The 72,089-nt window shown below is 40.1% G+C and overlaps 1 protein-coding gene across 3 annotated transcripts; it reads left to right on the top strand.

Moving 5' to 3' along the window:
- The first annotated feature begins 11,605 nt into the window (after positions 1-11,605).
- On the top strand, positions 11,606-30,957 carry LOC109038386 (phosphoserine phosphatase). 3 transcript variants are annotated; one of them, XM_072304983.1, is made up of 7 exons: positions 11,607-11,969; positions 13,693-13,881; positions 19,505-19,661; positions 20,999-21,133; positions 22,139-22,284; positions 23,418-23,579; positions 30,155-30,957. In XM_072304983.1, exons 3-7 carry the CDS (start codon positions 19,525-19,527, stop codon positions 30,244-30,246), a joined length of 672 nt encoding a protein of 223 aa, XP_072161084.1. In that variant the 5' UTR covers positions 11,607-11,969; positions 13,693-13,881; positions 19,505-19,524; the 3' UTR covers positions 30,247-30,957. The 3 variants fall into 3 exon arrangements, with proteins under 3 accessions (XP_072161086.1, XP_072161084.1, XP_072161085.1); XM_072304985.1 differs by lacking the exon at positions 13,693-13,881 and having other exon boundaries at positions 11,606-11,969; XM_072304984.1 differs by lacking the exon at positions 11,607-11,969 and having other exon boundaries at positions 13,684-13,881.
- The last annotated feature ends 41,132 nt before the right edge of the window (positions 30,958-72,089 follow it).

Here is a 72,089-nt window from a genome sequence, read left to right as displayed (position 1 = left end):
GGGAATTTACGCCAATTAAGGGACCCCACTTGATTAATTTAGCCAGCAAGTTTGATGATTTTGTCTTTGTATTTGAAAGAGACATCTAATTTTTTATTATTTTTTAATTTTTATTCAGTTAAAATGTAAGTTAAGTTTTATAGGTCATGTTTCTATAGGGAAAAATGGAAAAAAATTAAAATTAATAATTGTAAAAGATATAAAAAAAAATAAAAACGAAGCGATACAAAAATTTAAAATCGACGGATTAAAAAAAATTATATATAAAGAGGTTAAAAAGTTTAAGAAAATTGAAAGTAAACTTGAAAAAATTAAAACCTTCAGTTTTAAAAACAATCATAATTTAAATAAAAAAATTAAAGCCCAAAATTTAAAACAAAAAAAATTAGAAACAAAAAAAATCTTAAGATGATAAATTCATAATAAATAAATATTGCTAATATTTTAACCGAACTCATTTGTTGAACTCATTGAATAAAGAATGAAGATAAAAACAGCTATGAAAGGGTGTGAATATCAGAGAGATTTTTCGTCCCCTCTAAGAAACTTCTCCGCCCGCCTTTCTGTAAGATAAAGTTTTTTGATCCCCACATTCCGAGAAAATCCCCCCCCCCCCCCGGCACGAAGTGAATGAGCGGGGGGAGGGGAGGACGAGGAGAAGGAGCTGTCGCGTATTACGCAACCTTTCTTCAAAATTCGCCCCGAGATAGTTTTTCGTCTGTCCTTTTCTCCCTCATTTCTTCAGTCTCTCTCTTAGTTTCTCATGACAAGCATTTTAAGGCCTTAAGCCAATGCTTGCATACAATCAGACACACCATCTCATTTCTATCATATCTCTTTTATCGGTGTAAGGGATAGCTGATGCAATGCAGCATAATAGTTGTTCTCTCTGGCCCTGCGTGCAGCGTGCCCCGATAACTCGGCGATGTACTTCACTTCGCGTTTACCACCTCAGCTATGACTATCTGTCAATTCTTAAGCTCTCGCAAGTCAATTTAATATATTTTACCAAGTGCAGCATTTCCATCTATTATAATCCGGTGACGTGAATGAAGTGTTCGTCTTGTTTATCCAACATCTTCCAAGTGTTATTATTCCAAAACCGTTTAATCGAAGATATAAACTTAACTTTTGCTCTCCCACGAACTTCGCTATTGGCATAAAGTGATATCTGATCTCGACCAAGATATATGGGGGAAGGGATATTAGATCATTGCAAGGAAGGCTAAAAGACCAAAAACATTTGATGAACACACATTAATTGAGTAGAGAAGAGACGGAAGAAGAAGTTAAATCTTTATTTCCAGACCACCGAGAGATTAAGTGGAAAAATAAAACGGTTAATCAAAATGACATGCTTCAAATAACAAATCAAGAAGTAGAAGCAGCTGTATGAAGACTGAGACTAGGAAAAGCCCCCGGCTCGGATGGCATAATTCCGTTAATGACACAAATATTTATATCTTCAAATTTAAAGGAATTTACGAATATAATGAACGAATTGCTAAGAGAAGGGAAATTCCCGCCGATTTGGAGAAGGACAAAACTCATGTTCCTACCAAAGGAAAGGCCAGGCGAAAAAGCAGCCAGATCTAGGCCCATTTGCATGATTCTTACAGTAGGAAAGATTTTTGAACATGTTTTGGCATCAAGATTAAGCGGAAATTTTGAAATCGATCCTAGACAGCAAGGTTTTTGCAAAGGGAAATCATCTATTTCAGCAATGGAGAATATTTTAAGATTATACGTACAACAGATGAGCAGAGCTCCAAGCCGGAAAGGAATTTTGTGTTTGTTATCCATTGATATAAAGAACGCTTTTAATTCGGTATCATGGCTTGATTTTATCACTATATTGAAAAAACGAGGAACTCCAAATTAACTTATTGAAATCATGAACAATTACTTAACAGATCTATTATTGAAACTTCCTGTTATGTCATTCAAAATACTTTCCGGGGTAGGACAAGGGACAGTTTTCGGCCCAATAATTTTCATCATAATTTTTGATGAGATACTTAGAATGAAATGAGAGTCACAATGTGATAAGATGATATACGCTGATGACACGCTGTTCATTTTAGAGTCAAGCAATAAAACACAACTAAAAAAAATCACAAAAAGAGACTAGAAAATTTAAGAAAAAACTCTGAAGTAAAATATTAGATACAGGAGACAAAAAAATAGAAGCACTAATTTTAGATTCTAAAAAAGACGACCAACGTGCAGGAATAATGATAAATAAAGCGACCGCATTACCACGAAACTCACCATATTAACTTTGTTTTTTGATTAATTCAATTTTAAATAAACTTTACATATTCAGAATCTGTGATAAAGTGTCACATGTGTGTCAAATGTGTCACATTTTCAGAACTCCACTCACTGAAATTTTGATCGAGAAAAGCTAAAAATGCAAGAAAATAAGAAAATGATAATATCGAGGAGAACAGTAGGAAAAAATGGAGAGAAATATGCGGGAAAAATAAGATGGAAATATCTGGTTTAAAGAAATAATTGGAGATTTAGATATAGACGGCTAGACAGAAAACATGGCGAACCGGATTATTATGTACCCCAATTCTTAACAGGGCATGGATCTTTCAGGAAGTACTTTTACAGCCTGTAAAATTATAGAATCTCCTCTTTGCCGGGGTTGTGGCACGGTCGACACCCCGGAACATGTCTTTGTCTACTTGAGTTACGGTACTGCGGTACTACCTTAAGTAATTGGAAATGACCGTAAATGAAAAAATCAAGTGTTCTCACACTTACCATCACCGATAAAGAAAGTGCTTTCAACTTAAGTTATAAGCGGAAATAATAATAAATGATAAAACCTTATTACCAGGAAACTCACCATAAATTTTGTTTTACATCAACTGCACATTTTCCAAATCTGTAATAAAGTCAAAAGAACAACTGATTACTTCAGAAAGTTGTTGCCTAATCTTAAAGGACCTGGCTTTTTTAAAAGAAAATCATTGATATGTGCAACAATGTCCATCTTTATTTACGACATTACAATTTGGGCATCTGCAATTAAAACTAAGAAAAATAAGAACAAAATAACAACAACTTCTAAGACCATATAAATTATATGAATATGCATAGTGCTTACAGTTCCGTGTCAAACGTTGCGATTGATGTAATTCTTTATTTCCGCCCACTGAGATTTTGATCGAGGAAAAGGTAAAAGGAGAAAGAGAAGAAGAAAAGGATAATTTTAAGGAGAACACCAGGAAAAATGGAGATATATATGCGGGAAAAACAAGATGGAATTATCTGGTTCAAAGAATAATTGGAGATTAAGATATAGACGGCTGGATAGAAAACATGGCTAACCGGATTATTATGTACCCAAATTTTTAACAGGGCATGGATCTTTCAGGGAGTACTTTTACAACCTGTAAAATTATAGAATCTCCTCTTTGCCCGGGTTGTGGCACGGTCGACAACCCGGAACATGTCTTTGTCTACTTGAGTTACGGTACTGCGGCACTACCTTAATTAATTGGAAATGACCCTAAATGAAAAAATCAAGTGACCTCACACCTACCATCACTGATAAAGAAAGTGCTTTCAACTTAAGTTATAAGCGGAAATAATAATAAACGAAACGACCATATTACCAGGAAACTCACCATAAATTTTGTTTTATATCAACTGCACATTTTGGGCATCTGCAATTAAAACTACAATTAAAACTGCAATTAAAAAGGTGCTGCCACATTCGGTGACTGATTGTGTGTGGAAGTCCTGTCGGGTTCTGAGGTGTCGGCGACGCACACTTGTTACCATCTACAGCTGCCACATTCGGCGGCTGATTGTGCGCGGAAGTCCTTTCGGGGGCCGGAGGTGTCTGCGAGTCACACTTGTTACCATCTACTGCAGTATCCTCATCGGAGGACGACGATGAAGACGATGATTCGGAAGATGTTGACGTACTACTGGAAAGGGCAAGATCTTGTTCAATCATTTTAGTACCAAGTGGGTCATCTGTAATAGAATCAACATTAAACCAGTGGGAATAAATTTATAGTTGTGTTTCTACATGCACTAATATGGTTTCACTTTCCTAGTTTAAAATCCTTCCTTTTCTCTTACCTCTCCCCAACAAAGGGAACTCTACGTATTATCTAGCTCAATAACCGTGTATTCTGTTGAGATTCACTTTTTTCTATCAGCAACCTACTCTTCCCGTGAATGGTAGACTTTCTGCAAACACCTGAAGCACCCCATTCTCCTTCTTTAACATCTCCCTACCAAGGTTCAAAGTTCCTATACTTTAGTGGAAACTCACCTCTTAATGGTGTAGGTGGTGGTAGTCTCCTCAAGGGGTAACATTCTCCAAGCCACACAAGCCAAGGCCCCGCGAACTTAGGGTGGTCGGAAATGTGCCTTATGAGATCCCGCGCCCACGCTGTCTTTTGGGCCCTTCGAACACCCAGTTGGATAACGCTATCAATATACGACTCTTCGTCCGGCCATCCTAGCGCTTCGCCCGTAAATTTGAGGTGTTAGAATCAGCAGCCCCGGCCTAGCGGGATCTAGGGGCGAATTTGCCGCATCGTGCTTTACGGGTTAAGATTGCTGAGTTGTTTTTTCTTCCTTTTTTAACGGGTCCACCTGGAAATAAAAAAACTTCCTATAGAAATCAATCGTTCCCCAAAGGCCACATTCTCTGCAGGAAATAACAACTCACAGATACTTTAAAAGAGGAATGAGGAAGCTGGAAGAGTGGAAAATGTACTACTTACTTATTCTTTTATAACTATCCCCCACTGTGGGGAGCCGTAAATGGTTTCAAAGCTGACATTTCCCCGCTCCATTCGTTTTCTTTTCTAATGATGGGGGCAGCACATATGATAATTCCTTCTTTTGCTTCTTCATCTTTATAAGGCGATAACATGTGAGAGTTATGGGTGCGTCGAAAAACAGCACTATAATGTTCTCGGGTCTAAATTCCGCCCGATTCCCTCTACTGATGTAGTATAGATTGCCGTCTAATTTTCTCGTACTCATGAATGTTATGAGTTTTCGAAATGTCTGCAACAAAAAAACAACAGCCGATAAAAAACTTGTCAATGTAAAAACTAATCACTGTAGCAGTTTGTTATATCTGCTGCTAGGGATTGGAGCCGTAGAAAATAAACTGAAATACGCAACCGTAACTTTAAGCGTGTGTAGCAAATTATCACGATCAATTTTCCTCCTACTTCAGAGTGTCGAATTCATTCTCGGACTACCGTTGATTGTGTGTGTCCGTTAAACATTTGTCACAAGAGACACCCCGGCGCGTCGTTTCCTTCAATCCACGACTGAATATATACTAAAAATTTGGATCATTTATATTCCACTATCTTCAGTGTTTCGTCTTTGATAAACGAAACGCTGTAAAAATGAAAAAGTTACTCCTCCAATTCGCTTCTGGAAAAATTACTGCTCCTTAGACGAACTTCCGTCTCATGTTATAAAGTTCAAATTAGAGGTTCATGCAAAGAACCTATCACGATAGGTACCTAAGTATCCATGATTGCAGAAATCGTGAATGTGTCTTGCAACAAACAGTCTTAGCAATTCGTTTTATTTTGTCATTATGCTGTAGCTCTTTTCCTTTCTCTGCATCCAAGCAACCTACTACCCGTTGAAACGCATAGTTTTCTTTAGTTACCCGTCAATTGCAATTGATAGCTTAACTTAAATTTCTTCCCTACTATTGGTATATTTAAAGACATGTAACTTACGGTTTCAATCATTGGTCTGGATATATTCTTTGAATATTTTTTGTCTGATGAGACGGAGTAAAAATTTACTCCGTCATTGAGGGCTGATCCAACAGTTGTTCTTTGAAGCGCGTGAGTCAGTTGTACTAGGTGCGTCGCTGGCATAAAAACTTCCATAAGGAGCGCAGAACTCGTCGATTTCATGGTTTTTTTATTCATAAAATCCAGGCACTTATCGCCCTCGCGTGTGTGGACCTGAAACACGCGATCATGTAGGGAGGGTTGATCAATGATCGAAACAGGAGCTCCCTTGTAATTTCCGGAATTAGTTACTCTTCTCCTGAAACATATAATAAACAAACCATGATTATCTTCGTCTAAGGAAATAAATAAGTTACCTGAATCTCGACGCATACCTTCTCGATGCTTTAACTCACGGCTTCTCCCGTAGAGGTAGCAAAAGCGTATTAAAATTCCCTACTTTTTTTTTTTTTTTTTTTTTTTGTTTATTTGCCGCATAAAACTTTAGTACAAAAAATTCTGTTCATACAATGAATGAAAACATAATTGATAATAAAAAAAGTAAAGACATAGGGACTGAGGCCTCAAAAGAAAAAAAATAGAAAAGAACAAGAGAATAGAGATAAGAGGCTAGTTTTTAAGGGCAGGACTTCCTTGAAGAGGAAGGTTTTAAGATCCGTTTGAGGCCCCGGAAACTGCCGTCTGGCATACATCGGAGAGAAAAAAAAAATTCCCTACTAAAGCAACTCATATTATAAATTCATTAAAAGCATCCAGCAATTCTCCGTCCTTCAACTGTACCAGTGAAAGCATTTCGTCTACCCTGATTATGTAATAGACGTGTTCTGAGTAGGATTCCCTTGTCCTATTTATTCTTTTAATTTCCCTTGGAATCTTCACTCCCTACAGCAATTAGTCTCCGTTGAACAATGTAAGTAAGTATCCTGTACCTTAGCTACGTATTACTTACTAGGGGGCCCTGCCCCCTGACCGCTACGCGGCCCAACCCCCGGGAGGGCGCCTCGCGCCCTCAGGCCCGCTTCGCGGGCCCTATACGCATATGTATAGGCAAAAATGTTCTTCCATTTTAATACACCATTTTGTGTTCGAGCTGCATCGATTTCAAAATTTTTGACGTAACACTCAGATTTGTAAATGATGAGGAATAGCTGGATGTACATAATTTCACAGTCCACTTACTGGAGAAATTTCCATTTATTATGTTATTTTTAAATACTTAATTTAAAAAAAAAAATCGGATTTCGACCGTTAAGAGTTAATAATATTTGGTCCGTCCCGACGCGACGCAGCGCCTGCCTTCTCACTTTGTATCTGCTGTTTATCTGCTGTAAATATTAATAGAAATTCAGCAATCAAGTAAATTGACCAATGCCACAAATCGAAGCCGGAAGAATGCAGGAAAAATTGAGTTAAACCTTACACCTTGGACCTTGAACCTTGAACCCTGAGCGATGCACCGTTCCTCAACTCTTCGAATGAGGAGCCCTTCACGAGCTTTTCCATTGTTTTATTGTTTATTCGAGTCACTCAGGTAGAATCCCACACCTTGACGTTTCTAGCGGAAACGACATATCTCTCACGCTATTAACATTGGACTTAAGTGACATGAGCTTTAAAAGCTCTACAACATTAAAAGTTCGGGGTTTCATAATTTTTTGCACATCTACATCTACTACAGATGACATACATGTAAAGATCATCCTTATCGGTCCGGCAGTTTGTCAGAAATAGTGCTTCCAAGATTTTGCTTGTAGCTGTATAATATAGATTTTTTAATCCCACCAATAGGGAATACAGTTTCCTTTATAGCGCCTCCTCCTTAAGGTACCCGTTCTGGATGAAAAATGTAAAGAACCATTCCTTACAGAAGTAAAAGAGAATGCCATTCTCACCGCACTGAAAATGGTTATATTTATAACGGTCGCTGGGGGTAGGGCCAAAAGGGCACTCTACTAACAACTACCACTCTCCTTTGGGGCGATCTTCTTGCCTCCACCATTCAGATTTAGAGCTCTGACGACTCGAATCAATTGAAGGGATCATACCACCTATAGATCGACGATTCAGGATAGATGATCAGACCAACAGACAAATAGATGACCAAAATAGATGATTTTATTCGCTACTAAAATAACAGACTCTAGACTCAACAACTCGACAACAAACTCAACAACTCAACAGCTCGCAAACAAAAGGGGGGGGGGGTTCTCGACAAGGCGAGGGTCGCACTGGGTTTGGGGCTGGGCGCAGTGAGGAGCAGCTTGGGTAACACCTCGGAGACTACTGACTTCAAGGGTAGGTTCGCGGTCGAGCTTTCCATGGTTCCCTCCTGAAAGTCCTTAGCTGTTGTTTCTCGTTTCCAGCACTGATGTTTACGGATTTCCACGTTCAGCGGAAAACCATGCTATCGCGCCGGACCTCTGCCAAAACGGTAGATTTGCCCCCTTGCAGGGTGTTGGAAATCGCTGATTTGTCCGAAATCCGGCGCCGTAGCACGGCGCGCTGGCCTGATATTTTGAGTTAGTGGCCGTTCACACTATATACCCATGGCGGAGTTTTCGTGGGAATCCGGGGACTTCAGCAAGCCGAGGCAATGCCCCCGCGCCGCGGCTATCGCCCTCGCCGAAATCGCCATCGCCCCACGATCCGATCGTTATACTCCCCCCCGCCTTAACCAGGCGGCGCTCGCGGCGCTCGTTAAAGGGGGATGGCAACTTTCGGCACGGCGGAATTGCGCCGGTGGCATGGCGGTTCCCGTGGTCCGCCCGACCGCGAGGTGGTAGGGCTCTGTTTACTCTCTTTCCTTTCTTCGCCCTGTCGAGAACCCTCCCTCCGTTGTCTGCTCGTAATTCTCTGCTTATTTTAAAAGGGGTCATTTAAGAGGGGGGTGTGTTACATTGATTGGGCGGTTGATTTTTGCAAGAAACAAAAATTAAGTTCTGCTGCTGGTGAGCGGACTTCCTCGTCCATGTGTGGGGGCTGCTCTCGGCGCTTGTGGCCCTCCTCGGGGTTACAGTCAGCTAGGGCGTAGGTCTTCTTGGTGATGTCGTCGACTTGAGATCCCATAGCTGGGGTGGCGCCGCTTCCTCTGTGGGTGGCTCGTTCCTGTGGTTTATGGCTCGTTCCTGTGGTTTATGGCTGCGGACGTGTGCTTGCCCGTAGTGGATGCTGCCGCTTGCCGTCAACGGGTGGTCAGCGATCGGTGCTGCGCAGGTTGGAGAGGGTGGCGCAGACCGCGCGGTCGGCGTTGGATGACGTCGTCGTTGGACGGCGCCGTTGGCCGGCGGTGTGAACTGGGCTCTGTAGACTGTGAGATGCGTGAGACGTGGACATCTCGCGGGTTATGTCGGCTAGGACAGTGTTGCACCAGCAGGGACGACTTACCCACAACGAGACGAGCCGTCCGCGTTACCGCACGCGCAATGAACACAAGAAAATACCGGAAAATTCGCACGACCCGTTCCGATGAAACCCTCGGGGATCCCACATGCTAAAAAAAAGACAGAGTCACCTCAAAAGCTCACAAGTTTCAAAAGTTAAAGCCGGACGCACAGCGCAACAGTTCGAGACGAGCGCACGCGAGATGAGAAAGCGAACTGAGGCCCCGTTCACTTGGGAAAAATCTCCAAGATCACGATCACCGGTAGACAACAGGAAATCGTCAGCATTTTCCTCCGTGCTGCAGGACGGACCAACTGCACCCCGCTTCCCCGCTCCTATCAGCCACAGGAGCCAGGGGCATCAAGAACATGAGACGAAAAAACGAAAGCGGAGAAAAAATCGCGGAAGCCGTTGGAGCACTCAGCATCCGGCGCGAATCTGCCAGCCACAGACACCTCCCCCCCCCCCCCCCCGAAGAAAAAATTAAAATTTAAAAATCTATGAAAATCCTAAAATTTCAAAATCTTAGTTTTAATAAAATTCCGCGGTAATATGGCAGTTCAACTCTCCAGACTTATCCAGGGCAGGAGAGCCATCGCGATGCTGAACGAGGTGCTCTGGGATTAGAGCATCTCAAAGGCAAACAAGCACCGCATATATGACGCCATCGTTAAAAGTATCGTGCTCTATGGTAGTGAAGTGTGGCCTTTGACGAAAAGAACGCAAGAAATGTTGAGGGCAACTGAAATGGATTTTTGGCGGCGATCTGCCGGCATTTCGAGACGGGACCGTGTCCGTAATGAGAGAATTCGCCAGGTGATGAAGGTTGAGAAAGATATCGTGCACGACGTCATGTCCAGGCAGTTATGCTGGTATGGACATGTGCAAAGAATGTCGGAGGAGAGGTTGCCCAAACAAGTTTTGGATTGGGTACCACCTGGGAAGAGGCGACGGGGACGTCCCCGAAAAAGGGTTGGCGGCAGGGCGTTGACGAAAAGATGTTGCGGTGTCAGTTGCCCGATAACCTCTGGGAAGACAGGCATATGTGGCGTTTGGGTGTCGTAGAACGCCAGAGTGCGTTGTAAAGCGACTTTATATGTATTATATATAAGTTTCTGAATTGCATTTATCTTATCGACAATCGTAGGGCAATATTTTGTAAAAATGGTTCCATAGATAGACAGTTAGAGGGAGTGGAAAGGACTTCGGGACCACCCTGTATGGTTAGGCGTGTGGCAATTCAACTGCTGCGTCTAATGTGGTATCACGCGGAACTGAAGGCATTTTTCATCTGCCTTAGAACACCTTCTGATCGTCTCGCAAGTCGCAATTCTTGAATCTTATTTTTAACGGGTGTTTGTCCAGTACTTGTCAAGTTTTTCACATGAGAAATTTTCACCTTGGACTTTTTTGTTTGTTTTTGTAAAATTGAAATGATTCAGGGAGCTAAATAATTGACGGAAATCCCATTTTTCTCTTGATTTTTTGCAGAACAGCTAGATATGTAGCCTAGCTCTGCTGCATATTATTGTAGTCCAATGTGTTATCAAAAGTGATCTTCGCTCAAACTTCCACGCAATTTCTAGTCCAGTGAAATTTCTGTGCTCCAGAAACAAGCCTGCTTTAGTATGGCAATCTTTTCATCTCCACCCGAATTCGATTCCTATAAAAATAGAAATTAGAAGGAGAGAGTCCCCAGCATTGAATACAAAATGTTTGAAAACATTGAGTCGTGATGTTTGGGTATAAAAATGAAAGGTTCCGGTTGACGGATGATCCAAAAGACAATTTAGCAAAATCGAAATATTGATGAGTTTGGCAAATCTTGCACCAAAGTAGTATTGGAAAGAAAATTGACCTACAAAACTCAAAATTCAGCCCCTAGCCCCACAGTATCGTTATAAAAATATTTTAAGCCGTATGAGACTCCAAGTAATTTTTAACATATGCACTCGTCTTTCTCGATAATCTTATGCCGTTTGTTACCTCCTGCACTCGTCCCCCTACCCCCTAGTCTGAGTCTAAGTAAAAACGCCGTATGAACATTCGAGTGTTGCCAAATTTCCTCCGATAAAATTTTAATTTTTGAAAAGAAGTATTCTTTTTTTCCTTGAAATTTCTTGGATCTTTGGGTGGTTTTGCGAAAAAAATTTACAATAAAATTGGAATAAGAATATTCATAAACTTATCAAGAAATCCGTACTTTATGAAGGGAATTTTGGCAACGCCTGAAAGCTCATACGGTGTTTTTCCTTTGAATGACAGACTTAATGATAGCAGAAACACTGAACCCTTGAAAAGCCACTCGATTCATGCTCGATCTCGTACAGCGAGCTTTGCTAGAAAAATTTGTTTCTTCTTTCCCAAAGGCAGCTCGAAGCTGTAAAGCGTAATTAAACCTTTCTATTGGCTCCAAGCACTGATATCATTTGCTTGCGTACTTGGATACAGAGTCAACAAACAGTATGGCCGCCATTCTAACTGTGTCTGTGTCCCCTCGTGTACCCCGTGACATCATTTGACTTGTAATTGTGTTCTGCTTTTAGGATTTTCATTATAAGAAAGCGTAGTGTCGTTACCTAGTGGTTTGAGAATATTAATTTTTGTTTCGGTTTGAAGTAAAAGAATTCGTGTCGGTAATACGCATTTTAACCTCGACGCAAACTTTTGAGACATAACCTCAAATTGGGACGCAGCAGTTACGCAACGCTGGTGGTTAAAGATAGGGGCGGTTCCAAGGTTGCGTCACGAGATCTGTGGTCACAGGCTCGCTCCATCCAACAGGATTGGGATTTTCAAGACTTAAAAGCATTTTTCTAGGTAATATGCACTGAAAAAAAAATCTCGGTGTATTTACTAAGAAAAGGGTAAAATTACCAAGAATTCAGGGTTCTATTTAATCCCAGTATTTTCTTGGTAAAATTACCATTTATGGAATTGGTAATTTTACCGAGAAAGCTGGGTAAAATTATTGAACTTTCTCGGCAATTTTACTGGACCTTGGTAAAAACGCCAATATTTTTTATCGACTGTGGTAGAATTATCGAGATAAAATGGCGAAGTTACCGGGAATTGATTACCAATAAGAGTGGTATTGTTACCTGGAAAAAACGGTAAAAATACCGGTTTTTAGGTAAGCTTACTCGTCAGTCTTGGTAAAATTACCAATAATTGGTAAAAAAGTGAGATGGTAAAGGTACCAACGGACCTTGGTAAAAACGCCGAGAATTTTTTTTCAGTGTGGGACTCATATGGAATAAAGATAAATATTGAGTTCTTTATTAATTTTTTCATAGAGGATGATGAATGAGCCTCTCACCGGTGCAGCAATATCATTTTCAAAACTTCATAGATTATTTATAATTATACTTCGGAGAACAAAATATAAAATATTGCCCCGAACAATCAGCACAAACCTCAGAGGCAAAATCCCTACAAAACCGCCCATCAATTCTGCCGTGCTAAGGAAGAACGCCATATGAACCTTCAGGCGTTGTCAAATTTCCTTTGATAACACATGAATTTCCTAGTAAACTTATGAATATTTTTCGTCAAAATTTTCAGACAATTTTGTTCGCAATTTGATCTAAAATATCTGAAAATTTCAAAGAAAAATATGCATGACTTTCCTCAAAAATACGTGTTTTATCCGGGGAAATTTGGCAACTCTCGAATGTTCATACGGCGTTTTTCCTTAGCACGACAGAATTAGTCACTTGATTCATTTCTCGTCTTTGAGATCCGACCACGTGACGACATTTCGACGTTTCAAAACTTCTCCTCGCAAATTTTATCTTCACTCCGAAACCGTTGGACATTCCTGAAAGAAGTTTTTACTACCTTTTACTCTCATCACACTCTAAAAGTGAATATTTTCCTTTTGTCGGCAGAGTCATACTGTTCCACAGCTCCACTCCTCAAATGGATTGCATTTTGCAAAAAGGAACCTAGAGCGTTCCAATGTTGCCAAGATTGTGCAGCTTACATTCTTTGCAAATAATTACCGAAGCCATGCAAAAAATGAAACTTACAAAGGTAATTTTCGTCTTGAATCCATAGTTTATCGGGAGTAAAGATCAAACTTGTTTAGATGATCAGTTAATATTTGCAAGGTGAAAAAAGTTGCACAATCTCAGCGACATTGGAATTCTCTTGGTTCTTTTTGCAAAACGCAAGCCAAATTATGTTATCAATTTAAATTACCGTCTGATCGTTAGTGCCCATTTCACGATGCAATATACTGTCGTGCTAAGGAAAAACGCCGTATGAACATTCGAGAGTTGCCAAATTTCCCCGGATAAAACAGTATTTTTGAGGAAAGTCATGCATATTTTTCTTTGAAATTTTCAGATATTTTAGATCAAATTGCGAACAAAATTGTCCGACAATTTCGGAGAATAATATTCACAATTTTTCTAGTAAATTCGGTTTTAATCGGAGGAAACGTGGCAACGTCTCAATGTTCATACGGCGTACTTCCTTAGCACGGCAGTATTGGACAGTGCGATTGAAGAGTCGCGCATTGATACTGAAGTGGTCGTAGTTCGAGTTAAACTGTAGCCAAGTTCCCCGAGACAACGCGGTCGAAATCTGTTATCTGGCGCTTGGTGATAAGGACCGAGATTAGAGGCAACGTTGACGATAAACGGTTTATCAGTCGAGGAAAACACCCGTCGATTCGGAACACCGGTTATCAACGTGTCCTCACCGAAGCTCCGCAAAGGCTCCAACGGTGAGTCTCCTTTCGATCATTTGCTCCCGTTTCAAAATTCCAGGTCCACGCGAGCCGAAAAATGCGGCTCCTCAAAAGGTCAGTGGCGTGGCGTGAATGGACTAATAGACAAGGCGCGAATTTCAGCATTTTGATACACGTTTCATAACCAAAATTTCATTTAGAATACGATGCGCACAACGAAAATTACCGAAATCAACTCCTTACGAAGATATTTAATGATTCTTGATGCGTAAATTCAAACCACCCGCTCATGAAAACTCAATGCTCTACGTGACTCACATCGCGCGCTAAACGTTATCATGACAGTCTCTACGATATAAAAATCTGGCAACCTCAATCTTGACGCTTTGGCTCAGCTGTAGCAAATTGCTTATAGTTTGAGCAACACGTGGTGGGAAATGAATATTACTCGATTGAGAAGCTTGTTGAAACCATTGTAGTGCGCGATTTGACTCACGTAGAGCTTTGAGTTTCTTGTCAGCGGGCAGTTCAAATTCCTCGTAACAAATGTGTAATAAAAACGTTAATATCTTATTTAAAAGTTGGTTTCAGTAATTTTCGCTGTAAGAATCGTGTTTTACGTAAAATTCTGGTTAAGAAACATGTATCAGAATGCTTAAATTCGTACCTTGTCTAGTGGTCCATTGTGATATATCGATTGTTATGCCATTTAAACCTATGGTAAAGAATCGATTATTGAAGTGTTCGCTGCGAACACCCTGTTCATCGGTACTTTTCCATAGGTTTAAATGTCATAAAAATCGATTTATCGCAATTCACGCCACGCCACTGCAAAAGGTGCACCGCTGAATTCTACCGTGCTACACTGGAAAAAAAACACATTGGATCTAGAGTCCAGACTGTTAAAAACATCGACAAGAAAAAGCACTCTTGAATCAATCAGAATCTAGCTTGAATCAAGGACCAAGCCTCTTAATTTAAGCGGATTTCGTTTTGATTCAAGCAAAAATCCGATTGAATCAAGGGTATTTTTTCTTGTCAATGTTTTCAAGAGTCTGGACTCTAGATCCAATGTGTTTTTTTCCGTGCTAAGGAAAAACGCTGATGAACATTCGAGAGTTGCCATCTTTCCTTCGATAAAATGTTTATTTTTGAGGAAAGCAGTGCGTATTTTAACTTGAATTTTTAGAAAATTTATGTGAATTGCGAAAAAAATTACATGAAAAATTCGAAGAAAAATAATTGCAAATTTTACCGAGAATTCGTAATTTACCGTAGGAAATTTGGCAACGCCTAAGGGTTCATACGGCGATCTTCCTCAGCATGGCAGAATAGTAGCAAAGTCAATCGCGTTAGGAAATTTCCTAGGGTAAATTACGAATTCTCGGGAAAATTTGCAAATATTTTTCTTCGAATTTTTCATGTAATTTTACGTTTCATTAACGTTAAAACGGAAAATAAACGACGGAAATAAGTTACTAAAATCAGCGCGTTTTTCCTTTGCCCTCTTTTTCTCCAAACGAAATAATATGATTAATAAAAGATATTTTCTCACGAGGTGACGGATTTCCTCAAGTCACGTGCTAATCGGGGCTAACACGCGCGAACGTACTCTGCACCATTGGCGGGTCCAGCAAATTGGCAACATTGCCTTCTCTCCATTTAAACCTATGGAAATGTATCGACTCTCGGAGGGGCCAGTTGCGTCGACAATAATCGATAATTTAACATAGGTTTAAATGGAGGAACTCCAGCGTTGCCAAATTGCTGGATCCACATATGCTCTACACCGTCTGCACCCCTAAAAACATATTTAATTTTACGATTTATAATACACAACGCTCATGTTCATCCCACCCCATTCTTTTTAATTAAACTGGATCATAACGTATCATCGGCAATAATACAAACGGACCGCGATAAACAGAAAGGAACCGCAAGCCACATCCGCTATTACCAGGTTTAATTGGGCAATTTAATTCTTCACATGAAACGGTTGTGCAGATTTTCGTGCAAATTTCAGTGAATTGTCTACATAGTACGAAGCAAATTTCTTAAAATTTTCAAAGGAATCCGCACAAAAGTTTTCTCCTAGAAAATTAAATTGCTCGGTTAAATTTGGCAGTAGCTGATGCGGCTTGGTTCCTCTCTGTTACATGCGGTCCATATATTCTAAATTATCACGGAAGTAGCTGTTCGAAATTAAAAGGTAAATCCAGGGCCGGATTAAGGGGGTGGCCACATGGGCCACGGCCCATGGCGGCAAATTTAGAGGGTGGCCAATTTTTTTTTACATGTAGGTATAAAAAAATCGGATTTAGAAATAAAAATTACAAACGAGAAAAGGCGACAAAATCTCTCATTTCCCGAGAGTAATGTAATTTCTAATTTTGTCGTCTTTCAGTGATACAAAAGACAGCACCTATAATCAGTCGAGTTAAGAGAGAAACCAAAGACGCAATTTGGCCTAGAACTAAGAGAGAAATGATGACTAGGACTTGCGATGAAAATGAGAGGCCCTCGGCGCGGCGGTCGGCATGTAACACATATTAGCGCCTACAAGCCTATGGGAATACTTCACGCATTGCGCCAAAACGGTGCGGTCCGCGCGGCGGCGGAAGTTGAAACATTGATCCACATTTATGATTGTTCTTTCATAGTTTTTTCATTCATTTCTTATGAATGGAAGGCCTTGTCCACTCAGAGATAGGTTTACGAAACTTAACTTTCTCGCCGAGTTCCGTGAACTTTTGCTAGTAGTGTTGACAGGGCTTTCCCAAAAAAGTGTCCAACACGAGTAAACGCGTCTTATGCACTCCTCCCCCACTGGCACGTTCATTTGATGTTTTTTATTGATGTTTCAAAACGAATGAGTAGGGGGCGGCGAAATATAGGCGGCCCATGGGCGGCAAGTAGGTAAATCCGGCCCTGGGTAATTCCGGCAAAAACACAATACATCGCCCAAGTAATTACGTGATATTCGTGTCGGGAAAAACAGGCCTGAAAATACAGAAAGAAGCAGTGGCGTGGCGTGCTTTGCGATATATCGATTGGTCGGTCATTTAAACCCATGGAAAAGTATCGTTAAACAGGGTGTTCGCAGCGAACACCTTAATAATCGATTATTTACCACAGCTTCAAATGGGAAAATATCGATAGATCGCAAAGTACGCCACGCCACTGAGAGGAAGCTAATCGTGAGTCATCGCGTCAGCCCCGTGGGAAGTTTTAAAATGTTGGGAATTTCTTAAATTCTCTCAAAAAGAAGTGCAGTTTTGCCGAGAAAAAGTACCTTAATTTTCCGCCCACTCAAAATAGTTTTTAGGGTTGTATTCAGCGTTGAGGCGTTAACTCTCACTATAAAAAGCAAAATAACATAAAAAAGAGACAATTGGACGTAGTTATGCCACAAGGAACTATATTTCACGCAAACCCTATGCACTTAGTTCCTTTTAGCATAAATACGTCCAATTTAGACAACCGAAATGATAAAGCTCGGACGCAACTATTCGTGTTCTTCAGTTGGCCATGTTGCATACACAAACATTTGAAGGCACTCTAATTTCTCTTGTCTTCTGGGCGATGCGATGCTGTGCAGCGCGACGGCGCACAGTGGATCGAGTCAATGGGAGAGATCGGACAAAATTTGGAAACTTTGAAAGCTTATATCTTCGTATATACAAAACAATAGAGTTTAAGAGCGATTTCATTGGTTTTTTCGTGAAATTCCCTTGTAAAATCACCCCTTGAAATTGAATTTGAGACGAGATAAACATGAAAATTTGAAATTTTAGCCAAAAATTTCGTGTCCGACTTCTTCTATTCGCATATTCGCTTTTCGCTTATAATTCGCCCTTCTAAATTTTCGCGTCATTCGCATTCGCGATATTATCGCTCTAATTCGGCCGCAAATTCCGGATTCTTTCGCCGCGCTTATTCCGCTCCATCTTCTAATTTCGTTCTACTTCTCTAATTCGCTTATTTTTCTATTTAATTCCTCTTCGTTCTATTCCCTATATTCGCTATTTCGCATTTCGCGTCATACTATTATTTTTTCTAATTCGCGCCTTCTCTATTCGCTCGATGTGTTCAAATTTCAGCAATTCTATTTTATCTTTTCGCATCGCTCACTTCTATTCTATATTCGGCCATACTATCGTCCGCAAATTTTCGTCGCTTCGCTTCGCGCTTCCATGTTTCTAAATTTAACTTCGAAATTTTATTTGGTTCTCCTAACATTCGCTGATTCGCCTATTCTTAATTTTATTCGCTCCTTTCGCTCGCTTCGCTCGCTCTATAATTCGCCCTGCCTAGTTTTCTATTTGCGCCTCGTTTCGTGCTACCTATTATTCGCTCGGACGCCCCCGTTTTTTACCCAATTCAATTCAATTTAATTGCGCTAATCTATTCGCTCGTGTATTTCATTCGCGCTATTCCATTTTTCGCTCATTCGCTTACAATTCGCAATTTTTCTATTAAATTTTTCCATTTCAATTATTTTCATTAACTTCTTCTAATCGCCGCTCGTTTTTCTATTAATATTCGCGCCACATGTCTATTTTTATTTAAATCGCCTTTCGGTCGCATTCAATTCCTAATTATTTCGCTTCTTTCATTCGGCTAGTGTTCGCTTTTTCATCGTTCCGCTCGTTTTTTTTATCGTCTGTTGTTCCGCATGCGTAGCCCTCGTTTATTTAATGTATTCATTTCCGCCGTATTTATTATTTTCGTTCTATTTCGCTCTTCGCTCCGTTTTTTTTTTTCTCGCTCTAAATCGCTATTATTCTCGCTGCCTTCTATACGCTCGTATCCAACCCACATTTCTTCCCACCACGGTGCGGCGGAGGCGAGGCTCGTCGTTTTTCTCGCCACGTAATTTTTTGCGGTGCAAAGCCCTTTTACTGGTCTAAAATCACTCCTGTTGCCGTGTTTATAAAACTATGGAGGGTCTGTTGAAAACGTTTGCTACTATCAAAGGCCGTATTAACTCTCATGTAAATTTGCACCAAATTAGATGTGAGCGGCATCAATCAAGATCATCCAAACTCCATACTGCCTAATTTCTTCCCATGTTTGATCGTTTCTCTAATCAAACACTGTGAATTATAACGCTTTTAAATTTTCTGTGAATGTACCTGAAATTCTGAAAAAAACATACTCGTGAAGTTTCAGTACAAAAGATTCCACGGTTTTTTTTTTAAAGAAAAAAAAAATAGAAATTGGTCATCATGTCATGAAGTTACGCAGATTCTGCTTGCAGCCGACTTTCTAGCACGCCGATAATGAATGTAGCCATAAATTTCAAAATAAATTTTCGAATGGAATCCGTTTCGCTGGAGAGTTAAATAGCATGGAAAGTGATGTTACAAGAGCTGTGTGTATAACCTGCAACAATTTGATGAGAATTCATGAAGAGGCCTCGAAATTTGACCAAAAAAGTTTCCAAAAAGTTCTTCAAAATTAAGATTTCACTGTCCGGGCGTTTCATGATATTCTGAGTCGACTGCCAAAGTTTTACAAATTTTCTTAACATTTTACAAAATTTCATGAAATTTTGCACCTCTGCATACAACCCTCTTTCTGACTCCGAAAACCTCGCCACTTCAGTGGCCTTCAGTCACCTCAATCATTTCCCTGAATTTTTCTGTGAACTTAACAGGGAGGATTTTTACTGCCAGGATGAGTGCAGAAAGTATTAAGTCACTTCTGAGGAGCGCAGACGCTGTTTGCTTCGATGTTGATTCAACTGTGATCCAAGAGGAAGCCATAGATGAATTGGCCAAACACTGCGGGAAGTTTGAAGAAGTGACCCAACTGTAAGTATTTCCATTTGCAATTTTATGAGCATTGTGGTCAAAGAGAGTAAATCTTTAGAACATGTTTTTGGTGAGTTACCTGCCCATTAATGTTCTCTCAGGGTTATTAATCTTTTGCAAATGTTAGCAATGTTTAGCAATGGTTATTAATCTTTAGCAAACGATGACTTATCATAAACTGATTAAGCTGCTTCATCATTAAACATGCCCTCCCATGAAAGAGTGGATCGGAATGATAACATAGCCTCTATCAATGCTAACAATGTAAAATAAACCGATACCTTTCGCACAACAAATTTGTCTTCGACGTCGCAGATGTAAAATAGTCTTGTAGGTTTCTTGCATTGAAAGAAAAACTTGTTGCGTCTAGGAAGCGAGTTATTACCGCGTTACATCAAGTAAAATATTAGTCGTGATAACATAAGCTTACTTGCAGTAAAGGATTTTATTTCTCTTCTAATAGAATCCTTTGATCACATCTTTTTACACCAAAATCGATACGATTTTCCCAGTAATTAACAGTCAATCCTGACTTCATTCTGGGTTCGGGTGTGGTCGAACTGGCGGTCGGCATGTAACACATATTAGCGCCTACAAGACTGCATGAATACTTCACGCATCGCGTCAAACACAGTGCGGTCAGGAGCGGTTGGCGTGAAACGCATAGCGCCTACAAGACTGCAGGAATACTTCTCGCATTGCGCCAAACACAGTGCGATCAGCGCAGCGCGGCGCAGTTAAGATTATTAAACCACATTTATGTTTGTTCTTTCATAATTTTTTGGTTCATTTCTTATAAATGGAGGACCTTGTCCACACAGAGATAGGTTTACGGAACTTAACTTTCACGTCAAGTTCCGTGAAATTTTGCAACTTTTGAAATGTATCCAACACGAGCAGGTAAACGCGTCTTATGCACCCTTCCTCCTCCGGCGCGTTCACTTGATGGTTTTTATTGATGTTTCAAAACAAATGAGAAGGGGGCGGCAAAATACAGGCGGCCCATGGGCGGCAAGTAGGTAAATCCGGCCCTGATATGAAATGCACTACGTGAGTATATACAGGCAATGAAGGACCAGAATTGGTTATAATAAATGATCGGATTGTATCGTTGGTATACTGTAAGAAAACAAATATATTTGCTTAAGGTTTTTTTTCATAATCAGATTTTAAAGATAGAGATAACGTTGGAGGTCCAACTGTATAGGCAAGTGTATTTGTTTCAATTTTTCTTCACAGTTTGAAATGTAAGACATCTCAATTTTGAAAAATCTCATTCTCGTCAAAAATTAATCCTCCGCGATATTTTTCTCTTTTTATTTGGGCGTAATTTTCAGAACCTCTCAGGCAATGGGTGGAGCTATGGACTTCCGGACTTCCTTGAGTAAAAGGCTGGGCATTATCAACCCAAGTTTTTCGACCATCCAAAACTTTTTAAGCAATCGTCCGCCAAAATATTCTCAGGGCATCAAGTGAGTAAAATCTGTATTGGATCAAACCTTGATCGAAAGTCAACAAAAAATAACTATTATTGTAAATCGATGTCAATAGGAGAAACTTATTTCACGTCAGGAAGTAAAATAGATTTAAAGTCACGATTTTTTTTTTTTTTTTTTTTTTTTTTTTTTTTTTTTTTTTTTAATGACACTGTTAAACGTAGACAAAACCAGAGTTCCCTTTTAGCCTACTAAATCGAGAACTTTGGTAGCGGCAAGAGTAGCAAGCTATAAAATAAATACTGCAGTGTAATGTACTTAAGTTATGCGCTCAAGATGTCATTATAAGAGGAATATTATATGATTAAGATGTATTTTAGTCACTTTTGGCACTTTTCTTTCCATTAATAGCCACGAATGAAGCCCAGGACCACCCTCCTTGCCTTCAACATTCATAGCACTATTCTGACTTAAAATTGGTCTGCATTTTGTAATAAAAAACTACGATTTCTGGCTCTAACGTAAAAATATCTATCTGCTTACGGAACTAATGGCACATGGGTTGTTTCTAAAACGAGCTAGAAATTGTAGCTCCTAATTTAAACAGGTAGTCCATTACTCGTATTAGTAAGTGCACGACACAAAGAAGGCCAAATCTTCTTAATTTATTGGCGTATGCAACACAGGCATCCGCAATGTACGAATAGTTGCATCCAGGCGCCGTGATCAGCGTCGCGCCCACTTCTTCGTTGGCGGAGATACGAGTATTAACGAGTCTATTTCCGAAATAAAACTGTTAAACTATGCTCAAGTTTTGTAAAAATTGCCGTTTTGTAATAATATACTAGCCGATAATGTAAACCAAAAGGTTGCCCTAAGGAAAATAGTTGTTTCAATAACGATTGTAAATGCATTCCTCAATCTGTTTCAGTCTGTCGTTCAAAAATAAGACGAAATAAGCTCATTCTTTCTCTCTTCGTGGTCTTTTCATTTCAAAGTTTCGAACTTTCATGAAATCTAGTGCATGTTTTTTTGTTGCAGAGATCTAGTTGAGCGATTGCATAAACAAGGGACTAGGGTTTATCTAGTCACTGGTGGCTTTAGAGTAATTGTGGAGCCTATAGCTAAAGGCCTCAACATACCCATCGAGAACATTTACGCGAATGAAATTCTCTTCGACGAAGAAGGTTGGTCATCGTGTGTTTCTTGGTACTTTAACCTTAGCATGTTGTTCTGTTGTTCTGGTTATTTTACCGACAGTTGATTACATCACACAAATTTTGGAAGGAGCAATAACGCTTTGTCCCCTTCTTCTCCTTTTGAGACTCGTTTTACATTTTGAGAAGACCATGTTCTTGTGTCAACCTGACGAAAATTTCGAAAGTTTTCTGACGAAGGAGAAGAAAAAGCATCTGTGCCTGCACAGAAGCATTAAGAGTAAACTTAGTTTTTAAAATGAGCTAGAAATTGAGGAGTTTGGTGCAAAAACGACCCGAGCGGAGTCGGCACGTTTTTGCGGAGAAAAACTTTTCGGATTATACATATTGTCATTATTAAGTAGAAAAATTGTCAATTTTTTTATACATTTTTTTTAAAAAAAATATTTGACTTTTTTTTTCAATTTTTCTTTGCTTTTCTTTAGAAACCCCTAACTGCATCCCACATAGGTTAAAAGTGATTCTATGCACAAAACGGCCCAAGTATCAGACATTTAAACAGCAAAAAACTTAGGTACTCCTAAAATCAGTCGCTCTATTCAAAAATGGTCCGATTACACCTATTTTATTTCTGTTATTTCACATTTCCAACAATATTTTTCTGTATTTTAATCATGCCAACTTAAACTTGAGGATATACCTAACTTTTTTGACCCCAGCTAACACCGGATAATGTATCAAACCGGTACCATAATGAAATATTCAATCGCTGATTTTTTAGATGCGCGATTTTGCTAACACAAAAAATAGATGGTGTTGACGACAGAACCTTCTGTTCACAGGGCTCCTGCAGTTTTTTTGTTAAACTTACAGAATTTTTCTGTTGTGAGAACATAACTTCGGTCGTGGGAACAGAGTACCTACTCTGTCCTCGTAACGGAAGCTTCTGTAACTTTACAAAAGAAGTGCAGGGGCCCTGTGAACAGAACTATTTTTTTCCGTGTACCTAGTCCGTTTTTTGTACATATCTCCTCAACTATAGTAGTTCCTTACGACAAAATTCAGACAAAACGATATGACTCAAATTTCCGACATCTAAAACTTCTCCGTCAGGCGAAAGCCAATTTTCCTTTTCCTTTCTAATGGGGAGTAGTGTGTTTCAGGTAACTACAAAGGATTCGATCACAACTGCCCGACGTCTAAAAACGGCGGCAAAGCGGAGGTCGTTGGTCTTTTGAAAAAACAACATAACTACAAGACGGTCATTATGATCGGAGACGGGAGCACAGACTTGGAGGCGGCGCCCCCTGCGGATGCTTTCATAGGTAAGGCAAGAAACATGAAGTAGCATTTCAATCATTAAAAATTCCCTCAAATCTGGAGGTTCTTTAAAAAAAATTAAAAAAAAAAAAAAAAAAAAAAATCCGGAGGATTGCAATCAATGTATGCAGCGAAATAGAGATTATTGCATCCTACAATGCTAAGGAAGAACGCTGTATGTGCCTTCAAACGTTGCCAAATTTCCTCTGATAAAAACCGAATTCACTGGAAAAATTGCGAAAATTATTTTCCAACGTCCGTTCCGTACAATTTTATGTATATTTATATGGGGATGTTTTGGGGGGCCCCTGAGCCACCCATCAGAATTTCTGGGGTGCTGAAGCATCCTAGCACTCCTGACAAGACTGCTCCTGAAGAATGATTCTCTGAAACATAATTATTCAATATTTTCTAAGAGTTATTGGAAAATACTTTTTACTAGTTGTCTTTACGGGAAAAACAACTTAGTGCAGAGTTCTAACTATTTAGATCAAATGAAGCCAGCTAATATTGCAGTGCACTGGAAAAAAAACACATTGGATCTAGAGTCCAGACTCTTGAAAACATTGGCAAGAAAAAGGACTCTTGATTCAATCGGATTTAAGCTCAAATTAAGAGGCTTGGTTCTTGATTCAAGCTTAAATCTGATTGAATCGAGAGTCCTTTTTCTTGTCGATGTTTTCAAGAGTCTGGACTCTAGATACAACGTGTTTTTTTTTCCAGTGTAGTGCTGAGACCTGCAGTCCATAGGGCTGAACCCTAAAGTTGTAGGGCTCAGCACTATACTGCCATAGTAGCTGGCTCCATTTCATCCAAACAGTTAAGGCTCAGCACTCACTTTTTTTCTGTATTTACTATGATTTTGAGCGTGTAAGCACACATTTGCTCATGTTTGCACCGATACAGGTGAAAAGCAACATTCTGATCGAAAAATTCCGAGTCTCGAGGCAGACATTCTTCTGCCAAAAAACGATTGAATATCATTAATCGGCCACCTCAGGCCCATAGCGACAGCCCTCATTCTTAATTTCCAGCACCGAGGGTAGGGTGCATCCGGATCTTGACGTCGGATGTAGTGAGCTCGACTTCGCCGGACGTCATCATTTTTTGCCAACCAGTAAAAATTAATCAAAACACGACACTGCGGCACGTGGAGGTGAGCCATTCGACTGGTCTGACAACACCGAGCTTGTTTGATCCGCTGTTGGAATCCTGCTCGATTCAGACAAGCTCAAAGTTGATGTCTCTGGACGAGAGAGCAAAGATGACATCTCCCCCTTCTCTCCCCCCTTGTCTTCCCCCTCCACCTGTTTTAATGACTTCTTTCGCAAAGGAATCGTCATTTGTTGCTCTCGCTCTAAAGTCGCCGGCATGACTCGGTCATCGATACACATGTGCAGGGTGTCTGACATACTTGACCATAAATGAATGCTGGGAACCTAAAATGGTTCGTCAGTGTTTTCCTTCTCGCAGTAGCTCCTATTTTCTTTCGGTTTTATTTTGGAATAGGGGACGTCTATCAGGATAGGGTGGAGATCTAGTCATGCAATCCTGCCCCAATAACAATGACCGTTAAAAAGGAGTTGTAGAAATTGTATAAAAACTCGTTAATATCAAAAAGACAGCTCCTATAAAACTTAATTTCTGTACGAATAAAACTTTTTCGACAACCGATTATAGTTGGATGACTGACTTTTTTACTATTCTTTACGCACAATGGCCATTTCGGCCAGGCCGCCCATCTTCAGGTGACTGAACTGGTATGGAAAAGTTAAAAATTCAGTGGTAAGATAGCCGCGCCGGCGCAGTTTTTATCACGACTCTCGTTCCCTCGATCAGCTAAAGTTGTCGAAAAGGTTGTCGAAAAGGTTGTCGAAAAAGTTTTAACTGTACAGAAATTAACTGTTCATAGTGCCGATAAAGTGTCAAAAATTGTGCAGTATACTACAACATAGTCCTAGGAAACTGTTGAAATTGGACGTACTTTTGCCAAGAGGAATTATGTAAAGATGAGTACAATACACTAAATATTTTCATTTTCTTTTTTTTTTATCCCTACATGGCTCCTTTCAGCATGTAAACGTGTCCAATTTTATGTTCCAGAAAACCCTCTTCAGTTTTTTTTTTTGTTGTTTCGTAAAACTTACGAGATACCGCTCGAGTGAACAAAAGGAAAAGCTTTAAATATTTGAAGAAATGTCAAAATTTTCCCGAAAGACTTTATACACACATTGCATCAGACGTAAATTTTATTTGAAAAGTCATCCAAAAGGGTCTCTTGAAACATGATTTCTCACAATTTTTTTATGGGTCTTTGAAACTTGCTTTTAAACCGTCGTCTTTATTAATGGGTACGGATTGAATTCAACAGAAACGGATGAAGTCACGTTTCCCAAAGAAATGAGTTGTGAGTAGTTTCAAACCGAAGCAGTTGCAGATTTTCTCCGATGAAACAGTAACCATTTTGAGTTTCTTATGAAACTGTGAGTACGAGATCACTCATCTGTTCCAGATTTCAAATTGTGTCTTCGCAGTAGAAATCTTTCATAGCAGGTAGCCCTAAAACACGAAAATTTAGTGATCCGATTGTGAGGTTGAAAGTGAATTTCATGGGTTTTTTTCTTCTCTATGGGTTCATTGTAATTTTAAAGTAATTTCCATAAAAAAAAGGCTCGTCTTGTCGCTCCTGCGGACTAATCATTGAAATTGTTAGACAAAGCGATGGACAAAGAAGACAAAGGGAAAATTATGCGATCCAATTAGTTATCCTATTTAGTCCGATTAGTTAAGGTCAGGGGTACCTTGGTGTGTGTACCTAGTTATACGGATGGGGAGTTCGCCTTCAATCCAGCGTGTATGCAACATAGCATCCGTAGAGTTCATGGTATTTTGGAACACAGATTCTACTACCAATTTTTACCAGGGATCCGTAGAGTTCGAATAGTAGTAAGAGTTTTGAGAAAATGATGTAAAAATATTGCAATTTCATGGTACAAAAATTGCAATTGTATTGCATTAGATCGCAATCTCATTTCAATATTTCCGCCGTGCTGTGCTACTTGTGTCCGAACGAACGAGACAAACGTCAAAGGCAACGTCGGAAGAGCGCTGGTTGCTGGTTCAGCGAGCGGTGTCACCGACTCACCACGGCCAACGGGAACCGGGTGTGGTTTGGTCAGCGCGTTTCATCTTTCATCTTCTGTCGCTCCTTTTCTGACATTCTGCCCAAGTCTCCGTCTTCCGTTTTCAGTTTTGCATTTCGACGGGGAAAACGGAATGTCGCAACGATTTATGACCTTACCCAGCACATCGCGGCTCCTTCCATGCAGTGACCTCTCCGCGATAACCGTTTGAAAATTCCACCAAATTTTTCGCCGGAACGAGAATGAGTGTAATGGAGCGTTTGGAGCGATCCTTAAACATGTTTTATGCATTTTCGATTGGAGTACCTATTTTGTGCTGGTTACACGCTCAAATTCCCATCAATTTCCGATCAAATGGTGACTGGTGCACACCATCTACCATCAAACTGCGGCCTGCAAAAATTTGATGGTAGATGATGGAACTGTGGGGCTCATCCTTCATCTGATTTCCACACAACCGTGCTAATTTCATGCTTATTTCAATTAACACGCTGTTTTAATTAATTTTACTCATCAAGCTAGATAACTCTCGACCGCCATCTTGGTCATCATTTTGATCGGAATTTGACGGAAATTTGAGCGTGTAACCAGGCCATTTGGGAAGAGCATGAACATGTCAAAATATGGGACAAAAAAGGCAGCCACCCTCCCACCCTTCGAACACGAAGAATACTAGAAGAGTGTTCAGAACTCTCGCATCATGGTCATGAGTGGGTCAGTTGCGCTGGTCACAAAATTGGGTTTTGATGACTTGACTCTTGTAGATCAGCGAAAAATACGAGGAGCTGTCCATCAATACTAACCAAGGGATCGCGCTTTGAAAAAGTCGGTTTATGACGTCACCCACCGCGGTAGGAATATACTCTTGGTTCCTTCCACCGTGCTTCCATCCAAGTTTCGCGTTGAGTAATCGGTGCAAATTAAATGCCGGAATCACATGCTGAATTTGGCAGCTGAATGTGGCGGTCAACAGTCAGCGCTCAACAGCTGAAATTTCACTATTTCAGTTATTTTCATCCAAATGTGTATCAAATCTATTCGAATAGTTCAGGCAAATCCGACATTATTCGATGGTCGCTGAAAATCGTTGCTGAATTTTGCGCGTCACGCGCAAAATTCAGGCATCGAGCCGATGACTTCCACATTCAAGCCACATGTAGCTTCCACATTCAGCGTGTGATTGCGGCATAAGTCTTTCTGACGAAAGAAACTAAGGTGGAAGAAATCAAGGGTGTCACTACCGCGGTGGATGACGTCCCAAGCCGAATTTTTCAAAGTGCGACATCTCGGTTAGTATTGAGTTTAGAGCGTTGCGATTTGGAAAAATCTTAGTTTTCTTAGCAAATCTACAAGAATCAAGCATCAAAACACGATTCTGCGACCAGTGCACCTGGCCCATTGTGGCTGGTACACGGAAAAAAACTCCGGCCGTGTAACCCGCACTACCTACTTACAGGCTATATAGACAACCCTTCCAGTTTCAGGGCTTAGAGGCTGAAAGTTCCGGGCGTACCACCCGGAGCAATCGAAGCTACGGCTTCAGCACCCGGAACTTTCGGCCTCTAAGCCCGGAAAGGACGGTATGTCCATATAGCCCATAACTTTTTTTTCAGTGTACTATTACGCGACTTTCAGTTTATGAATGTTGAACACGGAGAAAAAACCTCGTGCGTGGGACCCGAAGTTTAGGTCATATGGATCTCTGAAGTTTTCGGATTGAGCATCTGAACACTGCACTTTAGGTCTAGCTGTCGAGGCTGTCTGAAGCTGTCACTTCAGATGTGAGAACCGAAGTACTTCGGATGTGAGAACCGAAGTACTTCAGATGTGAGAACCGAAGTACTTCAGATGTAAGAACTGAAGTACTTCAGATGAAAGAACTGAAGTTTCAGATGTGCGATCCAAACCTCAGCAGCTGGACCTAAAGTGTTCAGATGCTCAATCCGAAAACTTCAGAGATCCATATGATCTATAAGCTTCGGGTCCCACGCACGAAGTTTTTTTCTCCGTGAATATACGAGGTTGGCAACGACGGTCTCATAATATGTGCGTACTCAAATCCGCACCTTCTCGCAAAGACGCAAAGACGCAAAAACTTCAGAGCACGGCGTAAGCCGCAATCGATTCAACAGCCTTACCTTTCAGGAATTTTCATCAGTGCGAAAGTTGATTTTGGACGAGGCTGTTGTTCCCATTCTCCTTCGCACAAAATTTCATCTCACATAGGTGTAGTTGGTTGAGCCACTGAGCCCCTTCTCTTCCGGGAATTCCATTATTTTACTTTTGATCGCACTCTAAGAAAACTTTGAGTGACTAATTTGAACACCCCATGCAGGCGCGGCCGGCGCGAACCGGCCCACTTACACATCTGCCGATGACATATCTGATCCCCTCGTCAACGCGCCTCGATCACGAACTAATTTGAAAATACTTTATATTTCTCCAAGTTCTCCTCTCAGCTCCTTTCATGCACCTATTTTCCTGTGCCGAGGAAAAACGCCGTACGAACATTCAAATGTTGCCAAATCTTCTACGATGAAATGCGGGTTCCCTGGAAAACTTGCGATTGTTTTTCCTCCTTTCTTTCAGAAAATTTTATCCGTAGTTAGATCTTAAATATCCGGAAATTCCGAAAGAAAACTCGCATTGCTTTCCTTCTAAGTGAACATTTGACCTGGGAAAATTTGGCAACAGTCGTGTGTTCTTACGGCGTCGTTGGTAAGGAGCTGGTTTTGCATGGGTGTTCCAATGGCGCGACGCGCAGGGCACGAAGTAAGCCTTCATTTTGAGCGCTATGCAATTTGAACTACTTGGACATTTTAATTATTGTAGCATGCATGTCGGTCTCTCATTGGAAACTTTAACGAAGCACGTGCGCAAGGGAAGATGAACAAGCTCCTACTCCGTGTTTTGAAGGAGAAAATATGGTGCGGTATTGGTTATGACACATGCAGCGCACCTTCCAGCTGATTTTCTTCGAAGACATTTTCTACAATTTCATAGAAATGGCTACTTTGTCTTCACTCTATTCCAAACGCATAAACGCTCGTCCCTTTTCGGTAAATTTACAGGGTGTCCTTGATTTAAACCACCAGACTGCCAGGTTTTGTTATATGGATCAAAATATGACTTTTTCCTTCTTTTTCAAAAGTGCCCTCAGTTGGAGCTACTGCCTTCATATTTGCTGCAAAAATCTTGCTTATCTCTATTTGTAACGACTAGTCGACCGAAATTCATCAAAAAATTGCTGCCCACCACAATTTTAAGCTCTGAATTCTTACATGACCGTAAAAAATCAAAGAGACCAACTCAATTCAAAAATTTTTCGAGAGGTCCGCGTATCTCATTCAATTTTTGAGCTTACGTTTGGTTTTCGTGTAACGAATGCGTCAAAATATGCTAAACTTTTTATCACACTAATTTCATTTTGATTTCAGGTTATGGTGGGGTTGCATTACGAGAGACTGTAAGGTCCAAAGCAAAATATTACGTCACAGATTTTCAAGACCTCATTAAACATTTGGACTAACACAGTAGTCCCAGCTGCAGGTAAAAGGGAGGCAAGAATTTCTCTGTGCCTAGTTTCAGCACTAAGAAGTGGATACAAAAACAAACTTGTACCCTTCAATAATGGAGTATAGTGATTTCAACCACTTCTTTAGAAAAAAAAAGATTCCTCGCCCCAGTTATATCTCAAACAAAATTTTTAGGGTTGATGGAATCCATAGTTCCCGATGAAGTAGCAAGTTACTACTTTATAAGAAATACGATTTATTCCTCCTAGTGAGACCTATTTAAAAATGTGTTTATGAAAGGAGGAGGATCTATTGGAATCATATTTTACATCATAAAATACCAGTGAAAACCCTGCGATACTATTTTTCGCAGACTTTAGATTTTTAATGCATAACCAAATTTTAAGTTTTGTAAAACGATGGAAACCGTCCCGGTTGTAACTTCAAAAACAAATCTTGTATCGAAGATCAAGATGATATTTTCTTTCTAAATTGAGTTCTTTCAGAGCTATCAAAATTGTATGGGCTGGAGAAAAGTATTTCGTGTAATTTTTCCTCTGTGTCAGGGATTAGGGGCCAAATTACAGCTGCAATTTCCGTGGTATATTTATATATCTTTCAAACCCATCAGCTTCATCATTGATTCAATTTCCACAACTTGTTTAATGAAAATTCCTATATTTAAAACACATTTGTTCTACAATAAAATCCATCGATTTTCCACATTTATTATTTATTCATTTATTCGCTTCTGTCACTAACATAGAATGTCTGTTCTTTGCCAAAATTATAGCTTGAAACTTTGATCCGATATTTTAGAGAGTATCAGAGAGTATATTTTGCACCAAAAAATTTAAATTAGTATTGTTGATCCCAAAATAATTTTCTCACTGGATAGACATCAACGAAAATTTGGGTTTCCAGCTGAAGGCACATTTTTTCTGGCTTCATCACAAAATCTGTTCATACTGCTGAGCAATGGACACCATTCATCCAAAGTGGATTCTTATAACCATTTTTCTCCATTCACTTTTGCCTACACCAGTGGCGAGGCTTGAATGATCGATTTTCGATATTTCCCCGTTTGAAACTGTGGCAAAGAATCGATTATTAGGGTGTTCGTTGCAAACATCTGTTTATCGATCCTTTTTCATAGGTTTGAATGTCAGATCAATCGATATATCGCAATATACGCCACGCTACTGGCCTACACTAGCAACTACTCTGGCGCACTAAGTAAGAGCCATCAGCCGTCAGAGGTTGCCATATTTCCCTCGACAAATCACGGAATTTCAAGAATATCTGTGAATATTTCTCCTCCGATTTTTCAGAGGATTACGCTAGTAATTCGATCTAAAAAGTCTGAAAATTTCAAGTGGAAATATTCACAACTTTCTTCAAAAATAACTATTTTCAAAGAAGAAATTTGGCAACATTCAAATGCTTATACGGCGTTTTTACTTATCACGGCAGTGCCGTTGAAAATTTTTTAAATAGCTCGTAAATTTTCAAGAAAAGGACTCGTGAAAAAACACTTGAAATTGATATTTCAGGAAACCCTGAAAATCTTCGGCATTTTTTTAAATTAAAAGGCAAGAAAGGTAAAATTTAGATGAGATAGAAGTGTTCAAAAAAACTCTTAAAAAATAGAGAATTTTTAATCAGCCTTTTTACGTTTCTTCTATTAGGTGTAAGTATTTGAAAATATCTATGAAAGGGTTACCTGAACATTAAATTCTAACAGTTTTTAAGAGTGTTTGAAAAAGCTTTTTAAAGTTTTACGGTACTAAGATTTCCAAGGAAATTAAGCGTACGCTATGCCAAATATGTTTTTCTGCGGGAATAATCGATGGGCTGGTTTTCCTTTTTTCACATCCATAGTGAGATAAATTAAAAAGAAATTGCAACCAAGCCAGTTGATTCAAATTCAAACTTCAGCTCTCACTGTTTAACTAAATCTTTGAATGAACTTTAATCCAACTTGCATCTGAATTCGGTCCTTTCGCTCCTGCTCTCTCCGTCCAGTGGCGAGGCGTGGATGGTCGAATATCGATATTTCCCCATTTGAAACTATGGTAAAGAATCGATTATTGAGGTGTTCGTTGCGAACGTTCTCGTTAATCGATCCTTCTCCATAGGTTTAAATGGCAGATAAAGCGATACATCGCAAATCAAGTCCACCTTTCTCAACTTTCATGACGTAATCCAGGCGAGAGCGCGCGCAGCACAAGCACAGTGCCGGATACGAGTTGCCAAATTTGGCACAGAAAACGAGAATTTCCGCCTTGAACTTATAATCTCTCTTCTCGTTTAGTAGATGCCATTATTTTTCTCTCCGAATGGAAAAGTATTTTAGTTCAAACTGGCAGAATGGATTTTTAATTTCGCCTAAAAGATTTGAAAAATTTGTCATTTACAAACAAAAGAAAAAAAAATAGCAGGCCAAATCTGGAGAACAGCGAAAAATGCTCTTGCTTCATATCATAAGAGTCGCTCTCACAGCGCTCTCCGGCGCTCTGCGACACCTAACCGCCCCAAAAATCGGTCCTCTCACAGGTCATCAGATGATCTGCTTCTTTATAATTATCTAAAAATCTTTCAGAGTAGCGAATAACTTTTGCTTCCCACCAAAAAATTGTTAATTTAAAGGAAAATAATTGTGTAAATTTTAATACTGAACATAAATTGAGTGTTTTTAGAGGGGGAAAAAAATCTGCAGGATTTTGAAAACGCTGTAATCGCGGTGTAACCGCATTTGTACTGAGTTAAGCAGAAACGAACCAACCCACATTTTGGAAAAAATTGAGTTATGAGTGGTTTTGAACTCAACCACTGCTCTACTATCTATCGCCAAAAATTCAAAGTTTTTGTTTCAGCAAATTCTGCAGAAATTGAGCTTGAAGTTTATCTTTTACATCGAGTCTTATGCAGGAGCCAAACTTTAAACCTCTTTTACTCGGTTCGATCCCGATGTGGCTCGGTTCCTTTCTGTTTAACTCCGTCCATTTGATACACTGAAAAAAATAGTATGCTGTTTTAGCACCTAGGATGTCAAAAGTGTGTCTGGTGATCCCAAAATGCTGCCTTTACTGCCCTCGCAGTTAACTTTACATCCTACGAATGCAAATTCAACTGCGTGGGCAATCAAGGTAGCATCTTAGATGACCAGACACATTTTTGACATCCTAGGTGCCGAAACAGCATACCATTTTTTTCGGTGTAAATGCGATCGAATTTTAACTCAAAATCAATATTTTTGGGGTAAAAACGTGTCACTTGGCGCGAAATTTGGCGGCGCGGGTCGGGTCAGCGTCCGGCGGGAACCGAGAGACCACTACTTTCAAGACCCGACAACTCACCACTCACCGCGCCTCCCCCTCCACGGTTCATTCATCTCGATGGCGGCGCTGCTCCGCGTGGCGGCCGCGGCGTCCATTCATTTTTTCCCCGCGAACGCGACGCCGCCAACGGGATGTCGGCGCTAGATCTCCGAGTTCCATTTCCATTTCAGCGCGAGTAGAGGAATTGGAGCGCTCGCTGGATGGGGCCCGGGACCGCCTTTGCCCGACAGACCAGCCGCGGCGACCCCTTAGCGTGCCCCTGAGCCACCGCTCGAGAACCGCTCTGGTTGGCCAAGGCCGCGGACCCCAACCCCGCTGGTGCAACCACTAAAACACGTGTCACTGTTTCCTACGTCGCAGATTTCCGGGACTTTTTGTGGAGGGACTCCCTCTTTGTGTAGGTGTTCACGGTTTTATCCGTGGAAAAAAAACACATTGGATCTAGAATCCAGACTCTTGAAAACATTGCCAAGAAAAAGTACTCTTGATTCAATCAGATTTTAGCTTGAATCAAAAGGAAATCCGCTCAAATTAAGAGGCTTGGTTCTTGATCTAAGCATAAATCTGATGGAATCAGATATTTTTTCTTGTCATGTTTTTAAGAGTCTGGACTCTAGGTCCAATGTGTTCGTTTTTCCGTGTCAGTCGAGATATGCAATGGAGATGTTGCATGTGTGAGGAATTTGCGATTTGACTATTGATTCTTATGTAAAAGTTTGCGAGAGACACGATGGTGCCACTGGTTTTCTCTGAAATCAACTCCCAAGCTCAAAAAAAGCTCTCAAGTTGAGGCCAAAATGGGGGATATCCCACGCTATCCTGAGAGTCCACCTCTACATCAAGACAAACTCTCCATGCAAAGATAGGGAGCAAATACATTGACAGGGCTGCCACTTTATTCGGGGACTCCAAAACTGAAAACACGGCAACCCTGCCAATGTATTTGCTCCCTATCTTTGCATGGAGAGTTTGTTTTGATGTAGAGGTGGACTCTCAGGGTAGCGTGGGATATCCGCTCCATTTTGGCCTCAACTTGAGAGCTTTTTTTGAGCTTGGGAGTTGATTTCAGAGAAAACCAGTGGCACCATCGTGTTTCTCGCGAACTTTTACATAAGAATCAATAGTCAAATCGCAAATTCCTCACACATGCAACATCTCCATTGCGTACAAAACTGTCTGAAAATTTTGGAAAATAATATTCGCAATTTTCCTAGTAAATTCGGTTCTTATCAAAGGAAACTTGACAACGTCTGAAAGTCCATATGGCGTTCTTCCTTAACACGGCAGTATTGTCGGAGATATGCGATTATTAATCTGACAACGCGACATCGCCGCTGTTTTACCCCGAAAAACGATTAATACGTCGCCCTGGCTGACATGAAGGCGTAACTACACATCGATTAGCGCCTGAAAAAGCATTGAATCGTAGGGACGACAGGGCTCGCTGCAGAGTGTTGTTACGCCTTTATATCATGACGGCGACGAATAGACGCACCCTTCAAGACTTTACGAGGTTCTTGACCCCGCGGTTCGCACGTGTACGCTTGCGCGGTTCAATCCCTTGTTTTTGACTTAAGTCAGTTCAGATCCTTCTTTGTTGCTTCACGCTGTGTCCGTCTCAGTGCTGTAAACCTGAATGAGCTCTTCGGAATTAAAGCATATCTTATTGATCATACCCTTAATTTCTTCAAATATTTGACTCGTATTTTTACAAGAGCATGCAAAACTTAAACTTTTCTCATGCAGGGCCGGATTTACCTACTTTCCTCCCATGGGCCGCCTGTATTTTGCCACCCCCTTCTCATTCGTATTGAAACATCAATAAAAACCATCAAGTGAACGTGCCAGTAGGGGAGGGGTGCATAAGACGCGTTTACTCGTGTTAAACACATTTTTTGGGGATGCCCTATCAACACTACTTCCAAAAGTTAAGTTTTGTAAACCTATCTCTGTGCGGACAAGGCCTTCCATTCATAACAAATGAACGAAAAAATTATGGAAGAACAAACCTGCTAATGAACTGCTCCCTATCTTGAGATAGAGAGTTTGTCTTGGTGTAGAGGTGGACTCCCAGGATATCGTGGGATATCCCTTACATTACGCCCTCAACTTTGAGAGCGTTTTTTGAGTTGGGAGTTGATTTCAGAGAAAACCAGGGGCACCATCGTGTTTCTCGCGAACTTTTACGTGAGAATCACTAGTCAAATCGCGAATTCCTCACAGATGCAACATCTCCATTATTAATCTGACAACGCGACATCGCCGCTGTTTTACCCCGAAATACGATTAATACGTCGCGTCGCCCGGCTGACGTAAAGATGTAACTACACATCGAGAGAGCCTGAAAAACCATTGAATCGTAGGACGACAGGGCTTATTGCAGAGTGTTGTTACGCCTTTATATCATGAAGGCGACGAATAGACGCACCCTTCAAGACTTTACGAGGTTCTTGACCCCGCGGTTCGCACGCCTACGCTTGCGTGGTTCAATCCCTTGTTTTTGACTCAAGTCAGTTCAGATCCTTCTTTGTTGCTTCACGCTGTGTTCGTCTCAGTGCTGTAAAACTGAATGAGCTCTTCGGAATTAAAGCATATCTTATTAATATCATACCCTTCATTTCTTCAAATATTTGACTCACATTATTTTTTACAAGAGCATGCGAAAATTAAACTTTTCTCATGCCTGATCAGTGATCATTGCAAAACGGAAAACTGACTTTCAGTTTAACGAACGGAAATTGCATTACACCGAATTTTTTACATTCATAGCATATAAAATAAATTACATGCGAATCGAAGTTCTCCAGTTTCTAGAACGGAGCCTTCAATGGATTCGGTGCAAACTTCAGCTAGGGCAGAAAGAAGAGTTGTTTCCTACAGAAAATGGCTTAAAAATCACGTAAGCGTATCGGTAAAGTCTGAAATATACTCGCCTAACTTCACAATCTGTGTAAAAAATATGCGTTTTTTAAAGCTTCTTGCTTCGAAAACGATACTATACGGCACAGGGGAACAATTCGCACGAGGAACGCACAAGGATGTAATGCAATATTCACCTCGCCTGGAACGTCGCGGCGCAGAGAGCAATGATGACGAGAACTTGAGATGAACAGGAGAAACCCTCGGCGCGGCGGTCGGCATGTAACACATATCAGCGCCTACAAGACTGCATGAATACTTCACGCATTGCGTCAAACAGAGTGCGGTCAGCGTGAAACGCATAGCGCCTACAAGACTGCATGAATACTTCACGCATTGCGTCTAACACAGTGCGATCAACAGCAGTCGGCGTGAAACGCAAAGCGCCTACAGGACTGTGCGAATCCTTTACGAATTGTGCCAAACCCATTGCGGTCAGCACGGCGCAGTGGCGGAAGTTAAAATTATTAAATCACATTTATGTTTGTTCTTTCATAATTTTTTCGTTCATTTCTTCAAATGGAAGGCCTCGTCCACACAGAGATAGGTATATACGGAACTTAACTTTTGCGCAAAGTTTTGTGAACTTTTGCTAGTAGTGTTGACAGGGTTTTCGCAAATAATGTGTCCAACAAGAATGAACGCGTCTGATGCACCCGTCTCCCTTCGGCACGTTCATTTAATGGTTTTTATTGATGTTTCAAAACGAATGATAAGGGGGCGGCAAAATGCAGGTGGCCCTTGGGCGGCAAGTTGGTAAATCCGGCCCTGGCCGAGGTATCGTTTTCGAAGTGGGAAGCTTAGAAAACGCATATTTTTTACGAAAATTGTGAAGTTAGGAGAGTATTTGAGACTTTCCCGATGCACTAATCGTGATTTTTACGCCATTTATTCTAAGAAACAACTCGTCTTTTTGCTCTTGCTGAAGTTTGCAACAGGCTCATTCATCGAACTGAATTGATCTCTGTCGATTGAAGCGATCAGAGAGAGCGACATTAGTGCACAAGGGTTTGGATGGGATGACTCCTCTTACGAAATGTTAACCTCTTTTGTAGTATCGTTTTTGAAGCGAGAAGCTTTAAAAAACGCATCTTTCTTACGCAGATTGTGAAGTTAGGCGAGTGTATTTCAGGCTTTACTCATGCGCTCATCGTGATTTTCGAGCAATTTTCTATAAGCAGCAACTCTTCTTTTTTCTCTAGCTGAAGTTTGCAACAAGCCATTCATCGAACTGAATTGACCTCTGTCGATTGAAGCGATCCGTCCTCTGGATCAAAAATCAAATACCAAACTGTTGGGTTCGTATGATCAAGGTTTTTTTTCTCATCGCAAAAACTGGCCTCATTGACTCCGGATCATCGAACCCGGGCCATGCTCAGAAAAATTCGCCTAAAATCTTGGCTCCCGCAACGATAAACCTCAAGAATTCGGCGATCCCAGCTTCGCCATGCTACGGAAAAACGCCGCACGAGCCTCCAGACGTTGCCAAGTTTCCTTCGATAAAAAGTCAATTTATTAGGAAAATTTTGAATATTTTTTTCCAAAATTTTGAGACAGTTTTGCACGCAATTTAATCAAAAATATCTGAAAATTTCAAGAAAAATATACACGAATGTCGTCAGAAATACATGTTTTGTCGAGGGAAATTTGGCAACTCTCGAATGTTGATACGGCGTTCTTCCTTAGCACGGCAGAGCTCACCGGACCCGCCGCGGCGCACAGTGGTCGAGTCAATCAGAGAGGTCGGACACGGAATTTTTTACTAAAACTGCAAATTTCGGTTTTGATTTCGTCACATTTTACATTTCAAGGAGTGCTTTCGGAAGAAAATTCCACGAGGAAACCAATAAAACCACTTTTAGAACCTCAAAAGTTTGTATTAACGGAGTTAAATGCGTTTAAAGTTTCCAAATTTTGTCCGACCTCTCCTATCGACTCGATCCACCGCGCGGCGGCCTACGGAGGTGTCGCCGCGACCGACCAGTTCCGACTCGCTTCGGATCCGGAATTTTTGGAAAACGGTCTCCTCGGAACCGGATGAATTTTTGAGCCCCCCCCCCCCTTCCCCCCGGGGGGAGACCGGCCGGGCGAACAAGACTCCGGCCAAAAAAAGAAAGAAATCACGACAATTTTAAAAACCCGTCCCAATTAAACGCCCGGCATCGACATACCGAGCGCTAACCACCGATTCTCATGAGCCCTCGATCGCGTGAGAGGACACGGCGACGAAAGCTCACGAAGTTAACGGAGTCGGGCGGGTTTAGCGCGATGCTGTTCGGATCGACGTCGCAGACGCAGGCGCTGGATGCGTCGCGCAGCGCGGGGGTGACAAGGGGGGCCGAGGGGGGGGAGGGCAGGGGGGATTTAGGTTATTGACCCTGACCCAGATTCGCATGTGCAAGGCCGCTCGCCGACTCAACAGTATCCTGCTTGGGTCTGGATCTCCTGTCCCGGCCGGTCGGCGAGACCAACGAACTTGCCATTTACCACTTTCTCTCCTGATTCCGACTCCTTTCTCTCCCCTCTCTCGTCCCGTCCTTCTCTCTCCTCCGTCTCCGGCCGGCCCCGGCACTTTTCTAAGGCCCCCCTCTGCCCCCCTCGCCGCGGCGGTGTTTGCGGAAAATATGCTGCAGTTAGAAATCCCACGCCGGAATGGTGCGCGAGCTTGCCGACGGAGAAAAACTTCCCTTCGGTTCAACGCACTGAGGAAAAAGTATGGTTCGAATAACCATACAAGGATAAAGCATAATGACATAGCCTAGAGTCCATTTCTACTGAGAGTCAAAACAATATGAATCCATTTCTGATTGGTTACCGTATTTTAGCCCATATGTGCCCAAAACTATTTTTTTTTAATTGATTTTTTACTAACGATACTTTTATTTAGCGAAGATTTTGAGATGGCGTAGGGGGCGTAAGTACGGTGGCAAAATGTCATGAAAAATAAAATCTTGAAATTTCACGTGAAATATTTCATGAAATTTAAGAAATTTATGAAAGATATTGAAAAATACCGGTTCCTTCTCAAGTGTTACAAAATGTAGATATTGAGGTTTTCTTCTATTTTTGTGTGTTTAAGTGTCGGTTGCATACTCTAGCCCCTGGAAAATATGAAATATTTCACAGCCTCGTGAAGTTTAATGGAATATTTCACTGAAACCAACCTTTCATCTCTTTCTTACGTTTCATGCCGCCCTGGGCGCAGGCCTTCCCGTTCGCTGAAAAAAAGAGGAAGAAAAAGTGGAGAGAGAGGAGGGGGTCGGAGGTAAGGAGAACACCGAAAAAAATAATATGCTGTTTTAGCATCTAGGATGTTAAAAATGTGTCTGGTGATCCCAAGATGCTGCCTTTACTGCCCCCGCAGTTAATTTTACATCGTGTGAATGCCAATTCAACTGCGAGGGCAGTAAAGGCATCATCTTGAGATCACCAGACACATTTTTGACATTCTAGATGCTAAAACAGCATATTATTTTTTTCGGTGAAGGGAGGACGCTTAGATTTGGTAATTATTCACGACAAAATCGACTCACACTGCTTATAAGATGCTTTAAAATTTCGAAAATTTTCTTGGGGGAGCCCCCCTAACGCCCCCGGTCGAAGTGTCTGGATCCGTCTTTGTTGCAAAATGCACCCTAAACAGACGATGCAACTAACACGGTCCATAATCGACAGTCCCTTTTGATGGTTTCAGTGAATTTTTTCTTCATAATATTGAAAATAAGTGGCTGTTGGGGTGCGCCTGCTTCAGCTCATGTTTCCAGAGGAAGGGCAATGAACTAGGTCTTCAGTCTCCAAGGCTCCTTTCCCTCATTGCCACTCTAAACGGAGAAACATCGCATTCACAACCGCATGTTGCGAAGATTGCAATATTTTCGCCAAAATCAATTAACGTGTGCTCTCTTCTCGAGTTTTGAGCATATCGTGTATGTGTTTCTTTCGTTGCCCGTGTTCTCACTTCTCAGCTTTCGTTGTAAGTTGAACCACGTTTAGCAGGAAGGACACATCATCCATTGCCAAATATGACTGGGCAATTCACTGAAAAAAAATTCCCGGCGTTTTTACCACGGTCCGTTGGTACCTTTGCCATCTCACTTTTTTTTACCAATTATCGGTAATTTTACCAAGAAAGACTGGTAAGCTTACTTAAACACCGGTATTTTCACTGTTTTTTTCAGGTAAGAATACCACTTATATTGGTAATCAATTCCCGGTAACGTTGCCATTTTATCTCGGTAATTCTACTACAGTCGATAAAAAATATTGGCGTTTTTACCAAGGTCCAGTAAATTTACCGAGAATGTTAAATAATTCTACCGAGATTTCTCAGTAAAATTACCAATTCCATAAATGGTAATTTTACCAAGAAAAAACTGGGATCAAATAGAACCCTAAATCCTTGGTAATTTTACCCTTTTCTTAGTAAATACACCTCGAGAGATTTTTTTTTTTTTCAGTGTTGAATCTTTTACAAGAGGACGGTTGTGCGGATTCCCTCGAAAATGTTAAGGCATTTGCTTCGCCCCTGGTAAAAATTGGCAGTAGAATCTGTGTTCCAAAATACCATAGACCTACAGCCGGCTGTAAGATTTCCAATAGCTTCTACAGCCGGCAACACAATTTCTTATAGCCTTTTATAGCCGATGGCGATTAAGCAACAGCCAGGCGATAAAGTGTATGCTAAACGTTACTAATTACGGATGCTAGGACTTAGTGAGTTTTTGGACTACCGCTCTCTTTTTGGGCCGCAGTATCTTGATTTCATTTGCGAGGTAAGCTCCGTACTTTTGAAGGATGTCTGCCATTCCTAACATGTTGGAGCGCCTTCAATTTCGTATGATACTGTGCAATACCTCTGGTGTGAAATAGTTGCTTAAGACGCCGTGGCACGCTGCGGCGCGGCGGGCGGGCAGGGAGTGCGGAACGCGCATTGGCGCCTACAAACCTAACAGGGATACTTCACGCATTGCGCAATGCGTGAGGTATCCCTGTTGGGTTTGTAGGCGCCAGTGCGTCGCCGCTCCGCTTTGTGTTAGTCTCTAATATTTAATCTTGCGGAGTCAGCGTTTTTCAACTCATGACTTTGAAATGTTTGCACACTCTGTATGGATTATTCTCATTTTAATTGATGAAAAAAATTTGTAGTAAAGGAAAATATAATGTGTGTTTTGTAAATATTAAGGTGATTCTGTACAAACTTAAGGATTTACAAAGCACAAGAATTTCTACACAATTTCTTGTAGCCTTTTACAGCCAATGGCGAAAAAACAACAGCCAGGCGATAAAGTGTAAAGCCCGGCGATAGGAACTATAGCCCGGCTGTATAATTTTTTATCGCTTTGTGTAGCCCGGCCGTATGATTTTTTCCACTTTCTACAGCCAGCTATATGATTTTCTATCGCCCTCTTCAGTCGGCTATAAGAAATCCTATGGTATTTTGAAACGCAGCTCCTATCGCCAATTTTTACCAGGGGCCCTATGCAGAAAATTCACTGAAGTTAGAACAAAACTCTGCACAACCGTTTTCATGTAAAAAATTAAATTGCGCCATTAAATTTGGCAATAGCTGATTTGGCTTTGTTCCTTTCTGCTTGACGCGGTGCAGTTTATCAAAGAATATTTTCTAAATTTCTCGTGTACTCATGAAGTTGTTCTCGATCTCAATTGTAAAGTAATACATTAAATTACCCTTTACTGTAACGGTAAAACCTTTCAGCATTCAGCATTCTAAAACCATAGTGGAACCAATATGTTTATTTTATCACTTCATAATAAAAACAAATTTTTAAAGATAGATATATAGATATATTTTTAAATTTTTTAAGAGAGTCTAAGAATGTCTATGTAAATTTTTTCGATTGTAAGTTTACAAAAAAAAAAAAAAAGTTAATAAAAATTTGATCAAATAACTTAACAAATCGAAAAAGCGCAAGGAACGAAGTTTTTTTTTTTTTTTTTTTTTTTTTTTTTTTTTTTTTTTATGGATAATTACAGAGCTCAGCCAAATACGAAAGAAACGTCAGACGAAAAATATGAGTTTGTATGGAACATACCGTTATCAGTCAAAATATAGTGTGTGTATCAATATCGCTCAAATATTTGATGACTATAAATACTATTTACTTCACCAGTCAGCTGTGTTCCCTCGCGTTTTCAGAACTTGTGTGCCAAGTACACAGTACATAGTTACTCAATCCATCATCACATGTATAAACAAGAGAACCAACTTTATGGCTTCTTTCAGAAACGACTCGTCCGATTTGGATTCCCTTACTCTAATAAGTGATCAAATTTAGAACGCCTACTCTTTAGTTAGTTAGTTAATAAATTTTAAGACATTCAGCGTCTTAAGCTATTAACGTCTTTACAGAGAATTTTGAAAATGGGGGTATATACAAAAATTTAGATTTTTAAATTAAGAGAGGCAAAGAGTTTCAGTAGTAGTGACATTGGGTTCATCGCATGTTAGTGGGTTTTTATTCACTCTTTAAATAAATAAATAAATAAATAAATAAATCACTAAGTGTGAAAGTACTAAATCACTCCCCCAAAAACCGAACAAAGTTATTTTCTGATGACCCCTAAAATCAAAATCCCCACACATTAGATCCTATGAAAAACAAGTAATTTACACTTCAGCAACTGTCAATTTATGTGTAATAGAGGAAAAAAGTTGTATGCTACAGCTAACTATGTAAATTGACAATGCAACATTGTCATGTTTCACCCAAAGCACAAGCAGCCTCGGACAGCATTGGCGGATCCAGCAATTTGGCAACTCCGGATTTCCTCCATTTAAAGCTATGGGAATGTATCGATTCTTGGAGGGGCCAGGTGCTCCGACAAGAATCGATTATTTAGCATAGGTTTAAATGGAGGAATCCGGTGTTGCCAAATTGCTGGATCCGCCTCTGTCGGACAGTGGAAGTAGATTGCAGGGAAAATTCCCTGGTCACTGGCCACCAAAGTACTGCCATGCTAAGGAAGAACGTCGTATGAGCCATCAGGCGTTGTCACATTTCCTTCGAAAAACAAAGAATTTTCAGGAAAATTTGTGAATATTTCTCCTTCGATTTTTCGGAGAATTTTGCTCGAAATTTGATCTGAAAAGTCTGAATTTTTCAAGGAAAAATATTAGTAACTTTCCTCGATGATGGATATTTTCTGAGAGGAAATTTGGCAACATTCGAATGCTTATACGGCGTTTTTCCTTAGCACGGCAAGGTACTTGAATGTCAATTTTTTTCTCAACGGATGGGTAGGTCGCATGGGATTCGTCTATTGCAAGGGTTAATTGGACAGGAAGTATTCAATTATGCAACCATGATGTTCCTGTGTCGTAATTAATAAGTTTACGCAATTTTGGAGATTTTTGGCGCTTTTTTCCTTATTTCCTTGTACGCATATTTGATTAAGACGTAATAATTCGCGCTGAAGCAGTGAAGAGGGAGACAATGTTGAAGGCGTGAATTCGCACACAACGGGAAAGTGGTATTTCTTCTTATGTCTGTGTCGCAGGCGAATAATAAAGTCAGGCATTTAATCAAATGCCCAAACAAATAGTCAATTTTTTAGAGTTCATAAGGTTTTGTATGTTTTACAAGGGCCTCTTGATTCAGATCCATCAAAGTACAAACTATCATTTACTTTTCATTTCAAAAATTCTGCTCACACATCTACAATAGACCAAATTCTGAAAACTCTTTTTTTGATAAAATTTTACATATTTTGAGAAAAATGTGAATTTATGGACCTGGAAAAACCTATTCATGATCGTAGGAGGCAAAGTTTCTAGTGAATTCTATCCCACACGATCAAAGAATACTTTTGTTTACAGTCAGCAAAATAATCATAATTTTAATTTATGTAAGAATATTTGACTTAACAAAATGCCTCATTTGACTATTTGTCTACGGCATCTCCAATTAAAAATCTTAAGTCTCTATTTAGAAAAAACTCGAACATAGTAAAATATATATTCAATCTCTGAAGAAATTGAGAGTGCCGATTTGTTACTATCCATAGGATTTGAGTTTGGACGAGAAACGCGCTTTAGAGTCTCGAGAAGTAAGTGTAGGGTGACTTTGTTAGAGTTAACTTGCGCGAAACATTTTTCTTGCTACTTAGTAGGATTGATTTCCATACCTGAATTATGCGGTCTGAGCAATGATCCATGAGGGAATACAAAAAGGAAAAAACGATCTGTCAGTCTCATGCTTTCTACTATCGGAAATTAATGGACACAAAATACTTCAGCGAGAAAAAATCGACCACAGAGGGTGGCTTTCTTTAGAAGAAAGTTCATGAAAATATAAAAATATGCAATTCGTGGTATGAGAACGCAGTACATCTAACCCTGCAAATAGAGATTGCAGAGCCATAGAAATTGTGCAATATTTATAAATCTGTCATCAATTTGAACTAGTCAGTTGATTCGATATCAGGAATTTCAAAGAATTTATTTTTCCTTCCATCACAATGGAATGTCAACTGATTACATTGCTAATTGATAGTGTCCATTTTCCTCTCGAATTTTTCTTGTTGCCACATTTAATTGCATGAAGAATTCTCCGCACAAAAGCTATCCCAGGTCTTGAAGGTAAAGGATGTGTCACGAAATTTAAACTTAAAAAAGTATAAGAAATTTATTTGCCTTAAGTTCCTACTTTTTACGAGCTTAAGACAAAAAAAGGAGTTAATTCCTTGGCTAAACAGCCAAAAACATAGAGTTATCGTGCTTAGTGCACTTTAACAATTGAGTCATCATTATTTCGAATATGCAATCCGTGAGAAAGAGCAGATATGCACGGAAGTTTTTTCCTCTTTTTTTACCTTCAACGCCGTGGGAACCGCAATTTGAAGAATTATTCTGAAAGGTCCATTGATTTGGCGGTGACAGAATCAGAGCACCACTCTTTCAAATTTAGGCATCTCCAATTATGAAGTTGGCTGTTATTTCCCCTCAAACACAGGCGATTTGGTCACCATTGCTTGCATTGCAATCATTAATACCAGATTCTGGCGCAGCATTCCAGAGAAGAGGATAGGAGAACTCCTTTTGCGTTCACCACACTCATCTCCGCAACTCAACTCTGATAAGACTATCTTTAAAATTCATATTTTCGACTTCTTACATACATACATACATACATACATACATACATACATACATACATACATACATATAAGTCGCTTTACAGCACTTCCTCGCGCTCTACGACTCCTAACCTCCACTGCTCTATTTCAAACCACAAATTTTGGGGGATTGAGCACCTTAACATTTCTGCTTCAACCCCTTCCCTCCAACCTTTCATTGGGCGCCCTCTGCGTCTTCTCCCAGGAGGAACCCAGTCAAGGACCTTCTTCGGCAACCTGTTTTCGACTTTTTATCCGATCAAATTTCGCACTTAACCCTCGATGATTTGACAGTCTTGTATTTATTTCGCAAAAAAAAGAAAGAAAAAAAAAATCCCTTATTTCCTACAGTCCACAGTATCCAAGAAATGCATGTATTTTTGGACTCACGCACACTACACTGGAAAAAAACACATTGGATCTAGAGTCCAGACTCTTGAAAACATTGACAAGGAAAAATACTCTTGATTCAATCAGATTATTGCTTGAATCAAAAGGAAATTCGCTCAAATTAAGAGGCTTGGTTCTTGATTTAAGCAAAAATCCGATTGAATCAAGAGTATTTTTTCTTGTCGATGTTTTTAAGAGTCTGGACTCTAGATACAATGTGTCTTTTTTCCAGTGTAGTCCGAGTCAATGGGAGACGTCGGACAAAATTTGGAAACTTTAAACGCTTATAAATCCGTTTTTACAGAACTTTGAGGTTCTAAAAGTGGTTTCATTGGTTTCTTCGTAAAATTTTCTTCTAGAGGCGCCCCTTAAAATTTAGAATGTGACGAAATAAACATCAAAATTTGCAGTTTTAGCTACTCGTTTCATGTCCGAACTCTCTAATTGATTCGACCCACTGTGCCATGGTGATTTGAAAAATTTGAAGGTGGCATGATAAGTCGCCACTTGTTTGCATTTCAAAATTGGGCAAATGATAAACTCGGCAGTTTGAAGTCATTCGTTTGCACACCAAGTATATATTTGGGTGCTCGGAATTGCTGTAATTAGTAGTTATGGCGGTCTGGAATATTTAGAAATTCAGTAAAAGGTAAGACATCTACGGTAGCCTGGAAAATAAGGCAGGGAATTTGTGAGAAAATTCAAGAAATTTTGCGAGAAGCTTGTCGACACGGCAACTTTGACCGATGGCATTCGAGACACAACTTTGGAGTGTCCTTATTCATAATGCGAGTGTTTAGAAGTAGAAATTCTGTCCGAAGTTCGAAAAAAGTCAGTCAAATGTATAGAAAAAAATTAAGGCGGGAATTTTGTTTCAATATCAGGGACACGTCAGAAAATTTGGAAAAAATGGAATCAGGAACTCAGAAAATCAAGAAAGCACGGGAACCCTGTGTAAAAAAAAGAGTTCTTTTGAATTTTTTTGAAGGTATTTTCCCTGTCGATTATCATCAATTTCATCAGAGGATTTTAACAGCCCGCTGCACGGATCATTAGAAGATAGCTCCTTCTTCTATTTTTGCATGTAACAATGTATAACATACGTAGGTTTCTCGCGCAAATAGTTGCATTCCAGCGCTACCAGCGTGATCGTAAGGAGCTAAGGAGCGCCTTCAGCTTCTCCCGTATGTAACACGGATATCCATTGAACACAAGTAGTTGCATCTAGGCTTGCTCATCAACATCCGTGGCGTCGCTGCTGGTATGAACTCAGGGCCGGATTAAGGGGGTGGTCATGGCCACATGGGCCGCGGCCCATGGCGGCAAAATTAGGGGGCGGCAAATTTTGCAATTTTTTTAAATGCAGGTACAAAAAAATCGGATTCAGAAAAAAATTACAAACAAGAAAAGGTGACAAAATCTCTCATTTCCAGAGAGTTCATTAATTTCTAATTTTTTCGTATTTCGGTGATACAAAAGACTGCGCACCTTTAATTAGTTGAGTCAAGAGAGAAACCAAACACGTAATTTGGCCTGGAGCGGCGCGGCGCAAAGAGAAATGATGACGAGAACTTGAGATGATAAGGAGAAGCCCTCGACGCGGCAGTCGGCATGTAACATATATTAGCGCCTACGAGACTGCATGAATACTTCACGCATTGCGTCAAACACAGTACGGTCAACAGCGGTCGGCGCGGCGTGAAACGCACAGCGCCTACAAGACTTCATGAAGACTTCACGCATTGCGCCAAATACAGTGTGGTCAGCGCGGCACGGCGGCGGAAGTTAAATTATTAAACCACATTTATGATTGTTCATTCTTAATTTTTTAGTTCATTTCTTACAAATGAAAGGCCTTGTCCCCACAGAGATAGGTTTACGGAACCGAACTTTCGGGCGAAGTTCCGTGAACTTTTGCTAGTAGCGTTGACAGGCCTTACGCAAAAAATGTGTCCCGAAAATGTAGAGAAGACGAAGGAAGAGAGGAAGAGACAAGAAGGAAAAGGTGGAGTAGGAGAATAAGAAAATAAAAATTAGTAAATTAGAAGAGGATGAAGAGAAAAATAGAGAAGAAACATTGGGAAAATTTGTAAAAAACATAAAATGTAGAAGAAGAAATTGATTAGGGTAGGATCAGGAGGACACAGGAATTGGACAAAAATGAGAAGACCTAGAAGAAGAAGAAACAAGAAGAAATAAGGAGGAGAAGCTAAAGAAAAAAATAAGAGAATTAAAAGTAGTAAATTAAAAGAGGATGGAGGGAAACATAAAAAAGAAAAATTAGGAAAATTGATTTTAAAAAATGAGGAAAGAAAAATGAATAAGGATAAGATTAGGAGGAATACAAAAATTGGTCGAAAATGAGAAGATATAGAAGAAAAAGAAGAGAGAAGACAGAGAGGAAGAAAAAAGACGGAAAGAAATGGTGGAAGAAGGAGAGGAAGAAGAAATTTCCTTGTATGAGGTTGATGAAACGTTAAAAGGACATACGGATGATATTCCGAAAACGACCTGTCTAGACTTGACTCCGTAAACTTCTTCCATGGGAACAAAAAAACGAATAAAAAAACAAGGCGAGAAATGGACTGATCTGCCTGAATCTAATTGTGCGAGCTCGTTATGGGGTGATAATGCACAGCGTGCGTTGAGAAATGCAGACCGAAGAATCTAGACAGCCGTGAGCCAGTTAGCGTAGGCGTTAGGCGCTGTTGAGCGTGAAATTTTTCGAGCAAGCTAATTTTGAAGAAAGCATCAGACAGAAAAATAAGGAGACCCAATGGCTAACTGTGCCTTGTGAGGATGCTAACTGTATTGTACAGGTGTTGTAAAATGATTTTAGTGCAGAGTTACCACTGACCATCAACATTAAACACAGAGATAGCGTGACCGCGTGTGGGGCTGCATGTGCGACTTCACCGTTAAAAATATCAGTGTTCTTGTGTTACTTTTGGTTAATATTATATAGGGAGGAAACACAAACCAACCCAAATTTTATGTTGATTTTTGTACATTACGCGGTGAATTTAACGCAGAAAAGACTGTAGAGGCTGAACAACCCAAGAGTCAATCGGAGGCATAGTTTATTTTGTGTTTTACTTCCTGTATCAACCAAACTTTTGTGTCAAGTTTTATCTCTCTGTTGGAGCATGGTTTTTCTTTGAATAGCTCTTATTTTCTTCAGGAAGGTCCCAAATGGACTCCATTTTGCAATTCGGAACCACCATTCCTGGCTCATCCGTAAAAACACTCGTGCATATGGGAAAATGAAAGGTGCATACGTTGTTTCTAAAGTGAGTCAGAAATTATAGTTCCGAATTGCAAAATGTAGTCCAAATTTTCTACATCGTGTTGAAGAAAGGTTTTAGAAGGCACTTAGCATAGAGCCATTATACTAATAATTTGTACGTTTCTCCAATGAAGTTCTGAGATATCGATGGCCAAAGTGTGAAACCACGTATCTCCATTTGCGACGTCGCGTCGCAGACTCCCTGACATACTTCATTTTATCTTCGGGAAAACCAGTCAACATAATTTTTTGAAAACCATCTAGATTTTCCTTCTCTGCCAGCAGAATATTCCGTACAAACAAGCTGTGAAGTTGGCTTGTTTCTCCTCTGAAAATTAAAATACGAGCGCGGTAATTTTAAAACACCCAGAATGGAGAGACGTGGTTTTGCACTTTAGCCGTCGATATAACTTTGAAAATGAGCCCTCGTAAGGTACTACAACGCGTTGTCTCTCAAAACAATTATAATACGAGGGAGAAAATTCAGTAATATTCACAAACTTTAAGGTAAGTTTGGACCTCCCTTAAAATTTGGAAAACTCGCAGTTTTTTTTTCTTTTTTCTCTATTGGACTTAACAGAAAACTGATCAAACTGTACTCCTGGATTTTTCAAAAAATATTTGTGAATAAGTGATGAAATTTTACAGAGAGTGTCAGGAAAAACAAGAGTTCTTTTTTCAATTAGGAACTGCAATTTCCGGCTAAGTTTAGGAACAACGTGTGCAACATTAGGTTCCATATACACAGAAATGGTTACACCGATGAGCCAGAAATTGTAGTTCCTAATTAATCGCAAAATTTTGTCCGACTGCAATTCGTGTTGCCTAACTTTCTCCCATATATTATCTTTTTAGAGAAAAATTAAGTAACGTAAAGCCTTGAAACCTTCCGTGAATTTCCCTCAGAATTAAAAAATTCCAAAGTAAAACGTTACTGAATATTCTCGTAAAGCGGAAATCACGAGAGAAAATCAGGCAAAGGTTAATTGTCGATAGCAGGCGTTTTCTAAGTGCCGCCCCACTATTGGTGGGTTTTCGTTTAATCAAATAAAATTGAGCGGAAATTTGCAATACTGCTACCGAGGATGTGCGCATTTTCAATTTCAGCCATCGATATAAACCTCGTTCATACCGAATGTTCCCAAAAAATGCGTCTTTAGCACGCTTTCTTTCAAAACAACCGATGAGTGGTAGCAAATTTCGTGGAATCAAGCACCTGTGATTCACTTTTAAAAGTAGATAAGTCATTAGGCAAATTAACTACCTACAGAATCACGCTTTACGATGTTTGCACGCTCAATTAAGACATTATCTGAATGGCTAATCAAACATAGCAAAATCCCAAAAATCGACAGGATCTGATTCCTCTTGACATTCCAGCTTATCTTAAATATCTTCGAACAGAAATGTTGCTCCCAGTACTGATCAGCGTTCCTTCTTCCTCTGAGTGCTTACCTTGTCAGTTCTGTCGTGCAAAGGAAAAACGCCGTATGAACATTCAAGAGTTGCCAAATTTCCTTCGATAAAATGTTTATTTTTGAAGAAATCTGTGGATATTTTTCCTTGAGATTTTCAGGAACTTTAGGTGAAATTGCAAACAAAATTATCCGAAAAATTAGAGAACAAATATTTATAAATTTGCCCAAAAATTCGTGCTTTAATAAAGGAAGTCTGGCAACGCCTGAAGGCTCATGCGGCGTTTTTCCTTAGCACGGCAGGATTTTGGTATTTATTTTTTTCTGCCGCGCGGTTGTTAGCGCCGGCGCCACCCCGAAAATATGACGTCTTATCTAACGTGACGTTTATCTAACAGTAAGTGATATTAATCGTTAGACGATGACGAGTGCTCAATACGTCGCTCATGAATCATAACTTACGCGGTTGAAATGGATTCGTTTAGTCATGCGTCACGGAACTCAACGGGTGCCGCTGATGCCTCTATCGATGACAATCAGAGTGACGTCGGAATGATTTCGGGTTATCTACCTCACGTGCTTCCACAAAGCCCCCTCGCTATTTCTTTCTGAAATCCAATTTTAGGCATCAAAATGTATTTGCCTCGAAACTTACGTTTCATACGATGCCTGTGCTTGAATCAGAAGGAAATCCTATTAAATGAAGAGGCTTGGCTCGCGATTCTAGCAAAAATCTGATTGAATCAAGAATAGTTTTTTCTTACCAAATGTTTTAAGAGTCTGGACTCCGGATCCAGCTTTTTTCCAGCTGTGTTGGCTTCAAAACGCTCCGAAGTCCCTAACTTGGGACCGGAGGTCAAAATTCGCGTTTTTCAGTATTCTATATCAAACACGCTAGGCCCTACAGATCACGGAGAGGAAGAGGTAGGGGTTCAGTCCCAACTTGGACATTTCCAATTAATTGTGGTGGTACCAGGGCCGGATTTACCTACTTGCCGCCCATCATGGGCCGCCTGTATTTTGCCGCCCCATCTCATTCGTTTTGAAACATCCATAGAAACCATCAGGTGAACGTGCCGGAGGAGGAGGGGTACATAAGACGCGTTTACTCGCGTTTGACACATTTTTTGTGAAAGCCCTGTCAACACTAGCAAAAGTTCACGGAACTTTGCTCAAAAATTAAGTTCCGTAGACCTATCTCTGTGTGGACGATGCCTTTCATTTATAAGAAAAGAACGAAAAGATTATGAATAAGAATAAACATGAATGTAGTCTAATGATCTTAATTTCCGCCACCGCACCAACCGCACTGTGTTTGGCGCAATGCGTGAAGTATCCCTATAGTCTTGTAGGCGCTATGCGTCTCACGCTGACTGCTGCTGACCGAGTGACCGCACTGTTTTTGACGCAATGCAGGAAGTATTTATGCAGTCTTGTAGGCACTATGAGTTTCACGCCAAGCGCTGCTGACGGCACTACGTTTGACGCAATGCGTGAAGTATTCATTAAGTCTTGTAGGCGCTAATATGTGTTTCATGCTGGCCGGTGCGCCAATAGGGCTTCCCCTTTCCATCTCAAGTTCTCGCCATCATTGCTCTCTGCGCCGTGCTGCTCCAGGCCAAATTGCGTGTTTGGTTTCTCTCTCAACTAGACTAATGAAAGGCGCTGTCTCTTGTGTCACCGAAAGACGAAAAAATTAGAAATTACCATACTTTAACTCTCAGCATATGAGAGATTTTTTCGCCTTTCCTCATTTGATTTTTTTTTCTGAATCAGATTTTCTTCTTGATACCTACATTTGAAAAAATTACAACATTTGCCGCCCTCTAAAGCCGCCATGGGCATCCGGCCCTGGGTGGTACCACATACACTAAGCTTTACAATGCCGATTTCAATTTTTGGCCCGAAGAAAATCTTCTTGTGGGAGCCAATCAGAGACTTTTACTAGGGTTGTGACACTGTGGAGGCCTAAAATAAGGGGATCAATCAGAAGTGGATTCGTATTGTCTTTACTCTCAGTATAAAGGGACTCTATCCTTGTAGTCAGCCTGACGTCAGGTATACTCACTTTTACGAGGGTTGTGACACTGTGGAGGCCTATAAATAAGGGGACCAATTCTAATGGATTCACATCGTCTTAACTTTCAGTATAAAGGGACTCTAACTTTTACTAGGGTTGTTACGCTGTGGAGGCCTAAAATAAGGGGACCAATCAGAAATGGATTCACATTGTCTTAACTCTCAGTAGAAAGGGACTCCAGGATCTCGACGCGTGGCAACAGCGGAGCGGTGGCTGCGGCAGGCAGCTCCGGATGGCAAAACGACAGTGGGCAACTCAACTCTCTCCGTTACGGGTTCCCGGTCGGTCGGAGCTTGGGCCCCCCTCGCCGGAGCGGCGCGGCGCGAGAAGCCCCAAGCTCGCGCGCCACCCCGCCCCGCGCCCCCCCTGGGCCGGTCCCGCGCTCCGACAACGCCGCGCGGCATACTTGGTGCCCGCTTCTTGGTCCGGGTTCGCTCCGCCAGTCCCAGTCCCAGACCCAGTCCCAGACCCGACATCCACGGAGCCCGACCTCTCTTATCACTCCTGAGTCCGAGTCCTCGCCGCCATGCGATCCCACGCTTTTCGCGCCCTTCCGAGCCGAGCGCGCCCCCCGACGTCCGACGTTTGAGTGTCCGGTGAGTTCGCGCGACGTGAACCGAACGCACGTGTTGGGATAACTGTGGTGCAATTACTCCTATCTTCGCCGGCTGCGTCTTCAGTTCCGGTAAGTGTGCCACCAGTGCTATCATTCCATGTCTGTCCAAAGTTCCACAATTCGGAACTCTTTAGTTTCAATTTTAAGCGTCCAGCCACTTCAAACTGTTCCGAGAAAGTCTCGGATGAACTGGACTGTTGCTTTCGAAGATCGTCCCGTCCATGACGTCAAAAGTTCTGGGATTCTTTTTGAGTTTTTCAATGTTCCGAGAAAGTGCGGAAAAGGAACTTGTTTGCCAGATCTAGCTCCCGTTCCATGACCGTCAAAAGTTCGGGTTCTTTTTGGTTTTTCAAATGTTCCGAGAAAGTTCCGGAAAACGGAATTCTTTGTTCCAATTTCTCCCGTTTCATGATCGTCAAATGTTCCGAGAAAGTTCCGGAAAACGGAACTCTTTTGGTTCCAATTTCTCCCGTTCCATGACCGTCAAAAGTTCCGGGGTTCTTTTTGGTTTTTTCAAATGTTCCGAGAAAGTTCCGGAAAACGGAACTCTTTTATTCCAATTTCTCCCGTTCCATGACCGTCAAAAGTTCCGGGATTCTTTTTGGTTTTTTCAAATGTTCCGAGAAAGTTCCGGAAAACGGAACTCTTTTGGTTCCAATTTCTCCCGTTCCATGACCGTCAAAAGTTCCGGGATTCTTTTTAGTTTTTTCCAAAAGTTCCGACCGGGCTCGAATCCCGGTGATGGCGAAAAATGTTCACGGAACTGACGAGTGGATCTGCAGAAACAGATTCTACTCGACCTTAATCCCTGAAAATTTGGAGGCCGGAGCATGGATGATGTGCCAAAATCCCCCTGGTGTCTACTGAAAATAAAAGAAGCTCTATGTTGAAAGACATGTCTAAAGATGGTAGTAGATTCCTAAGTTACTTAATAAACAGGAATAGAAGCCAAATAAACGGCAAAAAAAAAAAAAAAAAAAAAAAAAAAAAAATTCCTGGAAAGTTCCGGAAAATGGAAAAGATCCGGAACATTTCGGGCATTTCCAAAGCTCCGGGAAAAGTTCAGGAAAATCTCGAAAGTTCCTAAATTCGGAACTAGTTCCGGGAAATGGGAGCTCTATCACAAGACTTTTTAGCAGCCCCGCACGGTAGATCGAGTCAATGAGAGAGGTCGGGCAGTTGTTTACTAAAACTGCCAATTTCCACGTTTATTTCGTCAAATTTTAAAATCTGGGGAATGTTTCTTGAAGTAAGTTTTGCGAGAAAACCAGTGGGACCATTTTTGAGGCCTTGACATCTTCTGATAACATAGTTATAAGCTTTTACAGTTTCCACATTTTGTCTGATTTCTCCCATTGACTCGATCCACTGTGCGGCGCCGCCGCACGAGCGTGAATTCCTAACAGGACTTTATTGAAATCCCTAGATTCTTTTAATTTTAGAGCACGGAGGAAAATGTATTAAAACTTGAAATTTTGAATTTGGTGGATCGGGGTGACAAGTTCTCGAAAAGTAATGGGGAATCCGGTAAATTCAGGCAGGATTGCCACATTCGAGGAATACCGGAAAAACCGGGAAATGTCAGGGAATTTTAAAAAGTCAAGAAAAGCCTAGGTATGTCAGGAAAAATGATGAAAATGTCAAGGAAAAATTTCGCTTTTTAGAATGAGTTTGACGTTTTGAACGAAAAATTTTGCCTGAAAACCATTTCAGATTATGTCTTTTTAACCATTTGGCACATCTTCAATTGTTAGAGTATTTTACTCAAATGTGTCTCGGAAATCAGGAAAATGCCAGAGAAATTCATCTTCCAAATTCTGTGGCAATCCTGTTCCGGGAATTCTGGACAAACATGAAAGTCTGGGAATTTTGCATAAATATGAAAGTTAGTGAATTTTTCTGTGGAACCTTGGATTTTTCTCTCTCAGCTTTAACACCGAATTTTTTAAGCTCAAGAGATTTTGACACGTGAACGGAATGTGAAATTTCTATTAATTCAAGCAAAAATTTCACACTCGAACTTGATTGGTCTCCTTCACCTAAAAAAAGTATGGCGATTTTTACCAGATGTATGGCAAATTCCGGCATTAGTCTTCTTAATTTTAGACACAGTGATACTTTAGGGTAAATTTTATCAGGCATCTGGTAGATTTACCATACTTTTGGTGAATGCGATTAGAGTTAGGATCTATACGACCGTAGAGTCCGTTGGTGATTACTATACTCACATCACTGTCCCTCAAACCATATTTTTCTCTCGCAAGGTTTGAAAATGCAGAAGACAGGAGAGTAATTTTTAGTGACATCACTGTTTTCCTCGCGCATTTTTCACAAGAAAAGTATACAATCTGTTGCAAGCGCACCGTTTGGCCGTCTTTTCAAACCAGTTTTAAAAGGATGTCATGGGGCAGTGTCACCCGAAGCTCTCGTTTCTACTCATCAAAGTGTCCGCCGTGCCCCATGAGTGTGCGTAGAAATGTAAATGTTCTTAATTACAACATCACGCTTTCCTTCCACCTGTCATACTCAAAATCCATGGGAATGTAATGGAACGCGGTTTTCATTGTGCATCCTGAAATCTTCTTGAAATTATGTCCCGGGAACGTGTGTCAAAATTTGCACCAATATTCGATTCCGTTTTTTCCCCTTTTTTATTAGCAGTTATTATTTTTAAAAAAGTATTAGTGACTAACTACAGATTTTCAAAGAAGTTACTTAATGCTACTTGATGTAATCTAAGAAAATTCTATGAAACCACCTCACACGTACAAGAAACGAATACAACTCCCTAGACGTATGTAAGTAAAGGGAGGAAACCTAAGCAAAACAATTACCGTAATTACTTTTTAGGAAAATTAGGTATGTAAAAATAGCTATTCAATCTATTTTTGAAGGGTCATTTTCCGAAGAATTCTATGCGAAATGATCAAAAAACGTTGTCTAGAATGTTTTGATTCAATTTGAGGGATAGGTTTTTATTGGATTGAACGCTTGGGGGAGGAACTTTGGAAACCCCTTCCTACCCCCTTGAAGTCCTCTCCCATCCAGTATCTGTCCTTTCGCAGCACCTGATTGACCATTTGAATAGTACAGTAGATTTTAATTTTTACTATGTTGTGCGTCTCTCACATTTGTGTCAAACCGGGTGCTATGACCTTTCTCACATGACCTTTCAGTTCCCGCGCATGAGGTTGTGCTTCCGGTTGTTCAGCAATATTATGCACCCAAAAACTTTATTTTTATTAACTACTTGCCAGCTTACACGCAAGATTCCGGCGTGACGTATTAAATTGAAAGAGAATCGATATCTGCGGCAAAATTCTACTGATCAAAATTCATCCACTATCCTTCTTACACATGCACATTATTCTGACCCCTGACGAAATGACTGCGGGCAGTGCTCCCTGGTCGCTATACGCAACATGCAATTTAGTTGGGCAAAATCTGATTAAACATGTTCAAGAGAGTGACGGGAGTTTGAAATAAAATGAAATAAAAATGATGTGATGTCAACCTCTAATCTCTTTTGCGATAAAACCGACAACAATGCACTCAAATCCTCGCTACATATCAAGAAATTTGCTTCGGAGTCCCACTTTGCTCATGGAGAAAAACATAAAAAGTTACCAAGTCGAGGAAATTACGCATTACAATAATAATTACGAACGAGTTCCGTCTGCGTTCTAATTCAACGAATAACCGATGAGACTATGAAAAAAAGCTGCTTTAAAATTCGTCTTGTTGACTTAGGGGGTCTGCAAATCGACCGGACGCACTCATATTTGTTCATTTCTAGCCGCCTCTATTCTAGTTTACCTAATTTTCCTCCTTCTTCCCCTGGCTAGAAGGTTATAAACGACCATTGAAAAATTGGACCGCGTTAAGCAGAAAGGAATCAAGCCACACCAGCTAATGCCAAATTTAATTCGGCGATTTCATTTTTAACAAGAGAATGGCTGTGCGGATTCTTGTGCAAATTTCAGGGAATTTTCTCCATGGTACGATGCAATTTTCTTAACATTTTCCAAGCGATTCGCTCAAACGTTCTTTTGAAAATAATTAAATTGTCCGGTTGAATTTGGCAATAGTTGATGGGACTTGGCTCCTTTCTGCGAAAAGCAATCCAATTACTGTCTGTTCTAAACGGATCATGCGTTAGAGTATGAGTTTTGAAGAATATGACGTATTTCTGCCAAACGGAACTATGTGCATTAAGACAAGGGCCCTGAGACCCATAAGAATATGCAAAGCAGGGCTCACGTCGTAATGCACCTAGTTCCGTTTGATATAAATACGTCCAATAATCGAATACTGTGCTCTAGATGACAACATTAAACCAAACATAGCATTTTATTTTGAGCATGTTTGAATTTTCATCTTTCGTCATAAACAGTTTACCAATACAACCTTGATGGGTTAAAATCGAGCAGATATTCGAACGTCCTTGTTATAAATGAGGAAAAGCGATCGCCAAATTGCGAAACCTCGTATCTCCACTGCGGTGTTTCGAAAACGTCCGCTCCTATAGAACGTTTTCGTAGAGAAACAAGCCTATTTTAAATAGTTTAAACTTTGTACATCATATTCTGCTAAGGGAGAAAGTCAAGAAAGTCAAGAAAGTTCTCAAGACATTATGCGTTGAGTGGCATTTCAAATAAAAACTAAAGTATGGTAGGAAGTCCGCAAATGGAGATACGTGGTTTTGCACTTCGGCCATCATTGCTCTTTTATGAGTCTCAGAGTTGCCTCTGGAGTTAGATGTCATAATAATAATAATGCACACTGCGTTGATGATTGATGCAGAGGCGGATCCAGTAATTTGGCAACACCGGATTTCCTCCATTTAAACCTATGCTAAATAATCGATACCTGTCGGAGCACTTGGCCCCTCTAAGGATCGATACATTTCCATAGGTTTAAATGGCGAGAAGGCAATGTTCACTTTTGATGATTTCTCCCATCATATTAAGAATGATCATTGAAAATTTTACAAAAAGGTAGGGCTTGTTCCGCAAAATTTTCTGCTTACGTCATTTCCTCCAAACTTGATGTTCGGACTTACCGCCCTTTTTTAACGCAGCAGTTATTTTGTTTTTTTTTTCTTCGAAAACTAAGCACCGCGTGTTTTCTCCTAAAATGTCCGTGTAGACATTTTTTCCCCCCTCTGTCCTTCCCTTTCGGTTGCAGAGAGTTTCAGTCACTCCTTTGGACCCCTCTCGCACGGTTCTGAAGTCAAATCTTTTCGACTAACATTCAAGAACAAACGAATAATTTCTTTGTTTCTTTCTCTTGCTATGAGAAAAAGGAAAAAAGATATTTTAAAATAACTTAAGAATTCACTCCGATCAGCTAGCGATAAATTTAAAATCGTGTTTAATGATTCTCAAACCTACAGTGCATAATTTCCCGCCAGCCTCATTTCGCATTATTGCATTTTCCAACATAACAGATGTGAATTGGGTCTGACTTTGTTGGCCTTCTCTTTCTCCTTGAAACGAACATGTTTTCGTAACAATTTGTAAGTGCATCCCACTCAGCACTGATATGATGGTCTAATTCACGGATATTTTTTTATCGGTTCGGAATTTTGATGTCACAAGTAAACAGTCAGCATAATTCTCCCTCGTTATTCAAAATGATTACGCGACGATTGAGGAAAGGGACTGTGACCTCTCGCGGTAGGGGTTAATAATCGATTATCGATATTTTCCCATTTGAAGCCATAATAAAGAATCGATTATGAAGCAGGTAGTGCGAACACCCTGTTTATCGATCCTTTTCCATAGGTTTAAAATGGCGGATCAATCAATCTATCGGAAAACACGCCACACCACTGGAGTTTTTTTCTTCCAGAGGAGCAAAGTCCTTTCATTTATGGATTAGAGAGGGGGACCATTCCGATAATTTCAAATTAACCGCACAATTCATCTCCTACCACTCCCTCACTCACTCCGCCCTTTTCCGAGGACGTTAACTGCAGAAAATTGCTTCTCATCTTATCTAGAGGAAAAAAAAAAGACGGCGCTTTTTTTCTCGTTTATTCCTCTGCTCCATTTTCCAACAGAACCAGTCAATTCAGTCATTGCTCCCAAGATTCTATAAATTACGCACAGTGAATGCAAAAGTCGGAGTTTGTCCACTCAGATAGCCTGAAATCGTGCTAATGCACCTGTGATTGTAACAATTTGGCCTTCTTTTTTCCCCATCCCACAAATTTAAAAGATCCATTCCATCATTCAATTTTCCGGCATAGGTGTAACCAGAGAAACCTTTTTTTGGAGGGGTGGTGTCCTAGCCTCCTTTTTCTCAAGAGATATTGGCGGATCTAAGGGGGACGTAGGAAGCGTTCGCCCCCCCCCCCCTTCGCTCGAAAAAAAGAGGGAAGAAAAAGCGAAGGAAGAAAGAAGGGAGGTACCAGTGCCGTGGCGTGCTTTGTGATGTATCGATTGTTATGCCATTTAAACTTACACTGAAAAAAAAAGTTGCTTGGATCAAGCATGATAATTCTTGAATTTGCCGCCAAGAATTTTCTTTATCTTGCTTTAAGCTGACTTTTCTTGATTCAAGAAAAATAATGCTTGGGTTAAGCAAAAAAGTAGCTTATATTAACCAGCAAAATTCTTGATTTAAGAGGAAATACTTCTTGGCGGCAAATTTAAGATTTTTTTTTCCAGTGTATGGAAAAGGATCGATTAACAGGGTGCTCGCAACGAACGCCTTAATAATCGATTCTTTACTATCGATAATCGATCATTCACGCCACGCCACTGAGTAGGTGTTTTAGGGCACAACTTTGTACTCACATTCATCCCATCGAGTTCGAGTGTCTCCCGAGTATTTCGAAATTCTACACAGCAAAAGTAGGAATTCTTATATTCAGATCGACTATTTTTTTTATTTATGGAACATAATGTTTTTTGGGTTTTTTTTTATAGCTTACTTCTTGTTCTCACTTACGGCGATAAAAAATTTCAGATGAAGAGAGATTTTGGTTTGGAAGCATAGAAATGTTGCTTCTCGTGCGACTATCCAACCTCAGTAAGGCGTGTTTCGGCTGTATTTAGGTCTGTTCGATGTACGTAAATTTTATCAGTAAATGATGCCGAAATTTTCGTTTGCGCAGAGGGGAAAGAAAATATTATGCTTATCTTTTGTTGGTAACTGGAAGCAAATATCAGACTAGGTCTCCGAAATCCGAGGATATGGAGATGGAGATTGCTGCCAACGGTTACGTATGAAGATGTGATCATCTCTGAATATATTTACTTTATTACGTAAGCAAACTTTAGGTAGCGTTGCAAATGTAACCTTTGCTTCAAAAGTGTACTGGCATCATTACTTCGTAATTCTTACCGTGAACCTATTTTGTCCGACGTACTTCCAGACTGAAATCCTTAACAATGAACATATTTGAACTGTTCCGATAACTGGGGCATTTTCCGGTAAAAAGGCGTATGTGGCTTGCAATGCTGCTGAGATTGTGCAATTTTTTACCATGGCGGCAGATGAAATTCATTCACAGTCGACTTACTTCTTTACTATCTGACTCTTCGAAGAAAGCTCGTTGCAGTCTCAGGGAAAAATTCACAGCAGATCTCTCGGATAAGTTATTCACTACTAGACGTTCAAGTTGCACAATCTTAGCAGCACTTGAAGTCCCATTCGCCTTTTTACCGAAAAATGCCTCGATAATTCAGTAATTGGTACACTGCAATTTCTCTACTGGGCGTAAATTAATGAAAAAATAGTTAATAATTACATTACAGAGACAATAATCATGGAATTGATTGAACTATCCAGATTATAACTGAATTTAGAGTTACTGACCACCCATGTTTTGCGCAACTTTTGTTGCGACAGCTCATGTACACCAAAGGCAATTTCTATCAAAAATTATGATGGTTCCTAATAAATTTCAGGTAGTTCTTGAAAATTGGCTTGCTATCCGACAGCTCTGAAAATTTTAAATGAGGGGCTTGGAGTATAAGGAGCATAAGTGCAGTTTTTGCCATTTCGAGTAATATGTGTTTGAAGTTACAAAATTATATGAATCCTAATGGCGGAAAGAAAGTTCAAACTGACTTTTTGATGCTTAAAAATTGCGTTTTGGGAGCGAATTTTTCACAGAATATGCATTAGGACTAGCTTTACTCAATATCTTAATAATTTTAAAAACTGCACCCGCGCCTTGTCCTCCAAGCCCCTCAAATGACATAAAAAATTGTGCGAACCTCACGATGAAACTTGTCTCGGCAAAATCCGCGGACAATATTCGTGGCAATTTTTTTTCCGACGAGTTTCAAAATTTTCTAAAACATTCTCTGACCCAGGGACCGAAACCTCGCACTAAATTCCAAACCGGGCCCCGAAAGATTCTACTCTTTCGGTAGCAAAATCAAAATTTTCGCTCCACCTATAAAGGACATGCATGTTTTGTCCTGATCCCTAGAGAGTATGGAGACAATCTCTGAAAAAAGGGCTTACCTCAAAATTTAGTTGTGTCCTTTTGTCAGTATGGTGACAAAATATTCGACACAAATAATTCGTGAAATTCTCAAGATGGAAGTGTCGGATTTAAAGCACTAAAAATTTTAGGCTCATAACCCATTACATTGTTGTCGGATTGTATGTACAAATAAGGATACCTCCAGTGAAAGGGCTCATAAGGTTTGCAGTGCCGCTAGGACTATGCAACTTAGCTCTTTACATCCTACTGATCCATCCAAAAGCTCTGCTGAGCTCTTTTTTCCTATGTTTATATAAAAATATTTTTTCCGTAAAACAATTAATTTTTCCGCAAATGGTATTTAAAACTGCACCATTTCAGTCGCATTATGAGCCTTTAATTAATTTAATTTACTTCAATTATAATTTTGAAAATTATTAGTTTGATTTAACTTAAAATTTTAGTAAAATAAAAATAAAGATCAATGAGACATAAAAAACATAAATCTAAAAAAGACTAGAATAGAAAAAGACGTTTACAGTAACATAAATATCAAAAGGAACGCGACGCGAGGTGTGATTTTTCGCAACCAATCTGACAAAGCATCCTCGAGAAAAAATTTCGCGGCATCGAATGCAAACCGGGGGGTGGCAGTGGCTAATTTGCCGGCTACCTCAGAGAATTTTGGCGAAATTATGCGTCGGAATTTTGATGGCTTCGGCAGTAATTAATCTTCGTCATGCGGGCGAGAGTTCGAGACTCCCGTCTCGTCGGAATGCGTGAGGCTTGCTCTGATCAAAAGTGGATTAGCCGCGATTTAGGCTGTCCATTTTCACGAGAAAAAGGTGAGAATCCTCTAGGAATATCTAGGGATATTCGTTAGCATTTTCACTCTAAAATATACCAGGGTTTTTGATGATTTCTGCAGATTTTAGTAATATCAATCTTTTAATAACATCATCAATAAAGTGACGAATGTAGAGGGAGGAAAATAATCAGAACATCCCTGAAATACAAGTTTCGACAATCTTAGGCATGAAGAAATTTGGAGGTAAAATATTTAAAATTAAGAAAGGGAGGGGAAAGCTATAGGGAGGGAGGGGGATGGGAAGGAGGAGATGGAAGAGGGGGAGGAGGAGGAGGAGGTAGGAGGGAAGGGATTGAAGGGAAGGTATGGGTTGGAGAGGATGTAAGGGTGAGGGAGGAGAAAATCTTACAGAAAACTACAGCCTTAATGGATTATCCCTTTATTTTCCTCCATAAAAACTTCAGATGATTGGATATTTTTCAACGTTGCAAATTAGAAACTTTTTCCCAAGATTTTCCACCGCAACGGACCTCCACGCGAGGCTCGTGCTTCACGAAGCATAAAGCATGAAAAAGTAATTGGCGACGTTGACTTCAAAGTCGCTGCATGAAAACATGAACAGATTGATTCTTTTGAAATGTGTAACTCCACGCTACCATTTGAACATCACTGTAACAATTTTTTAACAGGATTTGTTGATTGATAGTCAAGTCAAATATTTTTTTTTTCTTTAAAAAAAATTAAATTGTATTTATTTCGCCCAAACTGGTCTGTGTGAGTTTTATGTGATTAAAAAAAAACTGTCAGAGCTGAAAAAATATTCTTAGAACCTCATGGGTAAAATACCAAAAGCGGAATGGAGATTTGCTCTATTGAGATGATGAAAGAAGATAGCCATATGCACAAACGATTGCGCCTAAATCTTGAGAAAAAAAGTTAATATAAACTTTACCTAGGTATGTTAGAAATATAATCGCAATGTAACGATATATTTTAAATTACGTGCTATTAAATAATCTCCGCCCAAAAGACAAACGCACATAAACGTCTGGTGAATATGTTTGTGACGATTGTTTGAAAGCGAATTGTATTTCAGCATTTGTACCCAAGAGATATCTTCGGAGTATAAACGAACACATGAAAAACAATATTCCAAAAGTATCTCTTGTACACGAATAGCTGCTCCACAAATTATACTCAGCACATCGCCAAATCAAAACTAAAGCGCAAAAGAAACTCACACCCTACGCATGTGTGCAATTATTGGTGTGTAGTGGATGTCTTTCTAGTGTAAATGAAGGAATGAAGGCGCTCTATTATTCTGGATTGTTGCAGTACAGCCCGTCGCGTCGCTGCCGCGTCGCGGGTGAAGTGGTAAGCGCTTGGAGAATCAAAACGCCTTCAATTCCGTGCGTATGCAATACGGACATCCGAGGAGCTCGAATAGTTGTATCCAGGCGTTACGATGAGACTCGCTTACTGTTATTCGCATGTGAAACTAACTGAGGGAGCTTGCTTGTTTCTCTTACACCTCAACTTAATTTCAGCGTCGCCCTTTGTACCGATGAAGTAAACTTTCAACGAATTGTATTGTGACGTTTCTCCCAAAAATGTATTGATTGTTTAAATGAATACGTTGTCGGTCCTCGAAATCTTGAAAAAATTCAGACATCCGAGCAATATTTTTAAAGTTTCTTTGAACTTACATTGACGAGTCGTCTTTTCTTTCATTATTTCCCCTTACGGGAAAAATACTTTTGATATTTAAGTGCGAAATTTTCAAAGAACAATCGTCGATGCTGCCCTAAAGTTCCGCGAATAAAATCCTCATTAAGGCGCCAACAAAAGTCTTGTATATTTTTCTTCTTTAAAAAATGTTCCTTTATTCAGGAATTTGCGTTTATCGGGTGAGCACCGACGCTCCCCTTTTGCGCTTGTATTTCTTACGGATTTGCGCTGTTCTAATTTTGGGTACCCTTTACCATATGACACCAATGAACTTTACAAGTGAGCTCCAGAGCATATTTTTTTCACATGCTATTCTCAGAGAATAGTTAAGAAGAAATAACTAAAACTTACACTAAATTTGAAATAACTTTTGAAAAAAAATTAATCCTTTCTACTGTGCTATGTTATAAATTATCAGCACTCGGAAAATGATTACCTTTAAATTAATTATTTTGAAAGAGGATAGGGAAACAGTACTTCCCTCGCTCACATGGACGCCACGCCACAAAGTGAATTTTCAAAGTAAACCTTGCAACGTTTCATTCTTTCGTCTGGGAAACGACATCTTCCTTCAACCGCTAGAAAATCAATGCCCAGGATCTTTTTTCGCAATTTAAATTCATTACAAATATCGATTTAGGCGCGGCAAGCTGCCTCTCAAGAATCGATTGTTTAACGTGCATTTAAATGGAAGAAAAGCAGTGTTGCCCACATTCAAGAATCGCCGCTGAGTTCATGAGAAGAGACAGCACTAATGGCCCTGCAACATCTCAATACGGGGCGATGGTGAAAATAAGCAAAAAAATCCGAATAAAAATTGAACCCAACTTTCAGAAGCAGTCAACCGACGGATTAATTAAGAGAAAGAGAGAGAGAGAGTAGAGAGAGGGAGACAAGATAAAAAAAGGACGAAAAAAATGAGGTTGGGAGGATCAACGACCTTGGTGAGGTTTGGTGACACACTCACAGACTCACACGCTTGGATGTCTGCGGAACAAGTGAGCACAGAGCTTGTAATCACGGAAGGGAGAAGAATGCCGGCCAAGTTCCGACCAGTGTTGTCAAAGGTCTCGTCTTCAGGGATAGCTTTTACGTAAATACAGGGTGTTCCAGGGTTAATGCAGAAACTTTTTTGGAAAAAAAAACACATTGTATCTAGAGTCCAGACTCTTAAAAACATCGACAAGAAAAAATACTCTTGATTCAATCAGATTTAAGCTTAAATCAAGAACCAAGCCTCTTAATCTGAGCGGATTTCCTTTTGATTTAAGCTTAAATGAAAAAATTAAACACTAAGAAGTGGCCCGAAACTGTATGTAACAAGGTGGAGAAATGGTGCTGGGTCCACACCATTTCGCGGGGAAACAAAGCCAAGCAATACCAAAAATTAAAATTAGAGTCAAAAATAAATTTTTAGAACTCTCTCCCCCCCTCAGTTTCGTGCTGGTGCGCATTAGAGTTCTAAAAATTTATTTTTGACTCTTATTTTAATTTTTGGTATTTCTTGGCTTTGTTTCCCCGCGAAATGGTGTGGACCCAGCACCATTTCTCCACCTTTAAGCTTAAATCTGATTGAATCAAGCGTCTTTTTTCTTTTCAATGTTTTCAAGAGTCTGGACTCTAGATCCAATGTGGTTTTTTCCAGCGTGGATAAAAATAAGACTTATTTCTTCTGTGGAGATTTTTCCACAAGTACCCTCTGGATGAGCTGCGCACCGTCCCTCAGTTTTTCGGAAAAACCGTGGTTTTTCTGATTTTTGGTAACGGTTATGGACAAAAACTCATGAGAAATGGACTGCTCGCTTGGTTTCTGGCGCTGAGTTTATACATGACCTCAAAAAATACCAATATTTCAAGTTAAAGGGAACATTAGGAGTCTCGGAATTTTCCGAGCAGAGCAAAATAACTCGGAAAAATACCCCCAACCCCCCTCTCAACTAGAGATATCTATATTTTTGAGACCATGCGTGAATTTAGCCCCAAAATTTATAAAAGTTAACCCTTTTTCACGAGTTTGTGTCTGTAACCATTGCCAAAAGTCAGAGAAAATGGTTTTCCCAAAAAATTGGGGGAATCAGCTTCTTGAGGGGTCATTTTTGGAAAAAGGAAAATATTCAGAGGGAAAACGACTTGAGTTTATCTGTAGAGCACGCTCCAGCAGTATGGATTTTTACCCCAGGGCCCCCTGCATAAAGTATAAATTAATTAATTAGCTTGAAATTTGGCAACTAAGGTTCAGAATCCAACATCTGAAGAAGAAAATAAGAGAATTTTTAGAGGGAAAACGTCTTAAGTTCACCTATCGAGCACGCTCCATTAGTATGGAGTTTAACCCCGGGACCCCCTGTTTAAAGTATAAATTAATTAATTTGCCTGAAATTTGGCAACTTAGGTTCAGAATCCAACATCCGACGATCAGGCGGTGTTGCCGAACCGCTGTCGAGACTCGAGGGTGGAATTAGGTCAAGTTGAAAAACCACGTGTTCCCGGCGCGTATCGCCGATGCCGGCTCGACCACTTGGTTGTAATAAGCGATGTTCACTCACATTATCGTTTCCGGTGATAATTGGATCGAATCTTATAGAAACCGGCCATTAGAACCTGATTCTGAGAAATGTAGGTTTTGGCCTCGGATTGCCTACCATTTGTACCAGTGACGGAGCGTGAATGATCGATTTTCGATATTTCCCCATTTGAAGCTATGGTAAAGAATCGATTTTTAAGGTGTTCGAGGCGGACGCCCTGTTTTTCGATCCTTTTTCATAGGTTTAAATGGCAGATCCATCGATATATCGCAAAACTCGCCACGCCACTGATTTGTACTTTGAAAGTGGCCGCATCATACGGGATACATTCCGGTGGGTAAAGTCAAAGAAGTTATATTTCCATTTTAACAATTCAAAATCTCCGATTTTTTCATTTCAACGAAGAAAATTGGCCGAAAAGACTTCTCAAATTTTTTTGAGAAGAAGGTAATATTAAACTCGAGAAGAAAATCCACACATAACCTTTCTCAAAAAACTGTGCCTTAGTTTTCTTTATGAAAAATAAAGTGTGTGTAAAGATTAGCTATTGGATTACACTTTGCAATAAGGCACCACAATCTTTGGCTCTGCCATGAAAGGACCTTTCTACCGAGGGAAACCAGTGGCATATATGTTGTTTCTAAAATGAGCCAGAGATAGTGGTTCCTCATTGCAAAATGTGGTCCAACTGTAGATCGAGAACCAAAAAGAAAATTATTATATCAATAGCACCTAAATTTTGAAAAATATTGCCTTTTCGGAACAAATTATTTTAATTTTCATTCATGAGCTGTTCAACACTGATTCCTTTTCGCATTCGAAACGTTTCTGTTTTATTTGAAAAATTTCATGGACAAGAACTAGAATGATACTTTCTTGTTGTTTTGCAAAAGTGAAGATTGTTCATTCCGAGCATATACGTCTTAGTTACACGGGGTGTGTCTATATGTGCGTGTGAGTCTGCACGTGTTTAATACAGGGTGATCCAAAAGTCCCGCTCCACCTCTTACGGTTTTTGCTCCTTTTCAGTCGGGTCCCCTTAAAATTTGGGAAGTTTCCAATCGATTCCCTAGACCTAGATTACTTCCACAGGGCGAGTATGGACAACTCGAAAATTTGGAGGATAGGTTTGATTAGATCATGTAGCTCTTAGGGCCAAAAAGGCAGCCAACCCATGAACTCGAATTATCCCGTGGTACTAATTTAAACTCCGAGAGTAGGTACATCGATCAAAAATTATAAAAGCACGTAAAAAACTTTGATTTTGCAAAATTTTCCCAGTTTCAAAGTCTTAATCCTTATAAACGTTTGTTTACAATGCGCTGTTGGCCCCATTGATTAATCTTTCAAATGCATAGGTTGGCAGCGACACAATTCTAGTGACTTTCGTTTTTAACGTTGTCACCCTTTTGGGTCCTAAGAGTTACATAAATCGAGTTGTCCATACTCTCTTTATAAAGGTACTCTACCTAGAATTGGACTACATTTTGCGATTTGGAACTATAAATTCTAGCCCGGTTTAAAAACAACGTATGTGTCATTAGTTTCCCTATGCACAGAAGTATTTTTCCAGAAGAGCCAGAATTCACAGTTCCAAATTGCAAAATGCAGTCCAATCAGGATCACACACTAAATTCCAAGTCTTTATTTCAATTTATTTAAAGGTCACAGAGGTTGTGCCGGGTGCCGGTGGCACGGGACTTTCGGATCACCCTGTACACCTCACGTGAATCGCGGTGGATCCTTCTCAGGCCCATGCGGAGAACGAAGATCCGGAATGAGGATTCCATCATTTGCAAAATCCGCGCAAAAAACCCCGCGAAAGTGATGAAAGTGTCCCCGATTTTATCGGCGAATTCGCTGTATAAGTCTCGCCGGCTACCGGAACTGGTTTAGTCTCCGTCCATTTCGACGTATTTAAATCAGAAGGAACTATCTCCATCGTGACCTGGGCTCTGAGACCCACGTGAATGCACGCTTGACAGGGCTCATGTCCCTATCGAGATAGTTCCTTTAGATTTGAATGCGCTGTTCCAAGTCGCATTAATCACCGCTTAAGCTATATAACGGCCACCGTTTCGATTGGTCAGTCCCCTCGGCTGTCCTACTAATGGATCGTATTCGATAGTGGTTCGATGAATCGTTTGGCTCAAAACAATAGAACATAACCTCAAACCAATATGTTAGGATATTTGTCAGAAAAGCTGAAAATGAGAAATTTCGTAGCAATTTCACTACTATTGGCCAATTAGTACTCATACGAATCAAAAATCTATCACAAAAAACCCGTTTCGTCAAATTTCTCAATTGACGATTGAGGCTATGTTTCTGTTTTGAACCAATCGATATCAATAAAACCTCACCTATTCGTTGTGCCGAATACGATCTATGAAAAGACTATGTAGTTCGGGGTTTTTGAACGCGGCATTTTCAAACGCGGTGACCGAGGTAACGGTGGTCAGTTTACTATCCTTGCCGTTCAAAGCAAAATCGCCATAGCTAAAGGTTAGATTTTTTGTCACATGTCTTTGAAAAAAAATTCAGTCAGTGCTGCCATTTTCCGGAATTAATTCCAAATTTTGGAAATTTTGCAATTCCTCGGAATCTTTAGAATTCCCAGAATTTTCAGCTATTTTTGAAATTTCTTCGGAATTTCTGGTTTTTTCGTCCGTTTGCCCGATGATTTGATTAAATTTGATGATGTCGCAATCAAATTTGACGATTTTCGGTACTATAGAGCGGAAATGTGTCTTCTCTGTGCGGAGAAAATTCTGAAAAAAATTCAAGGAATAATGTCGATTTGTTCTCCCTTAAAAAATAACATAGATGCGGCGATTTTCAGACACCGCAAACGAGATAATATGTGATTGCGGACTTACGCCGCACTATGGTCCACAGACCCTATTTAACGGAACTTTAGTCAAATTTTGAAGGTGGGAAAAATTAAAGCTTGGCACTACAGTTTTATCATACATACTCCCATGGATCGTCACCTAAGTTTTCATCGACTAATAATGATTTATAACATTGTGACGGACCCTAACAACAGAGCGCGCGACAGGTCTTCAGTAGCTGATTGTGGGCCGCATTCGGTGGTGCGTTACAAGGTGTTTATTTTACCGAGTTACGCATGCATTCGGTGGTGCGTTACAAGGTGTTTATTTTACCGAGTTACGCATCATCTATGTAAATTTTTGGGCAACATGGTTCCATCTGGTGGCAAGTGACTTCCTTTTCACCCAGTTTCATTAATTTTGAACTGAAATTTGTATGCTTTTTAACGCTGCAAACATACGCCAAAAAATGATAGAAATCAGTGAAATTCGTAATTTTTAGGAAGCTTTAACTTTTTTTTAATTCTAGTTAATGCTTTGCGGATTGAAAAATCTTGTTCTACATATCCTTAAGTTTAAAATGAGGCCAATTTAAATGTCGCATTTTGTCGCCTAATGGTCGAAATGAATTTTTTTCGGAGTGCACCTCCGTGCATCAAAATGTGGAATATTCCATGCATTTTTGGCGTTTTTGCGACTGTTAAATTTTTTATCGGTACAAAATGAAAGTATTCCGATATATTTTGATCTACTGAGTCCGAAAATGACCTTGGTTTTTTCTTATAACCTCTCACTTTTCCGAAAAAGCGACTTTTCCCCGGGAAAATGAGCAAATTTGACGTATTTTTGCCATAATTGCAATTCATGTTGATAAATTATACTGGACCCGCGGTAAAGAGATTCTGTTATGTATATTAAGCTGCTAAATCCGAATATGACCTAGGTTTTTTTTTATCACCCTCCAGTTCTCCGATAATGCCGATTTTCCCGAGCCTTTTGGGTAAAACCTTTTCCGGACTCTAAGTGTGTTAAAAATACATTTTAAAAATGATTTCGATGTGCGATACATCGATTCTTATGCATTCTGACTTGCTAAACCCGAATATGGCCTTAGATTTTTCCTACCATCCCTCATTATCCCGGAAAATTCAATTTTCCTTGGAGAACGACCTTTTCCGGGTAAAATCGGTTTTTCCGAAAAATTGAAGGGTAATGGACAAAAACGGAGGTCATATTCGGATTTACCGCCTAAAAATACGTAAGAATAACCTAATCTCGACCGACAGACATTTTTGTTATTATTTTTATACATGTCAAAATAGGGTGGAAAAAATATTCAATCTTAAAAGCGCCAGAAATTACATTTGAAGTTAAGTTTCTCGGTCAGGATGTTAATATTTTGTTTAACTAAGATGTAAAATGAAATCAGCGACCCAAAAATCATAAGATCCAACACCTTTTATGGGGGTGCAGTGCATTTTCGAATAAAGTTCCGTTAAATCCAGTCTGTGGACCATAGTGCGCCGTCGATAAATGCAATTTTTGCTTTTTCAAGAAATACGCATTTGAAGTTACGAAATCACATGGATCCTTATGGCGGAGAAGAAGTTTAAATTGACTTTTTCACGCTTAAAAATCAGAATGTGGGAGCGAATTTTTACAGAGTATGCATTAGGACTAGCTTTACATGAAAGCATGAATATCTCAATTTTTCAAAAACTCAACCAATTCAAGGAATAATGGCGATTTGTTCTCCTTTAAAGAAATAACATAAATGCGGAGATTTTCAGACACCGCAAACGAGATATGTGATTGCGGACTTACGCCGTCGATATTGATAATCGATTCGCGCGTTTAAGTCGCGCGTTGGTTTTTCAAAATAAGAAAAACTGGGGAATTTGAGCGTGACGGTGGCAAAGCTGGGCGCGACTTGGAGAAGGCAATAAACCAGTTTCTCACTTGGCTGCGCCGTGAAGTCCCAACGGAGTCGGCGACGCGCACTTTTTACTTTTTTATTTCGGACAGAGAAAGAGAGAAATCGCGAATATAATGAGCCACCCGGCTCTGGCACTCGCTTCTTCTGTTCTTTATCATACGCGTCTCTTAATGATGATCTTTATTAGCGAGTCAAATGAGCGCCCGGCTTCGGATAGAGAGGGGCGCACGGCCGTGCTAAGGAAGAACGCCGTATGAGCCTTCAGACGTTGCCAAGTTTCCTTCGATAAAAACCGAATTTACTGGGAAAATTCTGAAAATTATTTCCCAAAATTTTCAGACAATTTTGTACGCAATTTAATCTAAAATATCTGAGAATTTCAAGGAGAAATCTGCATG

Source organism: Bemisia tabaci, chromosome 10, assembly GCF_918797505.1.
Source record: "Bemisia tabaci chromosome 10, PGI_BMITA_v3".
Taxonomy (NCBI): Eukaryota; Metazoa; Arthropoda; class Insecta; order Hemiptera; family Aleyrodidae; genus Bemisia; species Bemisia tabaci.
Note: the sequence above shows the minus strand (reverse complement) of the source record. Positions and strands in the feature narration are given on the sequence as shown.

What these genes read in the sequence shown, in the direction of transcription:
- LOC109038386 (XM_072304985.1), top strand. Translation starts at nt 19,525, where the DNA reads ATGAGTGCAGAAAGTATTAAGTCACTTCTGAGGAGCGCAGACGCTGTT. An exon ending in AAATATTCTCAGGGCATCAA is followed by an intron (nt 21,134 to 22,138) that starts GTGAGTAAAATC and finishes TTTTTGTTGCAG; the next exon opens with AGATCTAGTTGAGCGATTGC. An exon ending in AATTCTCTTCGACGAAGAAG is followed by an intron (nt 22,285 to 23,417) that starts GTTGGTCATCGT and finishes AGTGTGTTTCAG; the next exon opens with GTAACTACAAAGGATTCGAT.